The sequence below is a fragment of the Ranitomeya imitator genome, chromosome 6, assembly GCF_032444005.1.
Source record: "Ranitomeya imitator isolate aRanImi1 chromosome 6, aRanImi1.pri, whole genome shotgun sequence".
Classification (NCBI taxonomy): domain Eukaryota; kingdom Metazoa; phylum Chordata; class Amphibia; order Anura; family Dendrobatidae; genus Ranitomeya; species Ranitomeya imitator.
In genome coordinates, this window is record NC_091287.1 from 464243158 (window position 1) to 464315246 (window position 72089).

The window sequence follows — 72089 nt, forward strand, 5'->3', positions numbered from 1 at the left end:
GATGACTTTGCATTACAGCTATTATTCCTAATTCCACAAGTAATTTTTGTGAACATTGATATTTTTATATATAGATTGCAGTCGTTGTCCTGGAAGAAGAACTGTCCCTTTTAGTGGATGCATTTTCTCCTACAGTCATAGTCCTGTTATGGGTGATCTACTAATATAACATATCTCACAGCCATCCTTTTTTCACCTGATTGTCCACTAAAAGTCAGAGACCTCTTATGGATATAGCTTATGGAAATATGTCTGTGGATTTGTTTCAATGGAAGTTGGGAAGTCAAGTAAACAGAATGCATTGTACCTTTAGAAATGGGATTAATGTCTCTAGGGAAGAGAAAATGGGGAAAAGGTCCACATTGGAGTTGTTTAAGAAAAGAGGTCAAGAGTTGTCTCTCAATATCCACATGTCATGGGGGGATTTGCCAGCAGGCCTGCCTGCTTAAGAGAGTTGCAAGTTATTATGAGTGTGGGTCATGTATATACTTGAGGCTTTTTGAGTATAAGATGGGATGTGTAACAGGCGAGGTAAGAGTCCCACCAAGTGGAAGCAAGACAATATATGCTTAGTTTTAGGTAGGAAGCATCGAGGAGAAAGATCTGGATTCTTTGTAGTGGATTTAATAGTTTGGAGAAGATACGATTGGTCATGAAATTTTTCCTTCACATCCACAATAATAATTTCAAGTCAATTAATAAGTATCAAAGCTGTGTCAAAAGAAGAGAGTAGTGCAGACAAAATAACGTGATTAGTGTTGAGCATTCCGATACCGCAAGTATCGGGTATCGGCCGATACTTGCGGTATCGGAATTCCGATACCAAGATCCGATACTTTTGTGGTATCGGGTATCGGTATCGGTTCCATAGGGATGTGTAAAATAAAGAATTAAAATAAAAAATATTGATATATTCACCTCTCCGGCGGCCCCTGGACATCACGCTGGTAACCGGCAGGCTTCTTTGTTTAAAATGAGCGCCTTTAGGACCTGCGAATGACGTCGCGGCTTCTGATTGGTCGCATGCCGCTCATGTGACCGCCACGCGACCAATCAGAAGCCGCGACATCATTCTCATTCACTAAACTCCTAATTCTAGGAATTAAGGACCTGCGAATGACGTCGCGGCTTCTGATTGGTCGCGTGGCGGTCACATGGGCGGCACGCGACCAATCAGAAGCTGCGACATCATTCGCAGGTCCTAAAGGCGCTCATTTTAAACAAAGAAGCCTGCCGGTTACCAGCGTGATGTCCAGGGGCCGCCGGAGTGGTGAATATATCAATATTTTTTATTTTAATTCTTTATTTTACACATCCCTATGGATCCCAGGGCCTGAAGGAGAGTTTCCTCTCCTTCAGACCCTGGGAACCATCAGAATACCTTCCGATACTTGGTGTCCCATTGACTTGTATTGGTATCAGATATCGGTATCGGCGATATCCGATATTTTTCGGGTATCGGCCGATACTATCCGATACCGATACTTTCAAGTATCGGACGGTATCGCTCAACACTAAACGTGATAGGTCTATTTTAAGTGAGATTCCCAGATAGTTAAGGGATTTGGATGGCCACTTAAAAGGGGAATTTATTTTAAGCGATATAATCGCTCTGGACAGAAATGTTTAAAATTTCTAATTTGTTATAATTGACTTTAAAGTTTTAAACTGCACATAAGACTTAAAATATTGACATTATATTTTGAAAAGCCTTCACTGGGTTCCTGGTGATCAGGACATCTTCTGCAAGGGCAATGGTCTAATGGGTATGACCATCAACTTTGAGGATTTTAGTTTCAGGTATTTCCACAAATTTTGTATTAATGACTGCATCTGCAAGATAAAATGGTGGGAGCCTCCTAGTCCCATTGAAGATTTCAAAGCACAGAGAAAGTGTAACGATAATTTTCTGTCTGGTTCTAGAGAATGAGCATAGGGAAAAGATGGCACTGATACAACTGGGTGAGAAATCAAATCTTTGTAAGATGGATCTGAGTAAGGCCCATTTGAGTTGACTCAATCAAAGGCTTTTTCGGCATTGATGCCCAATATTACTAATTGAGTGTTTTACTTTTTAGCATGATATGGTATGTAATACCAGTTTTTCTGTGACTGTTGCTAGGTTTTGAGTATGTGATAATTCCCTTTCTTCTCCAACTTTGGTTTAACCCCATCCTACACTCCCCAGTGCATTCCTCTGTTACATGTGTGAAAATATTTGTATGTTTGGTATTTTTCCTTAACCCTGTTCGTATTACCTTGTTAGTCTGGTTGGTGTATTATGGTACACTACTGCTCCCCTCTTCCCTAGGTGTAGGAATTGTGTAGACTGAGAGTGGACTCAAGAGCTAAGGTAAGTTACGTGGCCCCGACATCTTCACCATCTGAAGTAATCCAGATAAGGGCAAGCTAGGGTGCCCATAGTATTAGGGACAGGAAATAAGCCCCTGGTCCCAGGACATCTGGCCTCAGAGTCTTGATAGGCAAATTTTCTAACATTACATACTTAATCATTTATTTTATATTTTATATTTTGTGGTTTGTCACTCTGGGATTTCTTTCTATTTTTGCACACTTTCCCTTCTGTATGTAGTTTGCACTCTGCTCTGTCCTTTTGTTCTTTAGGAGGAACCTGAAACATTCAACGGTCTTTCAGGCAGCATAGATCAGCATGTGACTAGGGCTTTCTAAGCTCAAAACAGGAACAACTAGGGACTGTGGCTTAAGTATCTCTAATCTGTATAGCAAGCGGCTGAGTCAGTTGCAGTTCTTAAGGTGTTACCTATTTTCCCAAGTGAGTTGCTACACTATCATAACATCATGTTAAGGAAGGAGAAGGTCTTTGTTGATGAGAAGGATGATCCCTTAAGAATTTTGTTTGGGCAAAATAATGTTCTTGAATTTTCTGTAATAAGGCATAGGTAGTCTAAGGCCTTTTCTATGTGGAAAATTCCCCATGATTTTGGACAACTCTTGCAGGGTGAATGGTGTGACAAGTGACTATTTTGTGTCTTCCGGTAGTGAAAAGAAGTTTAGCGAAGAAACAAATAAAGTGCCGTGCATTCCCATAGGCTCCTAAATTATACAGGGAGTTTAACAAATTAATGAATTCTGGGGTGATGGCATCAATGTATGTCACAGCTGTGCCTGGCTGTGTTTTGATTTGGAGATGTGAGACAATTCCGAACTGTTTTATCCATTAGTGGTTTTAATGTTATGGCAGATCCATGTGTAATAAGGCTCATAAGTTACTCCTTATGCCTTAGGAAAGGTTACACTTTTAACATGCGTTTGGTTTTTAGAATTCAATGAACTTATTCACATATACAACAGATGTACACCACAAATATGAGATGCACTTACATGTTGTAATTGCTCATATATTCCCGCACATGTAAGAAATCTTTAATCTATTTACTGCATCTCTTGATGCATTTACTTTCTTTGTCCTGTAGTATTAAAAAATACATGAACTAGGGCATGCATGTTCAAACTATATGTGATAACAATTTTACTGGAAGTACCTTCTCTTTATTACTTTTGATTTATTAAAATACCAACATCCCCAATAAATAAAATATAGAGTGTGGATAATGCTTAGCAAAGTCAGACCAGAACTATACATATCAATGATCTATTTAAAGCATTGACATTGTTATTTCTGGAATTAGCAAATTTTGTATAGAAATGAAATGTATGCATTATGTATGACCAATCTCCCTCTATAGGCTCAGTAGGAAATAGTCCATGCAAAGCAAGATACATTCTCATGTAATTGTAAAAAGGTAAAGTAAATGCTAATGTACACTCTCATATGAAACTGACCCAGTCTACCGGTATTAAGGGAACTTGCAAGAAAAATAGATTATGCATACACATAAAACAGCATACTATAATAGCCTACATACAGTATTCTAAATAGAAATTTATAGGACAATCTAAAGATTGGGCTTCCATTTTCAATAGAATACCAACAAGTTTTGTCATTATGCAAAAAAGGAGAGTAGATGGCTAGCTATCATTTGCTTTTAAGACCATACATATCTAATCACCGCACCTTGAGAAAGAGGCGAAACGCGCGTCGGAGGTGGCGAGACACGAGTCCTGACTCACTGACCCCATGGGTAAGCACTGATAAGAGCATGGGACCCTGTTTTTTCAATAGCACAGCACGCATAATACTATAGCCATTTGGATACTCTGATTATTATTACTTTTTGACCGGTGGGTTTTTCTTGCGGCACTTGAGCACTTTACCCATGGGAATTACTAACATTTTAAGTCAGGATACTACTGTCTTTGTTCTGATTACCTGATCCTAGTCTGTGCATATGTATTGTGTATTATTTCAATAAATGTATACTTTGATTACTTTTGAACCGAGCTCCAATTTTTCTAATGTTTTATATCATGTTTGCGAGTGTCTTGTAGGTGCACCTTGGAGACATCCACATGGGTTTTGGTCTCTGTGGCACCTCAATGCTAATGTTGCCCTGTATGGTATATGTTTATCTATATCTAATCACCCATGGCGTCTCTTCCATGGTCTCATATTGTGTATGTCAAGGTAATATAATTTTTAAAAACCTGACATTTATTTTCTCCAAAGTCTTCAGTACCACTTTGTGTTTACAGACGCAGAGTTGGGTTTTCCATTTGGCACATGTAAAACAATTATCATAATTTCTAAACTAAACAGTTTGATAACAAATAGTGCCCAGTTTGGATTAAGAAGGCCCCTGGCAAAAAAAGTTATCTGTACTGTGGAAAGATCATGTTGACATTGGCAAAAAACACAAACTAATCTTATATGCATGGCCAGTCCTAACAGATTTTTTTTATTTTACCCCCAACCGAGGGGAAGATCTTACATATGTGATTCTTGTTGGCAGCGTTCACCAATGCAACAAGATCTGCCTACAATCTAATGTGAATTAAGAGATCTGCTGTTGGAGTAAACAAGGATTAATCATGTAACTTTGAATTATATCTAACCTTTGCTTAGCCTGGAGAAAAATGCTTCCAGTAGTGGGTAGCAGTTACTAAATTATTTCTAATTAACATTAAAGAGAATCTGTCAGCACAGTTTTGTAATGTTAAGTAAAGACATGACTATCTTTATGCTGTAATACTGATTATGTTGATACCTTTGGTGGAGAAATCCTCTTTGTGGTTCTTCTTTAATCACCATTTGAAGTTTTCTGCTAATTAGATTTCAGTGCACATGGGTTGGACTGTGCACTGAGTCTTCTCCTACCTGTTTATGATTCCCTCGCCCCTCTGCATTGCTCTACTCTGTGAACTACAGGTCACTGTTGATATTTCAAACCCAGGAGGCAAGTAATTCATAGAATGGAGGCAGGTAGGGGGGCCAATAACCATGGATAGGGAGAAGAGCCAGTGCACAGTCCGGCCCCTGTGCACAGAAATCTAATTAGCAGAAAACTTCAAATGTTGATTAAATAAGAACCATAAAGCTATTTTTTTCACCAAAAGTATCAATTTAATCAGTACTAATTTGCAATTACAGCCATGTATTTACCTTACATTACAAAATTGTGCTGACAGGTTCTCTTTAAAGACATAGAGGTCATAAGAGCTCTGAACAAAGAAACCAAATCTGTTCTGCTGCATGTAAAAATATTAATGTTGAAGGTTTACTTTAAAAACATTGCATACCAACCCCTTTTCCTTGACTGGGACAAAATAGTGGCATTTGGGAGGTGGAGATTAGGGTTGAGCGAAACGGGTCGTTCATTTTCAAAAGTCGCCGACTTTTGGCAAAGTCGGGTTTCATGAAACCCGATCCGACCCCTGTGCGGGGTCGGCCATGCGGTACGCGACTTTCGCGCCAAAGTCGCGTTTCAATGACGCGAAAAGTGCCATTTCTCAGCCAATGAAGGTAAACGCAGAGTGTGGGCAGCGTGATGACATAGGTCCTGGTCCCCACCATCTTAGAGAAGGGCATTGCAGTGATTGGCTTGCTGTCCGCGGCGTCACAGGGGCTATAAAGGGGCGTTCCCGCCGACCGCCATGTTACTGCTGCTGATCTGAGCTTAGGGAGAGGTTGCTGCCGCTTCGTCAGAAGCAGGGATAGCGTTAGGCAGGGTCCATTAACCACCAAACCGCTTGTGCTGTAGCGATTTCCACTGCCCAACACCACCTTCAGTGTGCAGGGACAGTGGAAGCTACATTTTTTTTTTTCCCCTCAGCGCTGTAGCTCATTGGGCTGCCCTAGAAGGCTCCCTGATAGCTGCATTGCTGTGTGTACGCCGCTGTGCAAACCAACTGCTTTTTTCAAAGCACAAATCCTCTTGTTCCTTCCTTTCTGCACAGCTATCTTTTTTGTTTGTACACACTTTTTATTTAATTTGTGCATCAGTCCACTCCTTATTGCTGCCTGCCATACCTGGCTGAGATTACTGCAGGGAGATAGTAATTGAAGGACACTCCCTGTTTTTTTTTTTTTTTTTTTTTTGTGGGAGATTAAGATTGACATTTCTGCTAGAGTGCCATCCCTGTGTGTGCCATCTCTCACTCAGTGGGCCATAGAAAGCCTATTTATTTTTTTGCTTGATTTGGGTTATAAAATCTACCTGAAAAAATCACTACATCAATCAGTGGGAGAAAAATATTGGCCTCAGGGCTTGTGTGCCACTCTTGACTCCTGTGTGTGCCATCTCTCAGTCAGTGGGCCATAGAAAGCCTATTTATTTTTTTGCTTGATTTGGGTTCTAAAATCTACCTGAAAAAATCACTACATCAATCAGTGGGAGAAAAATATTGGCCTCAGGGCTTGTGTGCCACTCCTGACTCCAGTGTGCATCATCACTCACTCAGTGGGCCATAGAAAGCCCATTTTTTTTTTTTTTGCTTTATTTGGGTTCTAAATTCTACCTGAAAAAATCAATAAATTAATCAGTGGGAGATTAATATTGGCCTTTGGGCTTGTGTGCCAGTCCTAAGCGTGCCATCTCTCTCTCTCAGATAGTGGGCCATAGAAAGCCTATTTATTATTTTTTTTATTGGGTTTATAAATTTTCCCTGGAACAAAAAAAAAAAAAGTGGGAGATTAATATTGGCCTCTGGGCTTGTGTGCCAGTCCTGAGCGTGCCATCTCTCTCACAAATAGTGGGCCATAGAAAGCCTATTTATTTTTTTTTTTTGGTTTTATAAATTCTCCCTGAAAAAAAAAAGGGAGATTAATATTGGCCTTTGGGCTTGTGTGCCAGTCCTAAGCGTGCCATCTCTCTCTCTCAGATAGTGGGCCATAGAAAGCCTATTTATTATTTTTTTTTATTGGGTTTATAAATTTTCCCTGGAACAAAAAAAAAAAAGTGGGAGATTAATATTGGCCTCTGGGCATGTGTGCCAGTCCTGAGCGTGCCATCTCTCTCACAAATAGTGGGCCATAGAAAGACTATTTATTTTTTTTTTTTTGGTTTTATAAATTCTCCCTGAAAAAAAAAGGGGAGATTAATATTGGCCTTTGGGCTTGTGTTCCAGTCCTAAGCGTGCCATCTCTCTCTCTCAGATAGTGGGCCATAGAAAGCCTATTTATTTATTTTTTTATTGGGTTTATAAATTTTCCCTGAAAAAAAAAAAAAGTGGGAGATTAATATTGGCCTCTGGGCTTGTGTGCCAGTCCTGAGCGTGCCATCTCTCTCACAAATAGTGGGCCATAGAAAGCCTATTTATGTTTTTGGTTGATTTGGGTTCTAAATTCTACCTGAAAAAATCAATAAATCAATCAGTGGGAGATAAATATTGGCCTCTGGGCTTGTGTGCCACTCCTGACTCCTGTGTGCGTCATCTCTCACTCAGTGGGCCATAGAAAGCCTTTTTTTGTTTTATTTGTTTTCTAAATTCTCCCTGAAAAAATCATTTTATTTTATTTGGTTTCTAAATTCTTCCTGAAAAAATCATTTTATTCTATTTTTTTTTTCCTAAAGTCTCCCTGAAAAAAAACAACAAAAAAAACAAATCAGTGGGAGATTAATATTGCCCTTTCTGCTTGTGTGCCAGTCTTGACTCCTGGGTGTGCCATCTCTCTCTCTCTCTCCAATTGTGGGCCATAGAAAGCCTATTATTTTTTTAGCTTGATTTGGGTTCCAAAATCTACCTGAAAAAATCACTACATCAATCAGTGGGAGATAAATATTGGCCTCTGGGCTTGTGTGCCACTCCTGACTCCTGTGTGCGTCATCTCTCACTCAGTGGGCCATAGAAAGCCTTTTTTTGTTTTATTTGTTTTCTAAATTCTCCCTGAAAAAATCATTTTATTTTATTTGGTTTCTAAATTCTTCCTGAAAAAATCATTTTATTCTATTATTTTTTTTTCCTAAAGTCTCCCTGAAAAAAAAAAAAAAAAAATCAGTGGGAGATTAATATTGCCCTTTCTGCTTGTGTGCCAGTCTTGACTCCTGGGTGTGCCATCTCTCTCTCTCTCTCTCCAATTGTGGGCCATAGAAAGCCTATTATTTTTTTAGCTTGATTTGTGTTCCAAAATCTACCTGAAAAAATCACTACATCAATCATTGGGAGATAAATATTGGCCTCTGGGCTTGTGTGCCACTCCTGACTCCTGTGTGCGTCATCTCTCACTCAGTGGGCCATAGAAAGCCTTTTTTTGTTTTATTTGTTTTCTAAATTCTCCCTGAAAAAATCATTTTATTTTATTTGGTTTCTAAATTCTTCCTGAAAAAATCATTTTATTCTATTATTTTTTTTCCTAAAGTCTCCCTGAAAAAAAAAAAAAAACCAAATCAGTGGGAGATTAATATTGCCCTTTCTGCTTGTGTGCCAGTCTTGACTCCTGGGTGTGCCATCTCTCTCTCTCTCTGCAATTGTGGGCCATAGAAAGCCTATTATTTTTTTAGCTTGATTTGGGTTCCAAAATCTACCTGAAAAAATCACTACATCAATCAGTGGGAGATAAATATTGGCCTCTGGGCTTGTGTGCCACTCCTGACTCCTGTGTGCGTCATCTCTCACTCAGTGGGCCATAGAAAGCCTTTTTTTGTTTTATTTGTTTTCTAAATTCTCACTGAAAAAATCATTTTATTTTATTTGGTTTCTAAATTCTTCCTGAAAAAAATCATTGTATTCTATTATTTTTTTTTCCTAAAGTCTCCCTGAAAAAAAAAAAAAAAAATCAGTGGGAGATTAATATTGCCCTTTCTGCTTGTGTGCCAGTCTTGACTCCTGGGTGTGCCATCTCTCTCTCTCTCTCCAATTGTGGGCCATAGAAAGCCTAATATTTTTTTACCTTGATTTGGGTTCCAAAATCTACCTGAAAAAATCACTACATCAATCAGTGGGAGATAAATATTGGCCTCTGGGCTTGTGTGCCACTCCTGACTCCGGTGTGCGTCATCTCTCACTCAGTGGGCCATAGAAAGCCTTTTTTTGTTTTATTTGTTTTCTAAATTCTCCCTGAAAAAATCATTTTATTTTATTTGGTTTCTAAATTCTTCCTGAAAAAATCATTTTATTCTATTATTTTTTTTTCCTAAAGTCTCCCTGAAAAAAAAAAAATAAAAAATCAGTGGGAGATTAATATTTACATTTGTGCTTCAGTGACAGTCCAGCGTGTGTGGCATCTCTCTCATTTGTTTCCACCAACAACAGAGTGTGTAACATTGTGCATGATTTTCGTTGTGGTCTCACTCACCTGTAAAGGGGTAGCTAAATCATACTGAAGTTATAGCTCACCGTGTAAGTTGTGTGACAGCAACAAATACCGTTAGTTTGTTTACGTTTTTAAAACAATGAGGAAGTCTGGTGGAAGAGGTCGTGGCCGGGGGCGTTCATTGTCAGCTGGTAATGAGGGTAGTGGTAGTGGTGGAGCATCAGCTGGTCGTGGGAAAAAAAATATTGCACCTAAGTCTGGAGCTGTGGAGCCAGGTTCATCGTCTGGCTGCACAAGGCCTCGAACGCTCCCTTTTCTGGGAGTAGGAAAACCGCTTTTAAAGCCGGAGCAGCAAGAGCAAGTTTTGGCTTATCTTGCTGACTCAGCCTCTAGCTCTTTTGCCTCCTCTCGTGAAACTGGTAAATGTCAAAGCAGCGCGTCGTTAGTGGATGTTCACGGTCAGGGACAAGTCGCTTCCTTGTCCTCTTCAGCAAAAACAACAACAGAGAAGAATGCAGCAGGCGACACAACGGGTTACTCCATGGAGCTCTTTACACATACCGTCCCTGGCTTAGAAAGTGAAGCAGTTAACAGTCCATGCCCATTAGAAGTTGAATCTGACATGGAGTGCACTGATGCACAGCCACAGCCAGACTACTATGCTGGTCCTTTGACTCAGACCACAACATTGCCCTCGCAGGGTAATGATCAAGAATCAGACCCTGATGAGACTATGTTGCCCCATCACGAACGCTATACCACCGACCGACACGGTGACACAGACGAAGTTGCACAGGAGCTACAAGAAGAGGTAATAGATGACCCAGTTCTTGACCCCGATTGGCAGTCATTGGGGGAACAGGGTGCAGGCGGCAGCAGTTCTGAAGCGGAGGAGGAGGGGCCGCAGCAGGCATCAACATCGCAACAGGTTCCATCTGCCGGGCCCGTATCTTGCCCAAAACGCGTGGAAAAGCCAAAACCTGTTGGAGGACAGCGTGGCCATCCGGTTAAAGCTCAGTCTGCAATGCCTGAAAAGGTATCCGATGCTAGAAAGAGTGCAGTCTGGCATTTTTTTAAACAACATCCAATTGATCAGCGCAAAGTCATCTGTCAAAAATGTTCAACAACCTTAAGCAGAGGACAGAATCTGAAAAGTCTCAATACAAGTTGCATGCATAGACATTTAACCACCATGCATTTGCAAGCCTGGACTAACTACCAAACGTCCCTTAAGGTTGTAGCACCCTCGGCCAATGAAGCTAGTCAGCAACGCAACATCCCTTCCGGCAGTGTAGGGCCACCATTTTCCGCACCACCTGCAGTATCTGTGCAGGTTTCTTTGCCAGGCCAAAGCAGTCAGGGTCAGGGAATCACCAGTTTCGTAGTAGGAAACACTGCATCTAGGGCACCGGCGGCAACAATACCATCTCCCACCGTCTCTCAGTCTGCCATGTCCACCGGCACCCCCGCTAGTTCCACGATCTCCAGCTCTCCAGTCCAGCTCACCCTACATGAGACTATGGTTAGAAAAAGGAAGTACTTAGCCTCGCATCCGCGTACACAGGGTTTGAACGCCCACATAGCTAGACTAATCTCGTTAGAGATGATGCCCTACCGGTTAGTTGAAAGCGAAGCTTTCAAAGCCCTGATGGACTACGCTGTACCACGCTACGAGCTACCCAGTCGACACTTTTTTTCCAGAAAAGCCATCCCAGCCCTCCACCAGCATGTTAAAGAGCGCATCGTCCATGCACTCAGGCAATCTGTGAGCACAAAGGTGCACCTGACAACAGATGCATGGACCAGTAGGCATGGCCAGGGACGTTACGTGTCCATCACGGCACACTGGGTGAATGTTGAGGATGCAGGGTCCACAGGGGACAGCAAGTTTGGGACAGTTCTGCCTAGCCCACGGTCTAGGAAACAGTTGGCTGTAGCCGTTCGCACCCCCTCCTCCTCCTCTTCGTCCTCCTGCAGAAGCAAGAGCTCGTCCACAGACCGCAGTCGCACAACCACTCCATCCGCAGCTGCCACTGTTGCACACCAGGTCTCCCATTATGGGGCAGCTACTGGCAAACGTCAGCAGGCTGTATTGGCTATGAAGTGTTTGGGTGACAACAGACACACCGCGGAAATTCTGTCCGAGTTCTTGCAGAAAGAAACGCAGTCGTGGCTGGGCACTGTAGATCTTGAGGCAGGCAAGGTAGTGAGTGATAACGGAAGGAATTTCATGGCTGCCATCTCCCTTTCCCAACTGAAACACATTCCTTGCCTGGCTCACACCTTAAACCTGGTGGTGCAGTGCTTCCTGAAAAGTTATCCGGGGTTATCCGACCTGCTCCTCAAAGTGCGTGGACTTTGCTCACATATCCGCCGTTCGCCCGTACACTCCAGCCGTATGCAGACCTATCAGCGTTCTTTGAACCTTCCCCAGCATCACCTAATCATAGACGTTGCAACAAGGTGGAACTCAACACTGCACATGCTTCAGAGACTGTGCGAACAGAGGCGGGCTGTTATGTTTTTGTGGGAGGATACACATACACGGGCAGGCAGTAGGATGGCAGACATGGAGTTGTCAGGTGTGCAGTGGTCGAAGATTCAAGACATGTGTCAAGTCCTTCAGTGTTTTGAGGAATGCACACGGCTGGTTAGTGCAGACAACGCCATAATAAGCATGAGCATCCCCCTAATGCGTCTGCTGATGCAAAGTTTGACGCACATAAAGGATCAGGCGTCTGCAGCTGAGGAAGAGGAAAGCCTTGATGACAGTCAGCCATTGTCTGGCCAGGGCAGTGTACAGGACGAGGTAGCGGGCGAAGAGGAGGAGGAGGACGAGGAGGATGATGGGGATGATTATATTTTTAATGAGGAAGCTTTTCCGGGGCCACTGGAAATTGGTGGCGCGGCAAGGCCGGGTTCTGGTTTTTGGAGGGACACAAGTGACGTGGATTTGCCTGAAACTGCCCCTCAACCAAGCACAACCGCAGATTTGAGAACTGGAACTTTGGCCCACATGGCGGATTATGCCTTACGTATCCTCAAAAGGGACACACGCATAACTAAAATGATGAACGATGACGATTACTGGTTGGCCTGCCTCCTTGATCCTTGCTATAAAGGCAAATTGCAAAATATAATGCCACATGAGAACTTGGAACTAATATTAGCAACCAAACAATCAACTCTTGTTGACCGTTTGCTTCTGGCATTCCCTGCACACAGCGCCCGTGATCGTTCTCACACGAGCTGCAGGGGCCAGCAGACCAGAGGAGTTAGAGGGGCAGAAATCAGAAGTGGCGTTGGCCAGAGGGGTTTTCTGACCAGGTTGTGGAGTGATTTTGCTATGACCGCAGACAGGACAGGTACTGCAGCATCAATTCAAAGTGACAGGAGACAACATTTGTCCAGTATGGTTACAAACTATTTTTCATCCCTTATCGATGTTCTCCCTCAACCGTCATTCCCATTTGATTACTGGGCATCAAAATTAGACACCTGGCCAGAATTGGCAGAATATGCATTGCAGGAGCTTGCTTGCCCGGCAGCTAGTGTCCTATCAGAAGGAGTATTCAGTACTGCAGGTTCAATACTAACAGAAAAAGGACTCGTCTGGCTACCCAAAATGTAGATGATCTAACCTTCATTAAAATGAACCACAACTAGATTTCGAAATCTTTTGCCCCACCTTGCCCGGCTGACACCTAGCTTTCCTATGAAAAGGTCTTGCCTGTGGACTATTCTGAATGCCTTTTCCAATCTCGTAATTTTCTGCACCTGATTGTCCAGCATACGACATGTTTACACCTCACTAAATGGCCAAACTCCCCACACGGGGCCGTGGTATCGACACTTGGCGACAGCACCCGTGAGAGTGCTGTTTGTCTGAAGAGGTGGGTGTGCCCGCTTTTGGTCAACGGCACTGCCACTGGGTCCCTCCTAGTACAATAAAGTGTCTCTGGCGGTGGTGGTGCGCACCCAACGTCAGACACACCGTTGTAATATGAGGGGCCCTGGGCCTGTACCGCCGGCCACAAGACAGTCCCCCCCCAGCTCAAACAGTGCTCTACCACTTGCAAAATTATCTCACAGCTCCACCAATGTTTAGTCTATGCGCTGACATCCTTCAATGCCTGCCACTGACAATACCATTGTATTGACATTTTTGTTATGTTAGGCCTTCGAAGCCTGTCTGCGGTCACTCCTTCCACTATGCCTCCACTGACCACACCACTGCTGCCCGTGTACCCCTGGAACCAATTTAAAATTGCCTACAGCCAGCCCAATTTTTTTTATTTTAGGCCTTTGATGCCTGTCTGCGGTCCGTTCTTTCTACTACTACTACACTGACCAGGCCACTGCTGCCCGTGTACCCCTGGAACCAATTTAAAATTGCCTACAGCCAGCCCAATTTTTTTATTTTAGGCCTTCGAGGCCTGTCTGCGGTCACTCCTTCCACTAGGCCTTCACTGACCACACCACTGCTGCCCGTGTACCCCTGGAACCAATTTAAAATTGCCTACAGAGAGCCCAATTTTTTTATTTTAGGCCTTCGATGCCTGTCTGCGGTCCATTCTTTCTACTACTACTACACTGACCAGGCCACTGCTGCCCGTGTACCCCTGGAACCAATTTAAAATTGCCTACAGCCAGCCCAATTTTTTTTATTTTAGGCCTTTGATGCCTGTCTGCGGTCCGTTCTTTCTACTACTACTACACTGACCAGGCCACTGCTGCCCGTTTATCCCTGGAACCAATTTAAAATTGCCTACAGCTAGCCCAATTTTTTTATTTTAGGCCTTCGAGGCCTGTCTGCGGTCACTCCTTCCACTAGGCCTCCACTGACCACACCACTGCTGCCCGTGTACCCCTGGAACCAATTTAAAATTGCCTACAGCCATGTGTTATTATTTTAGGCCTTCGATGCCTGTCTGCGGTCACTCCTTCCACTAGGCCTCCACTGACCACACCACTGCTGCCCGTGTACCCCTGGAACCAATTTAAAATTGCCTACAGCCATGTGTTATTATTTTAGGCCTTCGATGCCTGTCTGCGGTCACTCCTTACAATATGCCTCCACTGACCACACCACTGCTGCCCGTGCACCCCTGGAACCAATTTAAAATTGCCTACAGCCAGCCCAATTTTTTTATTTTAGGCCTTCGATGCCTGTCTGCGGTCCGTTCTTTCTACTACTACTACACTGACCAGGCCACTGCTGCCCGTGTTTCCCTGGAACCAATTTAAAATTGCCAACAGCAATGTGTTATTATTGTTAGGCCTTCGATGCCTGTCTGCGGTCGCTCCTTCCACTAGGCCTCCACTGACCACACCACTGCTGCCCGTATACCCCTGGAACCAATTTAAAATTGCCTACAGCCAGCCCAATTTTTTTATTTTAGGCCTTCGATGCCTGTCTGCGGTCCGTTCTTTCTACTACTACTACACTGACCAGGCCACTGCTGCCCGTGTTCCCCTGGAACCAATTTAAAATTGCCAACAGCAATGTGTTATTATGTTAGGCCTTCGATGCCTGTCTGCGGTCACTCCTTCCAATAGTTCTCCACTGACCAGACCAATGCTGGCCGTGTACCCCTGGAACCCAGCTGAAAGTGCATGTAGCCTCCTTTTTTTCTTTGTTTTATATTTAGAAAGCCCAGATGAACTACGCTGTGCAACGGTTCAAGCTACCCAGTCGACATTTCTTTTGCGAGAAAAGCCATCCCAGCCCTCCACCAGCATGAAAAAGTCTGCATTGTCATAGCACTCAGGCAATCAAACAGTAGAAAGGTGCACCTGACAAGAGACGCATGGACCAGTAGGCATGTCCACAAAAAGTTACGTGTCCATTACGGCGCACTGGGTTAATGTGTTGGATGCATGGTCCACAGGGGACAGCCTACAAAGTCTGTCTGCAGTCCCTAATTCCAATTTTCCTCCGCTGACCACACCACTGCTGCCCGTGTACCCCTGGAACCAATTTTACAGTGTCTACAGCCTAATTTTGTTATGTTAGGCCTACTACGCCTGTCTGCGGTCCCTCCTTCCAATACTCGTCCACTGACCACACCACTGCTGCCCGTGGACCCCTGGAACCTATTTTTAATTGCATTGAGCATCCATTTTTTAATAGTAGGCGTACAAAGTCTGTCTGCGGTCCACTATTGAAATTGTCCTCCACTGCCTAGAGCACTGCTGCTTGTGTACCCCTGTAACTTTTTTAAGCTGCAGTGAGCCACATTTTTGGGTTAAGTCCTACTACCTGTGTCTGTCTGCGCCACTCAATTCAGCTGTGTTCCTTTGAAAAAAGCTGAGCGTCAATAGTCTTGTTTTCAGCCTCTAGGAATTTGAAAACTGCATTGGGGGTACAACTTTGGTAGGGCCTACTAACGGTGTCTGCCTCCCCAAGGTGCGCCCCAGGTTTCCTCGCCATTGCTTCGATCTTAATGCTCTCGTTTAGTAGTTGTTGGAAACTACACTGCATTAGGCCTACAAATTGGGTATGGGGTGTAGAGAGATGGTGTGTTCCACTCCAAGGTGTTCTCCAGGTTAACTTTCCTGAGCTCCGATCTTCCGGCTCTCGTTTAGTAGTTCTTGGAAACTACACTGCATTAGGCCTACAAATTGGGTATGGGGTGTAGAGAGATGGTGTGTTCCACTCCAAGGTGTTCTCCAGGTTGCCTTTCCTGAGCTCCGATCTTCCGGCTCTCGTTTAGTAGTTCTTGGAAACTACACTGCATTAGGCCTACAAATTGGGTATGGGGTGTAGAGAGATGGTGTGTTCCACTCCAAGGTGTTCTCCAGGTTGCCTTTCCTGAGCTTCGATCTTCCGGCTCTCGTTTAGTAGTTCTTGGAAACTACACTGCAGTAGGCCTACAAATTGGGTATGGGGTGTAGAGAGATGGTGTGTTCCACTCCAAGGTGTTCTCCAGGTTGCCTTTCCTGAGCTTCGATCTTCCGGCTCTCGTTTAGTAGTTCTTGGAAACTACACTGCATTAGGCCTACAAATTGGGTATGGGGTGTAGAGAGATGGTGTGTTCCACTCCAAGGTGTTCTCCAGGTTGCCTTTCCTGAGCTTCGATCTTCCGGCTCTCGTTTAGTAGTTGTTGGAAACTACACTGCATTAGGCCTACAAATTGGGTATGGGGTGTAGAGAGATGGTGTGTTCCACTCCAAGGTGTTCTCCAGGTTGCCTTTCCTGAGCTTCGATCTTCCGGCTCTCGTTTAGTAGTTGTTGGAAACTACACTGCATTAGGCCTACAAATTGGGTATGGGGTGTAGAGAGATGGTGTGTTCCACTCCAAGGTGTTCTCCAGATTGCCTTTCCTGAGCTTCGATCTTCCGGCTCTCGTTTAGTAGTTCTTGGAAACTACACTGCATTAGGCCTTCAAATTGTGTATGGGGTGTAGAGAGATGGTGTGTTCCACTCCAAGGTGTTCTCCAGGTTGCCTTTCCTGAGCTTCGATCTTCCGGCTCTCGTTTAGCAGTTGTTGGAAACTACGCTGCATTAGGCCTACAAATTGGGTATGGGGTGTAGAGAGATGGTGTGTTCCACTCCAAGGTGTTCCCCAGGTTTCCTCGCCAATGCTTCGATCTTCATGCTCTCGTTTAGTAGTTGTTGGAAACTACGCTGCATTAGGCCTACAAATTGGGTATGGGGTGTAGAGAGATGGTGTGTTCCACTCCAAGGTGTTCTCCAGGTTGCCTTTCCTGAGCTTCGATCTTCCGGCTCTCGTTTAGTAGTTCTTGGAAACTACACTGCATTAGGCCTACAAATTGGGTATGGGGTGTAGAGAGATGGTGTGTTCCACTCCAAGGTGTTCTCCAGGTTGCCTTTCCTGAGCTTCGATCTTCCGGCTCTCGTTTAGTAGTTGTTGGAAACTACACTGCATTAGGCCTACAAATTGGGTATGGGGTGTAGAAAGATGGTGTGTTCCACTCCAAGGTGTTCTCCAGGTTGCCTTTCCTGAGCTTCGATCTTCCGGCTCTCGTTTAGTAGTTCTTGGAAACTACACTGCATTAGGCCTACAAATTGGGTATGGGGTGTAGAGAGATGGTGTGTTCCACTCCAAGGTGTTCTCCAGGGTGCCTTTCCTGAGCTTCGATCTTCCGGCTCTCGTTTAGCAGTTGTTGGAAACTACGCTGCATTAGGCCTACAAATTGGGTATGGGGTGTAGAGAGATGGTGTGTTCCACTCCAAGGTGTTCCCCAGGTTTCCTCGCCAATGCTTCGATCTTCATGCTCTCGTTTAGTAGTTGTTGGAAACTACGCTGCATTAGGCCTACAAATTGGGTATGGGGTGTAGAGAGATGGTGTGTTCCACTCCAAGGTGTTCTACAGGTTGCCTTTCCTGAGCTTCGATCTTCCGGCTCTCGTTTAGTAGTTCTTGGAAACTACACTGCATTAGGCCTACAAATTGGGTATGGGGTGTAGAGAGATGGTGTGTTCCACTCCAAGGTGTTCTCCAGGTTGCCTTTCCTGAGCTTCGATCTTCCGGCTCTCGTTTAGTAGTTGTTGGAAACTACGCTGCATTAGGCCTACAAATTTGGTATGGGGTGTAGAGAGATGGTGTGTTCCACTCCAAGGTGTTCTCCAGGTTGCCTTTCCTGAGCTTCGATCTTCCGGCTCTCGTTTAGTAGTTCTTGGAAACTACACTGCATTAGGCCTACAAATTGGGTATGGGGTGTAGAGAGATGGTGTGTTCCACTCCAAGGTGTTCCCCAGGTTTCCTCGCCAATGCTTCGATCTTCATGCTCTCGTTTAGTAGTTGTTGGAAACTACACTGCATTAGGCCTACAAATTGGGTATGGGGTGTAGAGAGATGGTGTGTTCTACTCCAAGGTGTTCTCCAGGTTGCCTTTCCTGAGCTTCGATCTTCCGGCTCTCGTTTAGTAGTTCTTGGAAACTACACTGCATTAGGCCTACAAATTGGGTATGGGGTGTAGAGAGATGGTGTGTTCCACTCCAAGGTGTTCTCCAGGTTGCCTTTCCTGAGCTTCGATCTGCCGGCTCTCGTTTAGTAGTTCTTGGAAACTACACTGCATTAGGCCTACAAATTGGGTATGGGGTGTAGAGAGATGGTGTGTTCCACTCCAAGGTGTTCTCCAGGTTGCCTTTCTTGAACTTCTATCTTCAGGCTCTCATTAAATTGTGGTTAAACGGAACAACTGCATTTGGCGTACTAGTTGGTTTGGGGCCTACTATCGGTGTCTGCCACTCCTTGCTGTTCTCCTGGTTTCCTGTCCTGAAATTCCATTTTCAGGCTCTCTTTAAGTAGTTGTTAATGTTAGACTGCATTTGGCCTACTAGTTGGGTTGGGGCCTACTATCGGTGTCTGCCACTCCTTGCTGTTCTCCACTGAACAAAGCTGTGCCGCCTGTTTACTACGGTTGCCAATTCTGAACTGCATTTCGACTACTTACTGATTTGGGCCTACTCTCTGTGTCAGCCTCTCATTCCAGTTGTCCTCCACTGCAATGCCCCCTGGTTAGTCCTGTGTTACCAATTTTGAACTGCATTTAGCCAACTTTATTCTTTGGGCCTATATCTGTGTTTCCTCCTCATCCTGCCCATTGCCCAGCCAGTGATAGATGAGTCTGCTGGTACATTGACCCATAACGCAAAATTCCCCGTGCACGCTACACAGCAAGATTGTGACCCTGCTGAAAGTCAGGTTCCTCTTCCCGCATACCATACCACCTTACACGGGGACAAAGAGGAAGGTGCAGATGAAAGTGCAGGTTCCTTCATCAGGTGGGGGGAGGAATACTAGTTGGCGACGTCACTGGCACAGGGCCTCTCATAGTACGCAAAAGTGTTGCTGCCGGTGGGAGGCGCCCCCGCCATGCAAACACACCGCTGTACTTTGAGGGGCCCTGTGCCAGTGCCAATGCCAACGAGTGGGCCCCCCCTGCTTGCTCAGGATCACAGCACTTGCAAAGTTGAAATACTTACCTCTCCCTGCTCCACTGCCGTGACGTGGTCCAGATTTACTGGGCCCACTAATTACTTGAACCAGCCCTACCCCCCACAACTTTAGCCAAATGACCCCCAATTTCAAATGCCTTCCAATTATTATAAGGTAAATTACGATTGACAAGCTTCTTTAACAAGAATGGATGTTTTTGCCATTAAAATGGGCAGTGTAGGTGTTTTCCTGGCCTCCACTCACTGCCGACTATGCTCCCCCATTGACTTGCATTGGGTTTCGTGTTTCGGGCGATACCCGACTTTTCGCGATAATCGGCCGATTCCACTCGACTCGACTTCTAAGATAGTCGGGTTTCGCGAAACATGGCTCGACTCTAAAAAGGTCAAGGTCGCTCAACCCTAGTGGAGATATCTAGGAGATAAATAAAATGTACTATCAATAACACAGACACCAAAAACAGATATATTATCAAAGGGTTATATTCACCATCTGTATTACTGTTTTTTCTCTTTTGCTTTCAACTCAATTTTTTTTAAGAGAATGATTTCAATTCATGTTGGTTAGTCTCTGTTTTGTGTTTAAATATCTGCAATATGTTTGCTTACTTACTGTATATAAAAAAAACTGTGTATAACAAGAACATAACTTGAATTTGTTGGTAACCAAGTATTATGACTATATGTTTACATGAGGAAGAAAAGGTGTAAGGCTGGTTTCACATTTGCGTTTTTTGCCGCTGCATTTTAGCGCAAAAAACGCATGCTTTTTTTTCCTATACTTAACATTAAAAACGCATGCATGCGTTTTGCCGTGTTTTGACGATGCATGCGTCGTTTCTATGCTTGCGTTTTGTTGCAGAAATGCAACATGTAGTAATTTCTAGCGTTTGCCGCAAAAAACGCATGTGTTCTTTTGCCGCAAAAAAACGTATTGCTGTCTATGTAAACGCATGCATTTTTAAGCACATGCATTTGCATGCGTTTTAAACGCATGCATTTCAGTAGAAAAACACAAGAATACACACTGATAAGCCACCCCCCAACCCTAACCCTAACCCTAAGGGATCCTAACCCTAACCCTAACCCTAAGGGTTAGGGTTAGGGTTAGGATCCCTTAGGGTTAGGGTTAGGAACCCTAGGGCTAGGGGTAGGGTTAGGGTTAGGGTTAGGATCCCAAGGGTTAGGGTTAGGATCCCTAGGGTTAGGGTTAGGGTCCCTAGGGTTAGGGTTAGAGTTAGGATCCCTAGGGTTAGGGTTAGGGTTAGGATCCCTAGGGTTAGGGTTAGGGTCCCTAGGGTTAGGGTTAGGATCCCTAGGGTTAGGGTTAGGGTTAGGATCCCTAGGGTTACTAGGGATCCTAACCCTAACCCCAACCTTAACCCTAGCTATTTCTGTTTATAGTGGGTTTTCTAGTTGATTTTGATGATTGGCAGCTGTCACACACTTCTCATCATGCGTTTCAAAAATGCAAACACCGGAAAAAACGAATGTAAACATGTCAAAATGCCGCGTTTGTTTTAACACATGCAAAAACGCATGCGTCTAAAAAACGCAGCTTTTAAACGCGTTTACATGCGTTTTTTTCACCACATGCGTTTGCGTTTAAAACGCTGCATTTTTAAATGCAAATGTGAAACCAGCCTAAGATTTGAAGGTTGCGCATGTTGCTCACTAATAAAGCATGTTATGTTATGTACAGTAGGTAAATGGGTTAAATATCTTCACTGCAAGTGTGGTAACCATGGGGTTAATTGTATGACTGTCTGAAGTGTAGTGTGTGACATATTCTAGTGTGAACTTTCTATAAAAATAGGTGCCACGGATTTGTAATACATAAGCATCAAAAGTAATACGTCACTCTCATATATCGTATACAAAATATAGGGAAAACGAGTGAATAAGAGCAGGACCTGTGAAGGAGTAAACGTAATTGCAATAAATCAAGAAGGCACGTTAATACAAGCAGAAAATGCAAAACCCGCTGGAGTAGAACTAATCCAGGATAAGATGGAATAGTGTGAGCATGGGCACAAAATTACCTGTGTCGTTCACAGTCACTGGTGCGGCACACACCCCAAATATTTGAAAGAGGCCTTCCAGTTGTTTCTTTTTTGGGGTCTATGGATGACTGGATTACCCTCCTTATAATTTTTTCCTAGCTTTAAAAAAAAAAATAATGGAGAAAAAAGTGGATTAGTTCTCAAATATACTGTCAAATTTTGTTGGTTGGAAATAAAAAAAATAAATTTGCCTGCTATAGGTGTAGAAATTTGGTCCCTCGTTACTCAGTACCCAGCCACTAATATTTCTACTTGTGTGGTGTCCCCGCCTTGTGCCAGCATGTGTCCAGGAACATTACCAGTGCCTTTACCAACGCAAGTACTGGCATTGCCTACATAATGACCAACATGTGAACAAATGCTTATAAACAGAAATACTACCAGAAATCTCCCTAATGGCACAATAGGTAAACATAATGGGGGCCAGGGCTGAGTCCCACCCTGGCACAGCACATGTGCTGCCAACACCAAGGATTGCTGGCCCTACTTCTATTAGAGTTTCCTCCACCTCTTGCAGCAGTTCCTGCACTCCCTCCCACTTCTCCTTATCCTTTATCTCCAAAGTGCTATCTCAGAGCACATCATCCACATCATCCGGAATCTGGAAGCTCTGCAGCACTGCCTCAGCAAAGAGGCAACCATTTCTGATGAAGCTAATTCTGCATACTGTGGCAGAATTATTGAAAAGAATAACAGGCCAGACAGATCTGTGACTCTCACCGCTGCACCTACAGCCAGGCATTGTCATGTGTTATAATGGGCATAACAGGGTGTCGGCTGTGAAACTTGGAAGTCTCACAGACATGCCATGCTTGGCCCACATTCTCAACTTGATAGTTAAGCAGTTTAGAAAGCCTACTTAGATCTGCCAGAGCTTCTGGTCAAGGTACTCTGGGTCAGAGCCGCTTTCCGCAAGTCACCGACTGGTGTGCAATGTCATCACACACTGTAATTCCAAACTGAACATGCTGGCAATGCTTTGTTAGCAGCAGAGGTCAGTTGTGGAATACCAGCTCCAACACGCCTGTCATTATTCTGGTGAGCCTCCACACATAACAACTGAAAAGTGGGCATTGATATTTGACATTTGTGTGGTTCTCCAAGACTTTGAGGACTTCACAAAGATAATGATAAGCAATGCTACTATAATTGGCACAACAATCCCGCTTCTGTGCCTACTAAATCAATCACTGCTGACAAATATGAAGCTTTGCATGCAGACCAGGAGGAGATGAAGGAAGGCATGAGACAGGTAGATACTGCCTATTCCAACCTCATCTCATCTCTCTCAATTCAAAGCAGACGACCAGACGTGTCTGACCATCTTAGAAATTGCATTTTTAAATTGCAGTTTTTTAATTGCTATGAATTAGACTAGAATTCCATGGGGCATTTGACCATTCATCACTGCTGTACTTTCATCATCCTCATCACCACCTGTATCATCTAATCCATTTGTTTTGTCTACCCACAGGTATGCTTCACCCAGCTTTCCTGCTTTCTGTGTATATGAAGTGCATATAATTCCCACCTGGTATGCTTCACCCAGCTTTCCTGCTTTCTGTGTATATGAAGTGCATATAATTCCCACCTGGTATGCTTCACCCAGCTTTCCTGCTTTCTGTGTATATGAAGTGCATATAATTGCCACCTGGTATGCTTCACCCAGCTTTCCTGCTTTCTGTGTATATGAAGTGCATATAATTCCCACCTGGTATGCTTCACCCTGCTTTCCTGCTTTCTGTGTATGAAGTGCATATAATTCCCACCTGGTATGCTTCACCCAGCTTTCCTGCTTTCTGTGTATATGAAGTGCATATAATTCCCACCTGGTATGCTTTCCTTACCTGTTATTTTCTATCCATATGTACTTCACTCCTCTCTTGCGTCTTCCTTGCATACCCGAGTTGCCATCTACCCCACCCCCTCTTTATGACCTGGCTTAACTGTGAACATGTGCTCTGGACACACATGCCCACATCCCCTCTCTCAGCTGTGAGCCCTTAGGTGCCCATAAATTCATAGCCATGAGTCTGACCAGACGTGTCTGACCATCTTAGAAATTGCATTTTTAAATTGCAATTTTTTAATTGCTATGAATTAGACTAGAATTCCATGGGGCATTGGACCATTCATCACTGCTGTACTTTCATCATCCTCATCACCACCTGTATCATCTAATCCATTTGTTTTGTCTACCCACAGGTATGCTTCACCCAGCTTTCCTGCTTTCTGTGTATATGAAGTGCATATAATTCCCACCTGGTATGCTTTCCTTACCTGTTATTTTCTATCCGTATGTACTTCAATCCTCTCTTGCGTCTTCCTTGCATACCTGAGTAGCCATCTACCCCACCCCCTCTTTATAACCTGGCTTAACTGTGAACATGTGCTCTGGACACACACGCCCACATCCTCCCTCTCAGCTGTGAGCCCTTAGGTGCCCATAAATTCATAGCCATGCGTCTGACCAGACGTGTCTGACCATCTTAGAAATTGCATTTTTAAATTGCAATTTTTTAATTGCTATGAATTAGACTAGAATTTTTACTGGAATTGACTGGAAGGTAAAGGAATAGAAAACCACTATAATGTTTCGGTTTCTTTTAACATTCACCCCCATACTACTTTATTTCTTCCTATCTCCTGTAGTCCCTCCACCCAGTAAGGAACTAGTCATTTCTTCCTCCATCCTCCCCAGCCACCTCACCTCCTCCACAGAACTATTCCTCCACATACAATCCTTTCTCTCCAGGCACACACGGCCACAGCATGACCTATCCAGCTCACACCTTCTAACCCTCTGTCTGCTGCTCCTCATTGCTGGCAACATATCCCCAAATCCTGGCCCTCCTCATCACATTCCCACACTCATTTCTAATCCCCTGCCACAATCCTCTACACGTCCTCGCAACTACAGTAACCTCATACCCATTCATCCAGCCCCCACTCCCCCAATTTCCCTATCTGGAGCACTATGGAACGCACGCTCTGTCTGCAATAAACTTTCATTTATCCATGACCTCTTTATCAATAACAAACTCTCCTTCCTCGGCATCACTGAAACCTGGCTCACCCCTTCTGACACAGCCTCCCCTGCGGCACTCTCTTACGGTGGCTTCCACCTTTCTCACACACCCCGCCCCAGCAGCAAGCATGGCGGAGGAGTTGGTTTTCTCCTGTCAGATAACTGCTCCTTCACCCCAATCCCACTGCCACCCTCTGTTACCCTCCCTTCCTTTGAGGTGCACTCTGTGCGCATCTACTCCCCCTCCAACCTCCAACTGGCTGTCATCTACCGTCCCCCAGGGCCAGCCACCACCTTCTTTGACCACTTCACCACGTGGCTACTCCATTTCCTCGCCCCTGACATCCCCACTATCATCATGGGCGACTTCAACATCCCCATTGACACTTCCCTCTCAGTTGCCACTAAACTTCTATCTCTCACTTCCTCCTTTGGCCTCACTCAATGGTCTTCTACAGCCACCCACAAAGATGGTCACACACTGGACCTCATTTTCACCCGCCTCTGCTCCCTATCTAACCTCTCAAACTCACCTCTTCCTCTTTCTGACCACAACCTACTTACATTCTCTTCCCTTTCCACTCCTTGTCTACAACCCCCACCCCACAAACTCTCACACCCTCGCAGAAATCTTAAACACCTTGATCTTCACTCACTCTCTGAATCCCTCCTCCCTCTCACAGACATAAGCTCCCTACACAATGTGGATGATGCTGCCGCTCTATATAACACCACAATAGCTGCAGCTTTGGAATCTCTTGCCCCTCTCACACATACCAAAGCTCGCAAAATCAACAGACAACCCTGGCACACCAGCATGACCAAAGAACTGAGGCGAGCTTCCAGAGCTGCTGAGCGCAGATGGAAAAGATCCCACTCCAACGAGCACTTCATCGCATTCAAACAGTCCCTCACTACTTTCAAAACAACGCTAGCCACAGCAAAACAAACCGACTTCTCATCTCTCATATCCTCCCTGTCTCACAACCCCAAACAGTTATTCAACACCTTCAACTCTCTCCTCCGTCCCCCAGCACCTCCTCCCTCCCCACTCATCTCAGCTGAAGACTTTGCCTCATTTTTCAAGCAGAAAATTGAGAACATCAGAGACAGTTTTAGTAAACAACCCCCAGAACCCTTCCTTCCAACTACCCAGCCCTCCACCTCCAAAACCAACTTCTCCACCATTACAGAAGACGGACTCTCCACTCTACTCTCAAGATCGCATCTCACCACCTGTGCACTTGACCCACTCCCATCCCACTTCATCCCAAACCTCTCCACAGTCTTCATCCCAACCCTAACCCATCTCTTCAACCTATCACTAACAACTGGCATTTTCCCCTCAAGCTTTAAACATGCCTCAATCACACCTATCCTCAAAAAGCCCTCTCTTGACCCATCCTCTGTATCTAGCTATCGCCCTATATCACTTCTCCCCTTTGCCTCAAAACTACTGGAACAACATGTCCATCTTGAACTGTCCTCCCATCTATCTTCCTGCTCCTTCTTCGACCGCTTTCAATCAGGCTTCCGGTCACACCACTCCACTGAAACTGCCCTAACTAAGGTCACCAATGACCTATTAACCGCCAAGAGCAAGCGACACTACTCTATCCTCCTCCTCCTGGACCTGTCCTCTGCCTTTGACACAGTGGACTATTCCCTGCTGCTGCAGACCCTCTCATCCCTTGGAATCACAGAATTGGCCCTATCCTGGATCTCATCATACCTAACTGACCGTACATTCAGCGTCTCCCACTCACCTCGCCCCCTATCTGTCGGAGTCCCGCAAGGTTCAGTTCTAGGACCCCTGCTCTTCTCCATTTACACCTTTGGCCTGGGACAGCTCATAGAATCTCATGCCTTTCAGTATCATCTCTACGCTGATGACACACAGATCTACATCTCTGGACCAGATATCACCTCCCTACTAACCAGAATCCCTCAATGTCTGTCTGCTATTTCATCCTTCTTCTCCACTAGATTTCTAAAACTTAACATGGACAAAACAGAATTCATCATCTTTCCCCCATCTCACACGACCTCCCCAACGAACCTATCCATTACAGTAAACGGCTGCCCGCTCTCCCCAGTCCCACAAGCCCGCTGTCTTGGGGTAATCCTTGACACTGATCTCTCCTTTAAACCACATATCCAAACCCTTTCCACTTCCTGCCGCCTCCAACTCAAAAATATTTCACGGATCCGCACATTCCTAAACCAAGAATCTGCAAAGACCCTAGTCCATGCCCTCATCATCTCCCGCCTTGACTACTGTAACCTCCTGCTCTGTGGCCTCCCCTCTAACACTCTTGCACCCCTCCAATCTATTCTAAACTCTGCTGCCCGACTAATCCACCTGTCCCCCCGCTATTCCCCAGCCTCTCCCCTCTGTCAATCCCTGCACTGGCTCCCCATCACCCAGAGACTCCAGTACAAAAGCCTAACCATGACATACAAAGCCATCCACAACCTGTCACCTCCATACATCTGTGACCTCGTCTCCCGGTACTTTCCTGCACGCAACCTTCGATCCTCACAAGATCTCCTTCTCTACTCCCCTATTATCTCCTCTTCGCACAATCGCATACAAGATTTCTCTCGTGCATCCCCCCTACTCTGGAATTCTCTACCACAACATATCAGACTCTCGCCTACCATCGAAACCTTCAAAAAGAACCTGAAGACCCACCTCTTCCGACAAGCCTACATCCTGCAGTAACCACCGATTGACCAAACCGCTGCACGGCCAGCTCTACCCTCACCTACTGTATCCTCACCCATCCCTTGTAGATTGTGAGCCCTCGCGGGCAGGGTCCTCTCTCCTCCTGTACCAGTTGTGACTTGTATTGTTCAAGATTATTGTACTTGTTTTATTATGTATACCCCTCCTCACATGTAAAGCGCCATGGAATAAATGGCGCTATAATAATAAATAATAATAATAATCTGGTCAGCGCAGATTACATAACAATGAGGAGTAGGTGGAGGATGAGGAAGAGGAGAACAGGAGCTGACTAATAGAATAAAAGAGGCTTGTACCCACATAAGCTTCATCCCATCTCTCCTACGTAGATGGGCTGGGGATAGGAATGAGCAGGAAGAGATGGATAGGGAGGAGAAGATGGAGGTTAGTCATTATGGTTGAGACAGGGAAGTGTTTTCTGTAGGGACCTTGGCACATATTGAGACTTTATGTACCAATGCCTCATGCTACATTCATCTTTGCCAAAAAAAGAGTACACCCTCCTAGACCCATGCTAAAAGAAGAACTTTGCATTTCCTCTTCCTGAGGCACAGAGGTCTTTTAAAATGTTGCTATACCATAAAGCCATTGTGGGAAATATGTTGAAAAAATTTCCATCAGCCAACGCTAGTGGCATGGGGCAAGCTTCCTTGCCCAACCAAGGAGAAGAGGCGAGGAAGACATACACCAGTTACAGCAGAGGCAGGGGCACTCTATCAAAGAGAGAAAAAAAGGGTGAAACCAGCTCACCTGCTAGGCATGTGCTGTGGGGAAGCTCGGATACCGTGCAAATACTCTGTCAAAGGCCTGAGTTAATATAGTGACACCCTCCGAGTGTCCAGGCCCTGATTACTTGGTATTTTTGACAAGGAGGAAAAAGTTTTTAAAGGTGATGCACCCTCTGCTGGATGTCCTCATATGAACTCAAGCCTGGGAACTTTTTAGAATATTTTCCCAATCTCGAGTTCATATGAGGACATCCAGCAGAGGGCGCATCACCGCGACTGAAAGTAACTACAGGTCATTGATCTACATTCCATTCATTCCCCGGGGTTTTACAGGCAGGAGCACAGCTGCATTAGTAGAGCTTCTGCTTGTAAAATTAGTTAACCCCTTCAGATGGATTTACATCGTTGGACGTGACAGAACGACGGAAGGTATGGGATATTGTTGTTTTTTTATTTTACCTTTTTTACAGAACGAGGGTCTTCAGGTGGATTACCAGTATAATAAAATATTACAAAAACCTGTGTATTTCTTTCATTAAAATACTTTGTAATAATGTGTGTGTGTGTTTTCTAACCATTTCATTCTATTGGATTAATAATGGATAGGTGTCATAATTGACGCCTCTCCATTATTAATCTGGCTTAATGTCACCTTACAATAGCAAGGTGACATTAACCTTTCATTACCCCATATCCCACCACTACACTGGAATGGGAAGAGAGTGGCCAAGTGCCAGAATAGGCGCATCTTCCAGATGTGCCTTTTCTGGGGTGGCTGGGGGCAGATGTTTTTAGTTAGGGGGGCCAATAACCATAGACCCTCTCCAGGCTATTAATATCTGCCCTCAGTAACTGGCTTTACCATTCTGGCGGAGAAAATTGCGCGGGAGCCCACGCCAATTTTTTTCTGCGATTTAACCTTTTCATTTAAAAGCCAGAGCACCCAAATTTTGTACATACACACTACTAACATTAGTAGTGTGGAATATGCAAAAAAAAAGGATATGAGATGGTTTACTGTAGGGTTGAGCGACTTTTACTTTTTCAGGATCGAGTCGGGTTTCGCGAAACCCGACTTTGTCAAACGTCGGGTCGGGTGAAACCGGCCGATCATTGCGAAAAGTTGAGGGGCCAACTGAAACACGAAACCCAATGCAAGTCAATGGGGAATAAAAGTCGGCAGTGAGTGGAGAACAGAAAAACACCTACAGAGCCCATTTTAATGTCAAAATCATCAATTCTTGTTACTTAAGCTTGTCAATCTTAATTAACCTTATAATAATAGTTAGGTATTGAAAATTGGAGGTCATTTGGTTAAAGTTGTGGGGGGGAGGGGAGGGCTGGCTCAATTTTTTCTTAGGCCCAGGAAATGTGGAATACGTCATGGCGGTGGAGCAGGGAGAGGTAAGTATTTCAACTTTGCAAGTGCTGTGATCCTGAGCAAGCAGGGGGGGGCACACTCGTTCGCATTGCCACTGGCACAGGGCCCCTCAAAGTACGGCGTTCTGATTGAGGGCGGGGGCGCCTCCCACCGGCAGAGACACTTTTGCGTACTATGAGGGGCCCTGTGCCAGTGACGTCGCCAACGAGTATGCCCCCCTAACTGTTGAAGGAACCTGCACTTTCATTTGCACCTTCCTCTTTGTCCCCGTATAAGGTGGTATAGTATGCGGGAAGGGGAACCTGAGTTTCAGCAGGGTCAGATTCAGGCTGTGTAGAGTGCAAGGGGAATGTAGTGGTCTGTGTCAATGTACCAGCAGACTCATCTAGCAGTGGCTGGGCAATGGGCAGGAATGAGGAGGAAACACAGATATAGGCCCAAAATAAAAAAGTAGGCTAAAAGCTGTTAAAAATTGGTAACAGGAGTAAACAGGCGGCATTGGTTTGTTCAGTGGAGGAGAACAACAATCAGCGGCAGACACCGTTATTAGGCCCAACCAAACAAGTAGGCCAAATGCAGTTTCATATTCTAAATATAGGCTGAAAGCCTGAAGATTGAAGCTCAGCTTTGTGTAGTAGAGGAAAACAAGAGGCAGCAGCAGACAATGTTACTAGGCCCAAACCAAGAACTAGGCCAAATGTAGTTTCATATTGTTGTTACAGGCCGAAAGCCTGAATCTTCAAGCTCAGCTTTGTTTAGTAGAGGAAAACAAGAGGCGGCAGCAGACAATGTTACTAGGCCCAACCCAACAAGTAGGCCAAATGCAGTTTAATATAAAAAATATTTAATTGAAAGCCTGAAGATTGAAGCGCAAGAAAAATAAACCAGGAGAACACCAAGGAGCGGCAGACACCGTTAGTAGGCCCCAACCCAACAAGTTGGACAAATGCAGTTTAATATTTGAAACGGGACAACAGTTGAAGTTCAGCTTTGTTCAGTGAAGGAAAAAAAAGATGCAGCGGCAGACACTGTTATTACGCCCAAATAATAAAGACAGTCGTAGTAGGCGCAAAGTATTAAATGGAGTCCAGGGCCCCTGTATATTTTAACTATCATCTATCATTTCAAATAATTCATAGTGCCATTTCAGGTTTTACCCGCACAGACTACACAGTGGTGGAGCTAGGAGAGGTAGTATTGCAAGTGGTATAGCACAGTTCAATCTGCGGGGGGGACACTTTCTCGTGGGCGGCGGTACTGGCACAGGGCCCCTCATATTACGACAGTGTAATATGAGTTGTGGTTCAGTGTCTCCCCCCCAAAAATGAAGAAGTCTGGTGGAAGAGGCCGTGGGCGGGGGTTGCCAGCTGGCACTGATGGTGCTGGTGGTGTTGCATCTCGTGGTAGTGGCAAAAGCACAGTAGCACCTAAGGCTGGAGGTGTTCAGCCTGCGTCATCATCTGGCTACACAAGGCCTCGAAGGCTCCCTTACCTGGGAGTAGGAAAACAGCTTTTAAAGCCAGAGAAGCAGGAAATAGTGTTGTCTTTCCTTGCTGACTCACCCTCTAGCTCTTTCGTCTCCTCTTCCCAAAGTTCTAAATGTAAGAGCAGCCAGTCGTCAGTGGATGCACCCGGTCAGGAAAAAGACGTTTTATTGTCTTCTCCCAAACCAAAAGTGAAAGATGCAGCAGGCGACACTACAGGTTACTCCATGAAGCTCTTTACACATACCGTGCCTGGGTTCGAAAGGGAAATTGTACACTGACAATTACAAGAAGAATAGGACATGGAGTGCACTGATGCACAGCCACAGCTAGATTGTGATGCTGTTCCATTGACTGTGATCACTACATTGCCCTCGCAGTTTACTGAGCCAGAATGTGACCCTGATGAGACTATGGTGCCCTGTCCCGAATGCTATAGCACCTTACATGGTGACACTGAAGAAGGTGCACATGACATTGAGGAGGAGGTGATAGATGACCCAGTTGTTGACCCAGATTGGCAGCCATTGGGGGAAGAGGGTGCCGCTGCCACAAGCTCAGAAGCGGAGGAGGATGATCCGCATCAGCCATCTACATTGCAACAGCTGTCATCTGGCAGGCCCGTATCAAGCCAAAAATGTTTGCGAAAAACAAAAACAGTGTTAGGAGAGCGTGGTCATTCGATGAAAGTAGCACAGCGCACAATGCCTGAAAAGGTTTTCGATAGTAGGAAGAGTGTAGCGTAGCAATTTTTTCACCAAGATCAGAATGATCAGTCAAAAGTTATCTGTAAGAAATGCTCCAAGACCTTTATCAGAGAGAAAATTTAAATACAACGTGCAGGCTTAGATATTTAACCACCATGCACTTGCAAGCCTGGACTAACTACGAAACGTCCCGTACCGTTGGTTCACCTGCTCGGAGTGAAGGTAGTCAGCAATGCTACATTGCTTCCCTCACTGTAAGCCCACCGGTTAGGACTCCACCAGGAGCAAATCTGGAGGTATCGTCGTAAGGCCAAAGCAGTCAGGGAATCACAAGGTTATTGGTAGGAAAGACTCTATGTTGGGCAACAACAAGAATACCATAACAAACTCTCTCTCAATCCGCCATGTCCACCATCACCACCACCGCTAGTTCCGCCATATGCAGCTCTCCAGTCCAGCTCACCCTTCAAGAGACTCTCGTCTCGTCTCGTCATCTGGGGGCAGATGTTTTTAGCCGGGGGGGGGCAATAACCATGGACCCTCTCCAGGCTATTAATATCTGCCCTCAGTCACTGGCTTTACTACTCTGGCGGAGAAAATTGCGCGGGAGCCCACGCCAATTTTTTCCGCCATTTAACCCTTTAATTTAATAGCTAGAATGGCCAAATTTTGCATATACACACTACTAACATTAGTAGTGTGGAATATGCAAAAAAAAAGGTGATATGAGATGGTTTACTGTATGTAAACCATGTCTAATATCATGTCGGGTTTAGGAAGGAGATAGCAAAAGCCGGCAATTGAATTACCAGCTTTAAAGCTATCTAGCGCTGTATGAAGTAATAATATATATACATATATGTGTCTACTGACATATATATATATATCTAATATATAAAGCTGAATGTGTGTATGTGTGTGTGTGTGTGTGTGTGTATGTGTGTATGTCCGGGATTGGCATCTGCAGCTACAGCCACAAAATTTTGCACAGTCACACGTCTGGACCCCAAGAGCGTCATAGGCTATGTTGTGAGGCAAAATTTTAACCCCGTGCGTTCCAATTCACCAAACAATTTTGCCCCTATCTACATAATGGGGAAAAAAGTGAAAGGAAAAGTGTTGGAGGCGTCGCAGCTACAGCTACAAAATTTTGCACAGTCACACGTCTGGACCCTGAGAGCGTCATAGGCGATGTTGTGAGGTGAAATTTTAACCCCGTGCTTTCCAATTCACCAAACCATTTTGCCCCTATCTACATAATGGGGAAAAAGTGAAAGGAAAAGTGTTGGAGGCGTCGCAGCTACAGCCACAAAATTTTGCACAGTCACACGTCTGGACCCCGAGAGCGTCATAGGCTATGTTGTGAGGTGAAATTTTAACCTCGCGCTTTCCAATTCACCAAACAATTTTGCTCCTATCTACATAATGCGAAAAAATGAAACGAAAAGTGTAGGAGGCAAATTGACAGCAGCCAGATGTGAACAAGGGGGACTAAAAGAATGAGAGCGATGGCGCCAAAGAGTATATACCGTACAGTTGCTAAGGTGGGGCCCCGACATGGGATACTCACCACACCCGGGGATATGAACACACACACAAAATGTGCCACACACTACCACTTGCTTGAACACATATTACCCTCAGCACACATTTCACCACAAATACACCAACCTCGCCACATAAAAGTCGAAACACAAAAGTCGCCACTCAAAACTCGCCACGCGCAGAACTCGCCACATGCAAAAACTAGGCTCTTGCAAAACTCGCCACAAGTGCAAAACTCACCTCATGAAAAACTCGCCACACGCAAAACTTGCACATGCGGAAAAATTGCCACATGCACAAAAGTTGCAACACATGCAAAAGTTGCCTCACACAAAACTTTCACATACTCAAAAGGCACCACACATAAAACTCGCCACGCGCAAAACTCGCCATGTGCAAAACTTGCTACACTAACCTGTCACATGCAACTCGACACACAAAAAGTTGCTACACGCATGTTGCCACACAAAACCCATCTCACAAAAGTCGCTATATGCATGTCGCCACAGGCAACTCAACACACACAACTTGACAAACGAAACTCGCCCTAAAACACACACAAGTCTGGTATTATCCTTCAAAAATAAAAATCTGATTAATAAGCAGACAAACTACAACAAATGTACCATATAGGAAATACGGCAGCTGTCAGTCACATGACCTGTCTATTATGTGTATGTGTGAGCTAATATATACTGCCAGGGGGAGGGCTTCCTGTTGGCTGGGGATTTATCAGGCTGCCAATTTAGCTTACAAATACTGAGGTAAAAATACTGAGCAAATAACGTGTGAACGAGGTCTAATACAGGAGGAGATGACACACAGGTATATACTATATACAGGGGAGATGACACACAGATATATACTATATACAGGAGAGATGACACACAGGTATATACTATATAGAGGACGAGATGACATACAGGTACATATATATACAGGAGGAGATGACATACAGGTATATACTATATACAGGAGGAGATGACACACAGGTATATACTATATACAGGAGCAGATGACCTACAGGTATATACTATATACAGGAAGAGATGACATACAGGTATATGCTATATTTAGAAGATGACATGCAGGTATATACTATATACAGGAGGAGATGACACACATATATATACTATATACAGAGGAGATGACACACAGGTATATACTATATACAGGAGGAGATGACATACAGGTATATACTATATATAGAAGGAGATGACATTCAGGTATATACTATATATAGGGGAGATGACACACAGCAGGTATATACTATATACAGGGGAGATGACATACAGGTATATACTATATACAGGAGATGACATACAGATGTATACTATATATAAGGGAGATGACAAACATGTATATACTGAGGTGATGAGGTGAAAATGAGAGGTGTGAGGTGAAAATGAAAAGGTGTGAGTGCAAAATGAGAGGAGTGAGGAAAAATAGTGGAGTGATCAGAAAATGACAGATGTGAGGTTGAAATGACAAGTGTTAGGGGGGAATGAGAGGAGTGAGGGAGAAAATGAGAGGTGTGAGGGGGAAAATGAAAGATGTGATTGGCAAAATGAGAGGCGTGATGGGAAAATAAGACAAGTGAGGTGCTATAACTAACCACAGATATTTACTATGCCCAGGCAACGCCGGGCTCTTCTGCTAGTATATATATATATATAGACAGTATATATGTTTTTTTTTTTTTTTTTTACACATGGATCACTTGTATGGCCGTATGTTGGTTTTGCAAGCCTGCGAGAAAAACACGCAGTACGGATGCCATACGGATTACATACGGAGGATGCCATGCGCAAAAAACGCTGAAACACCCTGCCTACGGAGGAGCTACGGACCACTATTTTGGGGACTTTTCAGCGTATTACGGCCGTAATATACGGACCGTATTGTCTTACGCTGAGTGTGACTCCAGCCTTATACAGGTCCTTCTCAAAAAATTAGCATATAGTGTTAAATTTCATTATTTACCATAATGTAATGATTACAATTAAACTTTCATATATTATAGATTCATTATCCACCAACTGAAATTTGTCAGGTCTTTTATTGTTTTAATACTGATGATTTTGGCATACAACTCCTGATAACCCAAAAAACCTGTCTCAATAAATTAGCATATTTCACCCATCCAATCAAATAAAAGTGTTTTTTAATAACAAACAAAAAAACCATCAAATAATAATGTTCAGTTATGCACTCAATACTTGGTCGGGAATCCTTTTGCTTCAATGCGGCGTGGCATGGAGGCAATCAGCCTGTGACACTGCTGAGATGTTATGGAGGCCCAGGATGCTTCAATAGCGGCCTTAAGCTCATCCAGAGTGTTGAGTCTTGCGTCTCTCAACTTTCTCTTCACAATATCCCACAGATTCTCTATGGGGTTCAGGTCAGGAGAGTTGGCAGGCCAATTGAGCACAGTAATACCATGGTCAGTAAACCATTTACCAGTGGTTTTGGCACTGTGAGCAGGTGCCAGGTCGTGCTGAAAAATGAAATCTTCATCTCCATAAAGCATTTCAGCCGATGGAAGCATGAAGTGCTCCAAAATCTCCTGATAGCTAGCTGCATTGACCCTGCCCTTGATGAAACACAGTGGACCAACACCAGCAGCTGACATGGCACCCCACACCATCACTGACTGTGGGTACTTGACACTGGACTTCAGGCATTTTGGCATTTCCTTCTCCCCAGTCTTCCTCCAGACTCTGGCACCTTGATTTCCGAATGACATGCAAAATTTGCTTTCATCAGAAAAAAGTACTTGGGACCACTTAGCAACAGTCCAGTGCTGCTTCTCTGTAGCCCAGGTCAGGCGCCTCTGCCGCTGTTTATGGTTCAAAAGTGGCTTTACCTGGGGAATGCGGCACCTGTAGCCCATTTCCTGCACACGCCTGTGCACGGTGGCTCTGGATGTTTCCACACCAGACTCAGTCCACTGCTTCCTCAGGTTCCCCAAGGTCTGGAATCGGTCCTTCTCCACAATCTTCCTCAGGGTCCGGTCTCCTCTTCTCGTTGTACAGCGTTTTCTGCCACATTGTTTCCTTCCAACAGACTTACCATTGAGGTGCCTTGATACAGCACTCTGGGAACAGCCTATTTGTTGAGAAATTTCTTTCTGGGTCTTACCCTCTTGCTTGAGGGTGTCAATGATGGCCTTCTTGACATCTGTCAGGTCGCTAGTCTTACCCATGATGGGGGTTTTGAGTAATGAACCAGGCAGGGAGTTTATAAAAGCCTCAGGTATCTTTTGCATGTGTTTAGAGTTAATTAGTTGATTCAGGAGATTAGGGTAATAGGTCGTTTAGAGAACCTTTTCTTGATATGCTAATTTATTGAGACAGGTTTTTAGGGTTATCAGGAGTTGTATGCCAAAATCATCAGTATTAAAACAATAAAAGACCTGACAAATTTCAGTTGGTGGATAATGAATCTATAATATATGAAAGTTTAATTGTAATCATTACATTATGGCAAATAATGAAATTTAACACTATATGCTAATTTTTTGAGAAGGACCTGTAATAAAGGCTTTTTTATTTGACTTACCATTCTGTGGCTCTTTACAATATATAAGTATATTTTTCTGTTTTTTATATATATACATATGTTTTGCTGCTAGCATTAGGAGTCCTTTGACAGCTCTTTGATTCTTTATGCCAAGCCCGGGTGGTCTGCCACTCTCTTTTTCTACTTTTTAGCAACGAGTGATCGGTGTATATGTATATTTTTATATTTTCTTATTGATTTTTTTCAGAATATTTTATACACCTTCGACTTTCCCTAGTCTGTTTGTTGACCCCTCCCCCCTCTTTTTTGTTTTTCATTTTTTACTCTAGCTATAACTTCCCCTCTCTCATCATTTGGGGTTATCTAGTTACAGAGTGGTAGTCCACTCGTATTGTATTTCCATGTTGAATTCTATGTTTTTAGCCTTATGTTTATCTTGATTGAGAGGTACTTTGCCTTAATTTGCAAATTGGAACGCTAAAATAGTTACCGTCTTTAATAATGGGCTTCTGTAATACCGGAAAGAGGGAGGTAATTCCTTGTACCTATGTTTGCATGTTAATATACTAATGTTGAAAATGTTTAATTGAAAATGTTTAATAAAAACAGTTTGGAAAAAAAAAAAGAATATTTTATACATATTAAATATCTATTGTTGCTATTACGTTCCTTTAACTCTGGCACAGTGGTATAACACAACACTATGAACGTGCCAGAAAGTGGCTGGAATTATTATTTAAAAAAAAAAACAAGCTCCCTACAATGAGCTCAGGACAAGTATGGCAGCAATAAAAAGGACTGCTTAACACAAAAATGTAGACAAATAAACAAGATAGGTAACTGTGCAGAAAGGAGCAACAGGAATTTTGCTTTAAAAAAAGCAGTTGGTTTGCACAGCACCGTGCACACAGCTATGCAGCTGCTGCACTAAAATACGACCTCCACTGTCCCTGCACAAAAAGGTGGCGTGGGACAGTGAAAATCGCTCCAGCACAAGCGGTTTGGGGGTTTATATTTCCTCCCTAACTCTGTCTCTGCTTCTGACTAACTGCAGCAACACCTCTCCCTATGCTCAGATCGGCAGAAGTAAGATGGCGGTCGGTGTGCACGTCCCTTTATACCCCCTGTGACGCCACAGACAGCAAGCCAATCACTGTCATGCCCTTCTCAAAGATGGTGGGGACCGAGACCTATGTCATCACGCTGCCCACACTCTGCGTCCTCCTTCATTGGATGAAAAATGGCGGTGACAGCATCATATGAAACGCGACTTTGGCGCTCTGATCGTGTACCGCATGGCCGATCCCACAGTAGGATCGGTTCGGGTTTCATGAAACCCGACTTTGCCTAAAAGTCGCCGATTTATGGAAATGACAGATCCGTTTCGCTCAACCCTAGTTTACTGTATGTAAACCATGTCTTATATCATGTCGGGTTTGGAAAGGAGATAGCAAAAGCCGGCAATTGAGTTACCGGCTTTTAAGCTATCTAGCGCTGTATGAAATATTAATATATATACATATATGTGTCTCACTGATATATATATATTTATATATATATATATATATATATACACCCCTATACTATGTGTAGACATTTATATTAGCTATTCTATTCTAACCTGTCAGTGTGATTTTACTGTACACCGCACTGAATTGCTGGCGGCTTTTCGCTAGAACACAGCTGCGTATTTCTCGCAAGTCACACTGTTGGTCCGTGTGTAATCCGTATTTTTCTGGCCCCCATAGACTTTCATTGGCGTATTTTTTGCGCAATACGGTGACAAACGCAGCATGCTGCGATTTTCTATGGCCATAGAACACCGTATAATGCGGATCAGGAAAATACGGCTGATAGGAGCTGGGCCATAGAGAATCATTGTATCATATGCAAACCGTGTTCTCAGCACCTCTCTTATGTCTATAACACACGCTAGTGTGAGGCCGGCCCTAATGTGAACTGAGCCCTTTTGCCAATTTTTGGGAGGTATAATGAAAAAATAGACAACAGTACAAAAATTGTTTTTATTTTTATGCCTTTTGTGTGGTATAACTGATAACATGACTTTATTCTTTGGATCAGTTCGATTACAGTGATACCAACTTTGTACAGTTTATTGTTTATGCTTTTTTACTATCAATAGCAAAAATGCTTTTTTTATTAAATAAAAATGTTTTTTTTTGCTGCCATATTCGGAGAGCTTTATCTTTTTTTTGACAAACAGAGCTGTTTGAGGGCTAATTTTTTAGCAAAAGGTTGAAGATTTTCTTGGTACCATTTTGGGTGGCATAACATTTTTGATCACTTTCTATTTTGATTTTTCAGATGCAGATACTGTTTTTATATTTTTGTTTTTGCACGGTTCACCGTGCTGTGAAAGTGATAAGACCGAATTTGTTCGTTGGATCAATACAATTGCAGCAATACCAGATTGCTATATGTGTTGTTTGGCTTTGTTACTTTTGCACGCTAAAAACAGTACTTTACAAAAATAAATTTGTTTTTCCATTGTCATAGTCTAAGAGCTGTAAAAAAAAAAATATTTTTTTTCCGAATGAGCTGAATTAGGGCTTGTTTTTTTTTCAGGAACACTTGGCATTTTCATTTATATCATATATATTGAGATATGACATTTTGCTCACCTTTTATTCAATCTGTTGTATGTCAGTATGAAAAAAAAAAGCTACATTTTTGGCATGTTTTTAATTTTTCACAGTGTTTGCCATACAATAAATCATGTGACAGCTTTATAGTTCAGGTTGTTCCAGACACACCTATACAAATTTTGAGTTGTTTTTTTAAACTCTTGCTTTAATATTAAAGCTGTGTTTTAAATATTTTTCACTTTGATTGCTGGTTTCAGTGTCTGAGACCTCTTAGGCCGGCATCACACTAGGCATATGAAAATACGGTCCATTTTTTACGGCTGTAATACGCAGAAATGTTCCCAAAATAGTGATCCGTATCTCATCCATAGACAGGGTGTGGCAGCATTTTTTGCGCATGTCATCCTCTGTATGTAATCCGTATGGCAACCATACTGCGAGATTTTCTCGCCGGCTTGCAAAACGGACATACAATGGATCCATGGGCTCAAATATTCGTTAAAACACATATATGAAAAAAATAAGAAAAGCAGCACAAAAAATAAAGAAAAAAGTGGACTTTATTGCCTGAACGGCGTGGCAACGTTTCGGATACAACAATCCTTTTTCAAGCAGTGAATACATAGGTGAAAGGGTTTTTTATATCAAACACATGTCAATCTCATTATAAAAATCATTATGTGCAATATCTCAAATATAAATAAATTACATGTAGCAGCTATTCATAAATCAGTGAGTCCATATGAAGCACAACGCTTCCATAATATACATAATCAGTGAACATTAAATATTAACTGTCGCGTGATTATTCATAAAACAACCTCAATGATCAATTACCAATCATTTAAAATCAAATTCCATCAGGTGCTCCACTCCCAAGTACCGCGATCATATGAAACAGTAAGCACATTACCTAAATCCACATGTCTCAGCTCACGGCGTCTATCCGCACACACTGCGCATGTCCGTGACGTCAGAGGCAAAAAACCCACAATGCCACGGTTCGCAGGTGCGCAGAATGATCCCGAGGATCAAGTCGTCATTTTAATTAAGGGAAAACTTCGCCCACACAGGATGCTGGTAATTCAGGCAAGAAAACAGAATAAACTATAACTTATATTAACAAAACGGTAGCGGCGGACTCATAATTACTGGCCAGATATTCTGTTATATTGTTGGATCCATAATACTTCTGACCATTAAACCGGAGCACCACCACTCAGACCAACCAAACAAGAGATACAATCATATTCTTAGAAGAAACTACAGTGTGCCATACATAATAGGACCAGGACATAAGCCCAAACTAAAGTCACAGTGTTTGAGATGCACTTGATCACAAGTATAGCACCACCCACCACGGCCGGACATGGAGAGTATTGGAGGCGCAAGCCCCACAAGCTCCTCCTATCCGTTTACTGTGACACTCACAGTCCGTACATTGTGGCCACATATTGTAGATCACTTTGAGAATAATCAAACGCACAGCCATATCGTGGTTGCTCACGGTATATCATTTATTGTTTAATATTGTTATATACAGTGGGGTAAAAAAGTATTTAGTCAGTCAGCAATAGTGCAAGTTCCACCACTTAAAAAGATGAGAGGCGTCTGTAATTTACATTATAGGTAGACCTCAACTATGGGAGACAAACTGAGAAAAAAAAATCCAGAAAATCACATTGTCTGTTTTTTTAACATTGTATTTGCATATTATGGTGGAAAATAAGTATTTGGTCAGAAACAAAATTTCATCTCAATACTTTGTAATATATCCTTTGTTGGCAGTGACAGAGGTCAAACGTTTTCTGTAAGTCTTCACAAGGTTGCCACACACCGTTGTTGGTATGTTGGCCCATTCCTCCATGCAGATCTCTTCTAGAGCAGTGATGTTTTTGGCTTTTCACTTGGCAACACGGACTTTCAACTCCCTCCAAAGGTTTTCTATAGGGTTGAGATCTGGAGACTGGCTAGGCCACTCCAGGACCTTGAAATGCTTCTTACGAAGCCACTCCTTCGTTGCCCTGGCGGTGTGCTTTCGATCATTGTCATGTTGAAAGACCCAGCCACGTTTCATCTTCAATGCCCTTGCTGATGGAAGGAGGTTTGCACTCAAAATCTCACGATACATGGCCCCATTCATTCTTTCATGTACCCGAATCAGTCGTCCTGGCCCCTTTGCAGAGAACCAGCCCCAAAGCATGATGTTTCCACCACCATGCTTTACAGTAGGTATGGTGTTTGATGGATGCAACTCAGTATTCTTTTTCGTCCAAACACGACAAGTTGTGTTTCTACCAAACAGTTCCAGTTTGGTTTCATCAGACCATAGGACATTCTCCCAAAACTCCTCTGGATCATCCAAATGCTCTCTAGCAAACTTCAGACGGGCCCGGACATGTACTGGCTTAAGCAGTGGGACACGTATGGCACTGCAGGATCTGAGTCCATGGTGGCGTAGTGTGTTACTTATGGTAGGCCTTGTTACATTGGTCCCAGCTCTCTGCAGTTCATTCACTAGGTCCCCCCGCGTGGTTCTGGGATTTTTGCTCACCGTTCTTGTGATCATTCTGACCCCACGGGGTGGGATTTTGCGTGGAGCCCCAGATCGAGAGAGATTATCAGTGGTCTTGTATGTCTTCCATTTTCTAATTATTGCTCCCACTGTTGATTTCTTCACTCCAAGCTGGTTGGCTATTGCAGATTCAGTCTTCCCAGCCTGGTGCAGGGCTACAATTTTGTTTCTGGTGTCCTTTGACAGCTCTTTGGTCTTCACCATAGTGGAGTTTGGAGTCAGACTGTTTGAGGGTGTGCACAGGTGTCTTTTTATACTGATAACAAGTTTAAACAGGTGCCATTACTACAGGTAATGAGTGGAGGAAAGAGGAGACTCTTAAAGAAGAAGTTACAGGTCTGTGAGAGCCAGAAATCATCATTGTTTGTTTCTGACCAAATACTTATTTTCCACCATAATATGCAAATAAAATGTTAAAAAAACAGACAATGTGATTTTCTGGATTTTTTTTTCTCAGTTTGTCTCCCATAGTTGAGGTCTACCTATGATGTAAATTGCAGACGCCTCTCATCTTTTTAAGTGGTGGAACTTGCACTATTGCTGACTGACTAAATACTTTTTTGCCCCACTGTACATCTCTACTTAGGATGAATCCGCCAGTACCGAATAAAGAAAAAAATAAAAAAATATTTTTTAATATAAAATAAACAAAAATATTGTAACAAAAGCAAAAAAAAATATTTTGTCTTAAGTATCTTTGCCATTAGAAACCGACATCCCCATAGGCGAAGGACATAGACCTTTATGTTTCCACATGATCACAGCACAAGATGGAACCCCCTGCAAATAAACAAAAAACAAACAGAAATTACTAACCAACTAGTATTAAAATTGTAATCAAAAGAGTCAGGAAAAGAATAAAATAAAACCGTCATTGTATTACAGATACTTTCACATAATCTGACTAAATTTAAAGTCTACATTAAGACCATATGGTTTAAGTGTCCTCAGCCTCATTATCCACTCAATCTCCCTTCTTTTCAATAACTGAACACGATCACCCCCTCTCCTTTGGACTGGTATCGTATCAATGATACGAAACCGAAGATCTTTCTCTGTGTGTGATTTCTCTGCAAAATGTTTAGAGACTGGTAGGTCCATACGTTTTTTTCTTATGGTATGTCGGTGTTGGTTAATTCTTGTTTTGAATTCACATGTAGTCTCACTGACATACCATAACAAACAGGGGCATTGTAACAAATAGATTACGAAGTCTGAGTCACATGTCAGATAATGCCGAATTTTGAACTCCTCATTAGTTTTAGGATGAAAGAAATTTTGACCCTTTAAAATTAAACTGCAATTGACACATGATAGGCACGGATAACATCCTTTCCTACCCATACCAGTCAGTGTAGCCTGACCTTGTTTTTTAAAAGTGCCAATATCTGACTTAATTAGAGTCAAAGCGATAGTATGATTCCGTTTGTACAAAAGAATTGGAGGTTTGGAAAACTCCTTCACCTGAGGTATACACCTGTGCAGCATTCCCCAATGTTTTCGTATAACCTCTGCAACCATGCTGCTTTCCTCACAGTAAGTGGTTACAAAAGGGATACGACCAATTTCATTTGAATGAGGTTTAATTTGAAGCAAACTTTCCCTATGTATTGAATCCACCTTGTTTTTTTGTCTCTGTAACAAATTTTTTGAGTAGCCACGATTCGAAAATTTCTCAAGAGTCTCCTCCATAGATTTTTTTAAAGATTGTTCATTACTTTCAATTCTTTTTACTCTTATTAATTGGCTATAAGGGATGGACTCTTTCATTTTTTTCGGATGCTGGCTACTAAAGAGCAGCAAATCATTCCTGTCTGTAGCTTTGGTGTACAATTGGGTAACAAGTCTACCATTTTCCATCCTGACATTCACGTCCAGGAATTGTAAATTGGCGTCCGAGTACACAAGAGTAAACTTGATTGTTTCATCAATTGTATTTAAATATCCATGAAACTCGAGCAGTGCATCTCTGGTACCAGTCCAAATGAGGAAGACATCGTCTATGTATCTCCACCACGCCGCTACATAGCTAAAGTGGTGGGACACATAGACGAGGTCTTCCTCAAGGACACTCATTACAATATTTGCATACGCGGGCGCCATGTTATCGCCCATGGCGGTCCCGCGTAATTGCAAATAAAAAGAATCACCAAATAAAATATAATTGTTGGTCAACACCAATTTCAATAACTGTAGCAAGAACTCCCTTGTTTCAGTAGAATATTCTGTAATCGCCAGTTTCTTATGTATTGCATCTAACCCTCGGCCATGGTCAATAGATGTGTACAGTGATGTGACATCAAAAGATGCCAACAGCACTTCACCCACTATCTCTATGCCACCCACCTTATCCAGAAAATCCATTGTGTCTCTAATAAAGGACTCTGCACTACTTGCAATCGGATTAAGAACTTTGTCCAAAAAGACTCCAATATTTGACAAAATGGAATTACAACCCGAAACAATCGGCCTACCCGGAGGGTGAACGAGAGATTTATGAATTTTAGGCAATGTATACAGCACAGGGGTAACCGGGGATTTAATAGTCAAAAAATCATCTAAATCTTGATCAATTATTTTGTTCCCTATCGCCAGGTCCAAGATATTCTTGATTTCTCTGGCAATAGTAAATTTTGGATCACTGGTTAATCTCTCGTACACCCCCGGATCCGCCAACTGTCCCATAATTTCTTTAACATATTAATTTTTATCAAGTACCACAACTGCTCCCCCCTTATCGGCCTTTTTTATTATGATATTTTCATCATTCATCAAATCATGTAGGGCCTTGATCTCACTCCCCATCATATTTGGATGTTTAAAGTCTTTTGGACAATTATTTCGTAGTTTCTCAATGTCCCTGGACACCGCGGTAATAAATGCATCCACAGCTGTGGAGTTCTCTGATGGGGTAAAATTACTCTTTTTCTTGAGGTTTAGTTGTTTAAGACTCAATTCACTTAAAGGGATTTTTTCATTACCGGGATTGGAGCTGAACCACTCTTTTAATTTTATCAGCCTAAAAAAATATTGTAAGTCTAAGTTTAACTGGAACCAGTTCACATGTGTACTGAGACCAAAGGATAAACCCTTGTTTAGTACCGATACCTGATCCTGAGAGAGTATTTTGTTCTAGATGTTCACAATCAGGCCTGCTCCTTGCTTCTCGTCGCCATTTGCTTCTCCACTGGTGACTTGTTTTTCCCTTTTTTCTCTTTTTTGCCGTCTCCGATGTTTTTTTCCTCCTCTTTTTCTACCATTTTCGGTTTTTCTTTTATGGAATCTAAACCTAGGAGAATCATGGTTAAACAACAATAAATTATCATCACATACATAGGAAAAGTTCTTTGATAGGGAAGGACCTTTTTTTCTCCAATTTCCCGTATTATCCTTCTGCCAATTATAAATATTTCCTTCCTTATAATCGTCCATATCACGGTTCCACTTCCTTCGTTTTGTATCCTCTAATTCCAGACGCAGTTTGCCAATTTTAGTTTTTAAATTTTCTTTCCAATTTATCAGTTCATCATCCTTCATAAGACTTTTTAACCCAGATTACAAAGTAGGAATTTCCTAATTAATCCTCCTCAGTTTTTGTTGTAGGAATTCAATGTTCAGCAAAATAATATCAAGCCCATATTTGTTCGATATCATGCTAAATTTTTCACAGAAAAAAGAGTCATTAATCATAAGGTTGGGGCGTATGTTGGAGCGGAGACCCCTCGGGATCTTTTTAACCTTGTATTATTCACTGAGTGTGGTAAGATGTAATTGTAGGGTCGTAGACTTTTTCAGAATATTTTCATACTTGAATTTTAAATCGTACAATGAAGGTGTACTCAGAAACGTGGCATCAGTTTCCACCTCTCTAATAATTCTATCTCCATCCTCATTAGTGTATGCAAATACTCCAGGTTCAGGCATCTTGTGCTCCATAGTCCACAGCACAATATAGACAAAAAATGAAAAAAAAAAAAGAAAACAGAAAAAACAAACAGTTGATGCAAATTTCCACGAAAAAAAGTAATATAGAAAAAATTGGAACAGCATCTACGGAATACCTTAATGCAGTGCAAAGCTTTCCCAGCCAGTAATCCAATGGCTTCCAACAATATGAAAAAAATAAGAAAAGCAGCACAAAAAATAAAGAAAAAAGTGGACTTTACACAAAAAATAAAGAAAAAAGTGGACTTTACAAAAAATAAAGAAAAAAGTGGACTGCATTAAGGTATTCCGTAGATGCTGTTCCAATTTTTTATATATATATATATATATATTTCATACAGCACTAGATAGCAGAAAAGCCGGTAATTCAATTGCTGGCTTTTCCTATCTCCTTCCCAAACCCGACAGGATATGAGACATGGTTTACATGCAGTAAACCATTTCATATCCCTTATGTTTTAACATATTCCTCATTAGTAATGTTACAAGTGTATGTGTGTAAAATTTGGGGGATCTAGCTGTTAAAATAAAGGGTTAAGTCATGGAAAAAATTGGCGTGGGCTCCCGCGCAATTTTCTCCGCCAGAGTGGGAAAACCAGTGACTGAGGGCAGATAATAATAGCCTAGATAGGGTCCATGGTTATTGCACCCCCCTGGCTAAAAACATCTGCCCCCAGCCACCCCAGAAAAGGCACATCTGTAAAAATTGCCCCAATAGAAAATCATTGGTACGTGTGCAATGCGTATTTTCTGCTCCTCTCATACGTCCGTAAAACTCGCTAGTGTGATGCCGGCCTTAGTGTCTCAATGTCTTTGAATGTTAGACTCTGCTTATAGCAGGATATAACAAACCACCATACCCTACAGTCATCAGATGACCTTGGGGTGCTATGGCAACTATATGCACCCTTGATGGTGATCGCAAGGGCGGACATTGTTAAACAGGGTGTTTTAGCCCCCTTTGAACCATTTCGATGTTACTGTTGTGATTGACAGCGGCATTTACGGGATTAATTGGCCTAGATTGAAAACTAGTTGGGGCCGATGCAGCTTGGTGTCAGCTGTCATAAACAGCTTACACATATTTATTCCCACTGGGGGGCACTATACACTTAATCCTCAAGGTTGTGAAAAAATGGCACTGAGGACTAAGACCCCCTAACTGCAGCCATGAAAAGGCGTATCAATGGTTCTTAAGGAGTTAAAACGAGAATATGTTTTAAAATATGAAGCCTTTATTGTATGTTTTTCTCTTGATATGAAAGAAATAGAGATTCAAACAAGACAAGTAAATACATATCAAGCATAAATTGTGCAAAGCAGAAATCATGCATACTTAACTAAAGTGGTGAGAACTATTGAAATGCTGAGGAAAATTGGTAGTTGATGAGAGAAATGAAATGGTGGGCATTTCAGTCATATTGACATGTATAGCATACAGTATTTATGTTGCTTTAGGATGTACATTATTTATGAAAAAAGTGAGCTTGACAGTCATGTATATAGGAAATAAAAAATGCCATAAACAAGTGATGAGGGTGGATAATAGTAATGTGAAAGTGAAAAAAATATGCAAAAAATGTATTTATATATTGCATACACAGTCCTGGTCAAATATGTTGGCACCCTTGAAATTGTTCCTGGAAATGAAGCATGTTTCCAAAAAAAATTATTGCAATTACACATATATTTTATGCATTTTTTTATTTCCTTTCTGTGTTAAATTATACATAATTTCACACAAAATCCCCAAAATAGGCAGGTCAAAATTATTGGCACCTTTCCAAAATTGTGGGTAAAAAGCTTTGTTGCAAGCATGTGATGTTCGTTCAAACTCAACTCAGCAATGTCACAACTCTGTTGTCAGGTGTCCCGCGACAAGTGGCTCCTTCCCTGTCCCTAATGCTAGGGGCAACTTAGCTTGCCCTGTTCCCCAATTTACTTCTGATGGTGAAGATGCCGGGGACACATATCTTTCCTTAGCCCCTGAATCCGCCCTCAGTCTGTAACCTTCTCTTACGCAGGGAAGAGGAGAGTAGCAGTGTACCATAATACATCAACCAGACTAACAAGGTAATACGAACAGGGATAACTAAAAATACCAATCATGCAAATATACTCACACAAAAGAACAGAGGAATGCATCAAGGAGTGGAGGATGAGGTTAAACAAAAGGAGGAGGAAAATTATCACACACCCAAAGCCTAGCAACAGTCACAGATAAATCCACCAAATGCTTTCTCAAATAACAACCAGCAAAAACCTCCAGCCATGCAGCAAAAGCTTACTGACAATAAGTGCTAGCCAGGGACCAGATTACATGAGGAGGTGGGAGTGGCTAACAGTGAACAGCTGAGCCTTAATGCAGGAAAGCTTCTAGGAGCTTGCAACTGAGCAGATTAACTCCTGCACTGCCAAAAGAAACCTGTACCATTTAATAAGATGGTGAACTGATTCTAACCAGTGCAGGGGTAGGAGAAATCAGGTGCTGCAGCCTTCTGGCTCCTCTCTGTCATGGTAAACTCATGACACTAGGTGTTTGTGTCCTAGCAGGACAATGACAGCAACATACTTCAAGACGCACCCAGAACCCAGAAATGGATAGAAAAAAAGCACTAGAGAGTTTTGAAATGGCTAGTAATGAGTCTGGATATAAATCCCATTAAAAACGTGTGAAGAGATGTTAAAATTGCTGTTCAGAGAAAGCACTCTTTAAATACGAGAGACCTGGAGCAGTTTGCAAAAGAGTGATCCAAAATTCCAGTTGAGAAGTATAAGAAGCTTGCTGCTGGTTATAGGAAGCGATTGATTGCAGTTATTTATTCCAAAGTGTGTGCAATACAATTTTAGGTTGAGGGTGCCAACAATTTTGTCCTACCCATTTTGTGGGGTTTGGGCAAACTTATGTGATATTTGCTTTATTTCTGTTTTTTTTGTATTATTCCAATACCAACATACACTCAGAGGAAATAAACGTGTATAACAAAACATATAGAATTGCAATAATTTTCTGGGATAAACACTTCACTTTCTGGAACACTTTCAAGGGTGCTTACTAGGGTTGAGCGAATTTTAGTTTTTTAGGGTCGAGTCAGGTTTCGCGAAACCCGACTATCTCAAAAGTCGAGTCGAGTGGAATCGGCCGATTATTGCGAAAAGTCGGGGATCGATCGAAACACGAAACCCAATGCAAGTCAATGGGGGAGCATAGTCGGCAGTGAGTGGAGGCCAGGAAAACACCTACAGTGCCCATTTTAATGGCAAAAACATCCATTCTTGTTACTGAAGCTTGTCAATCTTAATTTACCTTATAATAATAGTAAGGCATTGGAAATTGAGGGTCATTTGGCTAAAGTTGTGAGGGGTAGGGCTGGTTCAAGTATTTAGTGGGCCCAGGAAATCTGGACCACGTCACGGCAGTGGAGCAGGGAGAGGTAAGTATTTAAACTTTGCAAGTGCTGTGATCCTGAGCAAGCAGGGGGGGCCCACTCGTTCGCATTGGCACTGGCACAGGGCCCCTCAAAGTAAGGCGGTGTGTTTGCACGGCGGGGGCACCTCCCACCAGCAGCGACACTTTTGCATACTATGAGGGGCCCTGTGCCAGTGATGTCGCCAACGAGTATTCCCCCCCACCTGATGAAGGAACCTGCACTTTCATCTGCACCTTCCTCTTTGTCCCTGTGTAAGGTGGTATGGTATGCGGGAAGGGGAACCTGACTTTCAGCAGGGTCACATTCTGGCTGTGTAGCGTGCACGGGGAATGTAGCGTTCTGGGTCAATGTACCAGCAGACTCATCTATCACTGGCTGGGCAATGGGCAGGATGAGGAGGAAACACAGATATAGGTCCAAATAATAAAGTGGGCTAAATGCAGTTCAAAATTGGTAACAGGACTAACCAGGAGGCATTGCTTTGTTCAGTGGAGTACAACTGTAATGAGAGGCTGACACAGTGAGTAGGCCCAAATCAGTAAGTAGGCTAAATGCAGTTCAAAATTGGAAACAGAAGTAAACAGGCGGCACTGGTTTGTTCAGTGTAGGAGAACATCAAGGAGCGGCAGACACCGTTAATAGGGCCAACAAAACAAGTAGGCCAAATGCAGTGTTATATTAAAAACAATTCAACGAGAGCCTGAAGATAGAAGCTAGAGAAAGGCAACCTGGAGAACACCTTGGAGTGGAAGACACCGTTTGTAGAACCCAGACCCAACTTGTAGGCCTAATGCAGTGTTGTTTCAACAACTAATTAACGAGAGCTTCAAAGATAGAAGCTAGGGAGAGGCAACCTGGAGAACACCTTGGAGTGGAAGACACCGTTTGTAGAACCCAGACCCAACTTGTAGGCCTAATGCAGTGTTGTTTCAACAACTAATTAACGAGAGCTTCAAAGATAGAAGCTAGGGAGAGGCAACCTGGAGAACACCTTGGAGTGAAAGACACCGTTTGTAGAACCCAGACCCAACTTGTAGGCCTAATGCAGTGTTGTTTCAACAACTACTTAACAAGAGCTTGAAGATAGAAGCTAGGGAGAGGCAACCTGGAGAACACGTTGGAGCGGCAGACACCGTCCCTACAACCCAGACCCAACTTGTAGGCCAAATGCAGTGTTGTTTCAACAACTACTTAAAAAGAGCTTGAAGATAGAAGCTAAGGAGAGGCACCCTGGAGAACACCTTGGAGCGGCAGACACCGTCTCTAGAACCCAGACCCAACTTGCAGGCCTAATGCAGTGTTGTTTCAACAACTACTTAACGAGAGCTTCAAGATAGAAGCTAGGGAGAGGCAACCTGGAGAACACCTTGGAGCGGCAGACACCGTCTATACAACCCAGACCCAACTTGTAGGCCTAATGCAGTGTTGTTTCAACAACTACTTAACGAGAGCCTGAAAATGGAATTTCAGGACAGGAAACCTGGAGAACAGCACGGAGCTGCATACACCGTTAGTAGGCCCCAACCAAACTAGTAGCCCCACTGCAGTTGTTCGATTAAAAAACTATTTAACAAGAGCCAGAAGATTGAAGCTCAGGAAAGGCAACCAGGAGAACACCTTGGAGTGGCAGACACCGTCTCTACAACCCAGACCCAACTTGTAGGCCTAATGCAGTGTTGTTTCAACAACTACTTAACAAGAGCTTCAAGATAGAAGCGAGGGAGAGGCAACAGAGAGAACACCTTGGAGCGGAAGACTCAGTTTGTAGACCACAACGAAACTTGTGGCCCCAATGCAGTTTTATAATTCTGACAAGCTGAAAATCAGCCTTTTTTTTTTTTTGTTAGAGGAGGACAGCTGTATTAAGTGGCACAGACAGACACTGCTAGTAGGCCTTACACCACAAAGTAGGCTCACTGCAGGATGAAAAAAAGTTACATGGGTACACGGTCGGCATTGGTGTGCTCAGCGGAGGACAAATGGAAGGAGGGACGGCAGACAGACTTAGTAGGCCTAAAATTTTAAAAAATAGGCTCAAAGCAGTTTGAATTATCTTGCAGGGGTACACAGGCAGCATTGGTGTGGTCAGCGGAGGACGATTGAAAGGAGTGTCTGACACAGTTAGTACTCCCAAAAAATAAATACAGTGGGGCAAAAAAGTATTTAGTCAGTCAGCAATAGTGCAAGTTCCACCACTTAAAAAGATGAGAGGCGTCTGTAATTTACATCATAGGTAGACCTCAACTATGGGAGACAAACTGAGAAAAAAAAATCCAGAAAATCACATTTTCTGTTTTTTTATCATTTTATTTGCATATTATGGTGGAAAATAAGTATTTTGTCAGAAACAAAATTTCATCTCAATACTTTGTAATATATCCTTTGTTGGCAATGACAGAGGTTAAACGTTTTCTGTAAGTCTTCACAAGGTTGCCACACACTGTTGTTGGTATGTTGGCCCATTCCTCCATGCAGATCTCCTCTAGAGCAGTGATGTTTTTGGCTTTTCGCTTGGCAACAAGGACTTTCAACTCCCTCCAAAGGTTTTCTATAGGGTTGAGATCTGGAGACTGACTAGGCCACTCCAGGACCTTGAAATGCTTCTTACGAAGCCACTCCTTCGTTGCCCTGGCGGTGTGCTTTGGATCATTGTCATGTTGAAAGACCCAGCCACGTTTCATCTTCAATGCCCTTGCTGATGGAAGGAGGTTTGCACTCAAAATCTCACGATACATGGCCCCATTCATTCTTTCATGTACCCGGATCAGTCGTCCTGGCCCCTTTGCAGAGAAACAGCCCCAAAGGATGATGTTTCCACCACCATGCTTTACAGTAGGTATGGTGTTTGATGGATTCAACTCAGTATTCTTTTTCCTCCAAACACGACAAGTTGTGTTTCTACCAAACAGTTCCAGTTTGGTTTCATCAGACCATACGACATTCTCCCAAAACTCCTCTGGATCATCCAAATGCTCTCTAGCAAACTTCAGACGGGCCCGGACATGTACTGGCTTAAGCAGTGGGACACGTCTGGCACTGCAGGATCTGAGTCCATGGTGGCGTAGTGTGTTACTTATGGTAGGCCTTGTTACATTGGTCCCAGCTCTCTGCACTTCATTCACTAGGTCCCCCCGCGTGGTTCTGGGATTTTTGCTCACCGTTCTTGTGATCATTCTGACCCCACGGGGTGGGATTTTGCATGGAGCCCCAGATCGAGAGAGATTATCAGTGGTCTTGTATGTCTTCCATTTTCTAATTATTGCTCCCACTGTTGATTTCTTCACTCCAAGCTGGTTGGCTAATGCAGATTCAGTCTTCCCAGCCTGGTGCAGGGCTACAATTTTGTTTCTGGTGTCCTTTGACAGCTCTTTGGTCTTCACCATAGTGGAGTTTGGAGTCAGACTGTTTGAGGGTGTGCACAGGTGTCTTTTTATACTGATAACAAGTTTAAACAGGTGCCATTACTACAGGTAATGAGTGGAGGAAAGAGGAGACTCTTAAAGAAGAAGTTACAGGTCTGTGAGAGCCAGAAATCTTGATTGTTTGTTTCTGACCAAATACTTATTTTCCACCATAATATGCAAATAAAATGTTAAAAAAACAGACAATGTGATTTTCTGGATTTTTTTTTCTCAGTTTGTCTCCCATAGTTGAGGTCTACCTATGATGTAAATTACAGACGCCTCTCATCTTTTTAAGTGGTGGAACTTGCACTATTGCTGACTGACTAAATACTTTTTTGCCCCACTGTAGATGTTAATGTCTCGCAAAACAACAAAACCAAAAAACAAAAGGGTGGCATACTTAGGTACAGGGGTGGGCTCCTCTGCTGAGTTTCAGACATGGCAATTTGGCGCTAAGTATTTACTGGTGTCAATATAGGACACTGACCCTGACTATTTTAACTAGCATCATACATGTCAACAAATTGGTATTGTCAGTGCCAGGCATTGAAGGATGTCAGCGCGTAGACTAAACATTGGTGGAGCTGTGAGAGATAATTTTGCAAGTGGTAGAACAGTGTTTGAGCTGGGGGGGAACTCTCTTGTGGCCGGCGGTACAGGCCCAGGGCCCCTCATGTTACAACGGTGTGTCTGACGTTGGTTCTGCGCCACCACCGCCAGAGACACTTTATTGTACTATGAGGGACCCAGTGGCAGTGCCGTTGACCAAAAGCCCACCCACCTCTTCAGACAAACGGCACTCTCACGGGTGTTTGCACCAAGTGGCAAGACCACGGCCCCGTGGGGGGAGTTAGCCCATTTAGGGAGGTGTAAACATGTATGCTGGACAAACAGCTGCTGCAAATTAAGAGATTGGAACAGTCAGTAAGACCAGTCCACAAGCGAGACCTTTTTATAGGAAAGCTAGGTGTCAGCCGGGAAAGGTGGGGCAAAATAATTTGAAATCCATGAGTGGTTCATTTTAATGAAGGTTAGATCATCAACATTTTGAGTAGCCAGATGAGTCCTTTTTTCGGTCAATATTGAACAAGCAGCACTGAATACTCTTTCTGATAGCACACTAGCTGCTCGGCAAGCAAGCTCCTGCAATGCATATTCTGCCAATTCAGGCCAGGTGTCTATTTTGGATGCCCAGTAATCAAATGGGAATGACGGTTGAGGGAGAACATCGATAAGTGATGAAAAATAGTTAGTAACCATACTGGACCAATGTTGTCTCCTGTCACTTTGAATTGATGCTGCAGTACCTGTCCTGTCTGCGGTCATTGCGAAATCACTCCACAACCTGGTCAGAAAACCCCTCTGTCCAACGCCACTTCTGATTTGTGCAACTCTAACACCTCTGCCCTGTTGCCCCCTGCAGCTCGACCACTGCACACCTGACAACTCCATGTCTGCCATCCAACTGCCTGCCCGTGTATGTGTATCCTCCCACAAATACATAACAGCACACCTCTGTTTGCACAGTCTCTGAAGCATGTGCAGTGTGGAGTTCCACCTTGTTGCAACGTCGATGATTAGGCGATGCTGGGGATGGTTCAAAGACCGCTAATGGTTCTGCATACGGCTGGAGTGTACGGGCGAACGGCGGATATGCGTGCAAAGTCTGCGCACTTTGAGGAGCAGGTCGGGTAACCCCGGATAACTTTTCAGGAAGCACTGCACCACCAGGTTTAAGGTGTGAGCCAGGCAAGGAATGTGTTTCAGTTGGGAAAGGGCTATGGCAGCCATAAAATTCCTTCCGTTATCACTCACTACCTTGCCTGCCTCAAGATGTACAGTGCCCAGCCATGACTGAGTTTCTTCCTGCAAGAACTCGGACAGAACTTCCGCGGTGTGTCTGTTGTCGCCCAAACACTTCATTGCCAATACAGCCTGCTGACGCTTGCCACTATCTGTCCCATAATGGGACACCTCGTGTGCAACAGTGGCAGTTGCGGATGGAGTGGTTGTGCGACTGCGGTCTGTGGACGAGCTCTCGCTTCTGCAGGAGGACGAGGAGGACGGGGGGCGAACGCCTACAGCCAACTGTTTCCTAGACCGTGGGCTAGGCAGAACTGTCCCAATATTGCTGTCCCCTGTGGACCCTGCATCCACCACATTAACCCAGTGTGCCGTGATGGACACGTAACATCCCTGGCCATGCCTACTGGTCCATGCATCTGTTGTCAGGTGCACCTTTGTACTTACCTTTGTACTCACAGATTGCCTGAGTGCATGGACGATGCGGTCTTTTACATGCTGGTGGAGGGCTGGGATGGCTTTTCTCGAAAAGAAGTGTCAACTGGGTAGCTCGTAGCGTGGTACAGCATAGTCCATCAGGGCTTTGAAAGCTTCGCTTTCAACTAACCGGTAGGGCATGATCTCCAATGAGATTAGTCTAGCAATGTGGGTGTTCAAACCCTGTGTACGTGGTTGTGAGGATGAGTACTTCCTTTTCCTAACGAGAGTCTCATGTAGGGTGAGCTGGACTGGAGAGCTGAAGATCGTGGAACTAGCGGGGGTGCCGGTGGACATGGCAGACTGAGAGAGGGTTGGAGATGGTATTCTTGCTGGTGCCCTACATGCAGTGTTTCCTACTACGAAACTGGTGATTCCCTGACTGCTTTGGCCTGGCGACGAAACCTGCACATTTACTGCAGGTGGTGCGGGAAATGGTGGGCTTACAGTGAGGGAAGGGATGTAGCCTTGCTGACTAGCTTAATTGGCCGAGGGTGCTACAACCTTAAGGGACGTTTGGTAGTTAGTCCAGGCTTGCAAATGCATCGTGGTTAAGTGTCTATGCATGCAACTTGTATTTAGACTTTTAAGATTCTGACCTCTGCTTAAGGTAGTTGAACATTTTTGACAGATGACTTTGCGCTGATCATTTGGATGTTGTTTACAAAAATGCCAGACTGCACTCTTTCTACTATCGGATACCTTTTCAGGCATTGCAGACTGAGCTTCTTTAATTGGATGGCCACGCTGTCCTATAACTAGTTTTGGTTTTGCCACGCGTTTTTGGCCAGATACGGGCCCGGCTGATGGAACCTGTTGCGATGTTGATGCCTGCTGCGGCTCCTCCTCCTCCGCTTCAGAGCTACTGCCACCTGCACCCTGTTCCCCCAATAACTGCCAATCGGGGTCAACAATTGGGTCATCTATGACCTCCTCTTCTATCTCGTGTGCAACTTCGTCTGTGTCACCGTGTAAGCCTGTGGTATAGCATTCATGACAGGGCACCATAGTCTCATCAGGGTCTGATTCTGGATCAGTACACTGCGAGGGCAATGTTCTGGTCTGAGTCAAAGGAACAGCATAGTAATCTGGCTGTGGCCGTGCATCTGTGCACTCCATGTCCGATTCAACTTGTAATGGGCATGGCCTGTTAGCTGTTTCACTTTCTAACCCAGGAACGGTATGTGTAAAGAGCTCCATGGAGTAACCCCTTGTGTCGCCTGACGCATCCTTCTCTGTTGTTCTTGGTGAAGAAGACAAGGAAGCGACTTGTCCCTGACCGTGAACATCCACTAACGACGCGCTGCTTTTACATTTAGCAGTTTCAGAAGAGGAGGCGAAAGAGCTAGAGGCTGAGTCAGCAAGGAAAGCCAAAACTTGTTCTTGCTGCTCCGGCTTTAAAAGCGGTTTTCCTACTCCCAGAAAAGGGAGCGTTCGAGGCCTTGTGTAGCCAGACGACGAACCTGGCTCAACAACTCGAGACTTAGGTGCTATATTGCTTTTCCCATGACCACCTGATGGTCCACCACCACTACCATCATTACCAGCTGGCAATGACCGCCCATGGCCACGACCTCTTCCACCAGACTTCCTCATTGTTTGAAAAACGTAACCAAACTAATGGTATTTGTTACTGTAAAACCAGTTACAAGGTGAACTCAAACTACTGTTGGATTTATATATCCCTTTATAGGTGGGTGAGACTCCAGGGAAAATCAGGCCCAATGTAAAACAGTACACAGCTTCAGTGGCAGACAGATATGCCACTAACAGGACTGACGCTGATGCAGACAATAACCAATAAAAATCTCCCTGTTTTTATTTTTTCTGGGAGAATATTGAAGAAATGTGGCCCACTCTTATACAGTATATGTTCTGTGGCACAAAATTAGAGACAGATGCCACACACAGGAGTGGCAATGAGGCAGAATTGCCAATCTTAATCTCTCACTATTTTTTTCAGGGAGAATTGAAAAGAAATCTGGCCCAGTATTACACACTAGGTTTAATGTGGCACAAAATTTGAGACAGGTGGCACACACAGGACTGTTGTGAATTCCGTTGTCGAGCCCCCTCCTGTGGTCGTGAATGGTACTTCAGTGAGCTCGGTCCGTGGGCTCCCTCTGGTGGCTGTGAGTGGAGCTGCTGCTTCTGCGGTTCCTTACACAGGTGACGTGGTTTATCCTTTGGTTTGCTTCTCTATTTAACTCCACTCAGATTGTTACTCCATGCCAGCTGTCAATGTTTTAGCATTGGTTCAGTTCGCTCCTGGATCTGTCTGGTGTCCTGTCTTCTCCTGCAGAAGCTAAGTTCCTGATTGTTATTATTGTTCTTGTTTCTTTGTCCAGCTGGTTATCTTGTTTTTGTCTTGCTAGCTGGAAGCTCTGGGATGCAGGGTGGCACCCCCGCACCGTGTGTCGGTGCGGAGGACCCTTTTGCACACTCTGCGTGGTCTTTTGTAGGTTTTTGTGCTGACCGCAAAGATTCCTTTCCTATCCTCTGTCTATTTAGTAAGTCATGCCTCCCTTTGCTGAAACCTATTTCATTTCTGCGTTTGTGACTTTCATCTTTACTCACAGTCATTACATGTGGGGGGCTGCCTATTCCTTTGGGGAATTTCTCTGAGGCAAGGTAGGCTTTATTTTCTTCTCTAGGGCTAGCTAGCTCTTAGGCTGTGACGAGGCGCCTAGGGAGCGTCAGGAGCGCTCCATGGCTATTTCTAGTGTGTGCGATAGGATTAGGGCTTGCGGTCAGCAGAGCTCCCACATCCCAGAGCTCGTCCTGTATGAGTTTAACTATCAGGTCGGGTGCTCCTAACCACCAGGTCATAACACAGGACTGGCACTGAAGCAGAAATGCCAATCTTAATCTCCCACTATTTTTTTTTTCAGGGAGAATTTAAAAGAAATCTGGCCCAGTATTACACACTAGTTTTAATGTGGCACAAAATTTGAGACAGGTGGCACACACAGGACTGGCACTGAAGCAGAAATGCCAATCTTAATCTCCCACTGTTTTTTTTTCAGGGAGAATTTAAAAGAAATCTGGTCCAGTATTACACACTAGGTTTAATGTGGCACAAAATTAGAGACAGATGCCACACACAGCACTGGCACTGAGGCAAAATTGTCAATCTTAATCTCCCACTATTTTTTTTTATTTATGGGAGAATTGGCAAGAAATCAGGCCCACTGTTAGACTGTATGTTTTCTGTGCCAGAAAATGAGACACAAATGCCACACACAGGACTGCCACTGATACAGATTTGCCAATTTTAATCTGCACCCTTTTTTTTTTTTCTTCAGGGAGACTTGTGAATATATCTGGGCCACTGTATTAGAGTATATTTTCTGTGGCAGAAAGTGGCTTGAAGAGATATAACGAAACAAAAAAAAAAGGGACTGTCCTACAATTACTATCTCCCTGCAGTAATCTCAGCAAAGTATGGCAGGCAGCAATAACAACAAGGAGTGGACTGCTGCACAAAAAAGTCAAAAGTGTGGACAAACAAACAAGATAGCTGTGCAGAAAGGAAGGAGCAACAGGATTTGTGCTTTGAAAAAAGCAGTTGGTTTGCACAGCGGTGTACAAACAGCAATGCAGCTATCAGGGAGCCTTCTAGGGCAGCCCAATGAGCTACAGCGCTGAGGAAAAAAAAATGTAGCCTCCAGTGTCCCTGCAAACAAAAGGGGGTGTTGGACAGTGGAAATCGCTACAGCACAAGCGGTTTGGGGGTTATTGTACCCTGCCTAATGCTATCCCTGCTTCTGATGAAACGGCAGCAACCTCTCCCTATGCTCAGATCAGCAGCAATAAGATGGCTGTCGGCGGGAACGCCCCTTTATAGCCCCTGTGATGCCGCAGAAAGCAAGCCAATCACTGCAATGCCCTTCTCTAAGATGGTGGGGACTGAGACCTATGTCATCACGCTGCCCACACTCTGCGTCCACCTTCATTGGCTGAAAAATGGCACTTTTCGCGTCATTGAAACGCGACTTTGGCGCGAAAGTCGCGTACCGCATGGCTGACCCCACAAAGGGATCGGGTCGGGTTTCATGAAACCCGACTTTGCCAAAAGTCGGCGACTTATGAAAATGACCAACCCGTTTCGCTCAACCCTAGTGCTAACACTTTCGACCATGACTGTTAATACACACCAATGAGACATGCAATATAAGTGTGTGTATATATGCAATGCTCAAAAATATAAAGGGAATACTAAAATCCCACATCCTAGATACCACTGAATGAAATATTCCAGTTGTAAGTCAGTATTCGTTATATAGTGGAATGTGTTGAGAACAATAAAACCTAAAAATGATCAACGTAAATCACAACAAATATCCCACGGAGGTTTGGAGTTGTAATGGTGCTCCAAATCAAAGTGGAAAATTAAGTTACAGGCTGATCCAACTTCAGTGGAAATGCCTCAAGACAAGGAAATGATGCTCAGTAGTGTGTGGCCTCCACGTGCCTGTATGATCTCCCTACAATGCCTGGGCATGCTCCTGATGAGGCTGCGGATGGTCTCCTAAGGGATCTCCCTCCAGACCGGGACTAAAGCATCCGTCAACTCCTGGAGGGTCTGTGGTGCAACGTAACTTTGGTGGATGGTGTGAGACATGATGTCACAGATTGGATCAATCGGATTCAGGTCTGGGGAACGAGCCAGTTCATAGCTTCAATGCCTTCATCTTGCAGGAACTGCTGACATACTCCAGCCACATGAGATTGCACCAGCATTTGGTCTCACAAGGGGTCTGAGGATCTCATCTCAGTACCTAATGGCAGTTAGTCTACCTCTGATGAGCACATGGGGGCTGTGCGGCCCTCCAAAGAAATGCCACCTAACACCATTAGTGAAACACTGCCAAACAGGTCGTGCAGAAGGATGTTGGAGGCAGCAGATCGCTCTCCACGACGTCTCCAGACTCTGTCACGTCTGTCACATGTGCTCAGTGTGAACCTGCTTTCATCTGTGAAGAGCACAGGGTGCCAGTGGCGAATTTGCCAATCCTGGTGTTTTGTGGCAAATGCCAAGCATCCTGCAGGATGTTGGGCTATGAGCACAACTCCATCTGTGGACATCGGGCACTCAGACCATCCTCATGGAGTCTGTTTCTAATCATTTGTGCAGACACATGCACATTTGTGTCCTGCTGGAGGTCATTTTGCAGGGCTCTGGCAGTGCTCCTCCCGTTCTTCCTTGCAGAAAAGCTGAGGTAGCGGTCCTGCTGCTGGCTTGTTGCCCTCCTATAGCCCCCTACACATCTCCTAATGTACTGGCCTGTCTCCTGGTAGCGCCTCCAGCCTCTGGACACTACGCTGACAGACACAGCAAAACTTCTTGCCACAGCTTGCATTGATGTGCCATCCTGGATAAGCTGCACTACCTGATCCACTTGTGTGGGTTGTAGAGTCTGTCTCATGCTACCACAAGTGTGAAAGCACAACCAACATTCAAAATTGACCAAAACATCAGCCAGAAAGCATTGTGATCTGTGGTCCCCACCTGCAGAACCACTCCTTTATTGAGTGTGTCTTGATAATTGCCAATAATTTCCCTCTATTGCCTAATCCATTTGCACAACAGCATGTGAAATTGATTGTCAAACAGTATCGGTTCCTAAGTGGACAGTTTGATTTCACAGAAGTTTGATTTAATTAGAGCTATATTCTGTTGTTTAAGTGTCTCCTTTATTTGCTTGAGCAGTGTATACTATATATATATATAGTTGGGGCCAAAAGTATTGACACCACTGCAATTCTGTCAGCTAATACTCAGTTTCCTCCTGAAAATGATTGCAATCACAAATTCTTTGGTATTATTATCTTCATTTAATTTGTCTTAAATTAAAAAATACAAAAGACAATGAAGCAAAAAAGCAAAGCATTGATCATTTCACAAAAAGCTCCAAAAATGGGCCAGAAAAAAGTATTGGCACCCTCAGCCTAATACTTGGCTGCACAACCTTTAGCCAAAATAACTGCGATTAGTGTTGAGCATTCCGATACTGCAAGTATCGGGTATCGGCCGATATTTGCTGTATCGGAATTCTGATACCGAGTTCCGATATTTTTGTGATATCATAAATCGGAATATGGTTCCCAGGGTCTGGAGGAGAGGAAACTCTCCTTCAGGCCCTGGGATCCATATTAATGTAAAAAATAAAGAATAAAAATAAAAAATATGGCTATACTCACCCCTCCGACGAACCCTTGCTGTCACTGCTGCAAGCGTCCGCCTCCGTTCCTGAGAATGCAGTGAGTGAGGGACCTTCTTTGAATGCCTCTTTTTTTTCTCCTGTAAACTCAATGTTGATGCCTTTGCCCAAAAAGCTCTCCTTTTCTCTCATCTGACCAGAGAACATTCTTCCGAAATGTTTTAGGCTTTTTCAGGTAAGTTATGGCAAACTCCAGCCTGGCTTTTTTATGTCTCGGGGTAAGTGGGGTCTTCCTGGGCCCCCTACCATACAGTCCCTTTTCATTCAGACACCGATGGATAGTACGGGTTGACACTGTTGTACCCTCGGACTGCAGGGCAGCTTGAACTTTTTTGGATGTTAGTCGAGGTTCTTTATCCAACATCCACACAATCTTGCGTTGAAATCTCTTGTCAATTTTTCTTTTCTGTCCACATCATGGGTCGTTAGACACAGTGCCATGGGCTTTAAACTTCTTGATGACACTGCGCACGGTAGACACAGGAACATTCAGGTCTTTGGAGATGGACTTGTAGCCTTGAGATTGCTCATGCTTCCTCACAATTTGGTTTCTCAAATCCTCAGACAGTTCTTTGGTCTTCTTTCTTTTCTCCATGCTCAATGTGGTACACACAAGGACACAGGACAGAGGTTGAGTCAACTTTAATCCATGTCAACTGGTTGCAAGTGTGATTTAGTTATTGTCAACACCTGTTAGGTGCCACAGGTAAGTTACAGGTGCTGTTAATTACACAAATTAGAGAAGCATCACATGATTTTTCAAACAGTGCCAATCCAATACTTTTGTCCACCGCTTTTTATGTTTGGTGTGGAATTATAGCCAATTTGGCTTTAGGACAATTCTTTTTGTGTTTTTTCATTTAAGAAAAATTAAATGAAGATAATAATAGCAAAGAATTTGTGTTTGCAATCATCTTCAGGAAGAAACTGAGTATTATCTGACAGAATTGCATGGGTGTCAATACTTTTGGCCACAACTGTATATATATATATATATATATATATATATATATATACATACAGTGGGGAAAATAAGTATATGATACACTGTCGATTTTGCAAGTTTTCCCACCTACAAAGAATGGAGCGGTCTGTCATTTTTATCATAGGTACACTTAAACTGTGACAGAATCTTAAAAGCAATCCAGAAAATCACATTGTATCTTCATAATTAATTTGCATTGTATTGCATGAAATAAGTATCTAATACAAAAGAAAAACAGAACTTAATATTTGGTACAGAAACCTTTGTTTGAAATTACAGAGATCAGACGTTTCCGTGGGATTTTGGCCCACTCCTCCATACACATCTTCTACAGATCTTTCAGGTTTCAGGGCTCTCTCTCAAAAGATACTCTATTGAATTCAGGTCTGGAGACTGGCTAGGCTACTACAGGACCATCAAAAGCATCTTAAAGAACCACTCCTTTGTTGCCATGGCTGTGTATTTTGGGTCACTGTCATGCTGTAAGACCCAGCCATGACCCATCTTTAATTCTTTTTCTGAGGAAAGAAGGTTGTGGCCCAAAATCTGACGATACATGACCCGATCCATCCTCACTTCAATACGGTGCAGTTGTCCTGTACCCTTTGTGGAAAAGCACCCCCAAAGTATGATGTTTCTCCCATCATGATTCACGGTTGAGATGGTATTCTTGGGAGGTTGTATTTTCCTCCAAATATGGCTAGTGGAGTTGATACCAAAAAGCTCTATTTTGGTGTCATCTGATGACATCATCATGTCTGAGGAAATCCCATGCCTCCCCTGGATCATCCATATGGTCATTGGCAAACTTCAAAAGGGCCTGGACATGTGCTGACTTGAGCAGGGGGACCTTATGTGACCTGCAGGATTTTAATCCATGACGGTGTAGTGTGTTACTTAAGGTAATGGTTGACAATGTGGTCTCAGCTCTCTTCAGGTCATTGACCAGGTCCTCTTGTGTAGTTTTGGGCTGATTTCTGACCTTTCTCAGAAACATCCTTACCCCATGAGGTAAAATCTTGAATGGAGCCCCAGGTCAAGGAATATTGACAGTCTTCTCATGTTTTTTCCATTTGCTAATAATTGTGCCAACAGTTGTTGCCTTCCCACCAAGCTGCTTGCCTATTGTCATGTGGCCCATCTCAGCCTTGGGCAGGTCTACAATTTTCTCCCTGATGTCAGTTGACAGCCACGTAGTATATTGCACAGCAATGGAGTATACAGCACAGAGCCATGTAGTATACAGACTTAAAATAAAATTAAACATATACTCATCCTCCATTGAAGTCCTGGCCCTGTGTGCGGTGCACGCGGCAGCTTCCGGTCCCAGGGTTGGTATGGGCGCAGGACCTGTGATGACGTCGCGGTCACATGACCGTGACATCATGGCAGGTCTTTCTCGCAGGACCTGTGATGACGTCGCATACCATCCTTGCCACTGGAACCTGCCGCTTCCATGGAGCGGTCACCGGAGCGTCGCAAGGAGAGGGAATGGCGCCAGAATGAGAGTATATGATGATTTTTTTTTTATTATTATTTTTAACATTAGATCTTTTTACTATTGAGGCTGCATAGGCAGCATCAATAGTAAAAAAGTTGGTCACACAGGGTTAATAGCAGCGTTAATGGAGTGCGTTACACCGCGGCATAAAGCAGTCCGTTAGCGCTGCCATTAACCCTGTGTGAGCGCTGGCTGGAGGGGAGTATGGAGTGGCACTGACTGCGGGGAGGAAGGAGCACTAAGGGAGGAGGTTTTGGAAGACTTGGAGGATGAGGAGTCACACGTGCCATCTGCTTCTGGACAGTCTGCGCAACGTGGTTCCTCACAATGGCCTAGGCAGGGCACACTTTGTGAGGAGGATGAGGAGGAATCAATGGAGGAGGAAGACATCTGTCCAGAGGAGGGAGGTACACAATGCTCTAGTAGTCAGTATGTACAGCGAGGGTGGGGTGATGCAGAGCAGGAAGAGATCACGCCTCAAGCAGGGGACATCATTTCTTGGCCAGTTGGCAGTCTGCAGCACATTGTTGATTTCATGCTGCAGTGCCTAAGAAGCGACCGCCGCATCGCCCACATTTTCAACATGGCTGGTTATTGGGTGTCCACCCTCCTACATCCTCGCTACCAGGACAACTTACAAAGCCTCATAACACCGTTGAACCTAGAGCTTAAAATGCAGGAGTATCATGATGCACTGGTGCATTCCATCATGTTTTCCATTCCACCCGAGAGCAGTGCTGCTAGTGCTTTAGAAAGCAGCTCAGTGTGTCGAGGCATTGGAGGAAGCTCTGCACAAAGAGGGAGCAGAAGCAGCGCCTCACCACAAGGCAAGACCAGTATGGCCCAAATGTGGCAATGTTTTGTGTGCCCGCCACAAATGTCTACACCATCACAGATGGCTCCAGTCAGCAGGAGGCAACGTTTTCGTCAGATAGTGACAGACTACATGTCTTGCCCTTTCAGTGTACTCCCAGACGGCTCTTCCCCCTTCAAGTTTTGGGTCTCTAAGCTTGATACATGGCCAGAGCTTAGCCAGTATGCATTGGAGGTGCTGGCTTGCCCTGCTGATAGTGTATTATCGGAACGCGTCTTTAGTGCCGCAGGTGGTGTACTAACAGACCAATGCATGCGACTATCCTCTGATAACCTTGACCGGCTTACTTTTCTGAAAATGAACAAGGCCTGGATCTCGCAGGAATTTGCCATTCCTCATCCAGATTAAATAATTGGTTGGCAACAGTATCCAGGTCTCCTGTTGTGTTCATGTTTCTACCACTTGAACTGTAATCCCTGGGCTCCAACACTGCCAGTTGCTGCTCAGAAGTGCCATGTGCACAGTCAACACTTGCTCCTGTGTTATTGGGGTTCATTAACGTCAGCTGATCCCCTGCTGTGTGTCCGGCAATTTCTCCTGTTCTGTCCACATTCACACTGCTACTGATTTTAAACTTGCTCCAATTAGACCTCTGCCTCCACTCTGTTTCTAGCATTTACCCTGGGCTTCAACACCACCAGTTGCTGCTCAGAAGTGCCGCCTGCACTGTCAACACATGCTCCAGTGTTATTGGGGTTCAGTAACGTCAGCTGATTCCCTGCTGTGTGTCCAGCAATTTCTCCTGCTCTGTCCACATTCACACTATTACTCATTTTAAATTTGCTCCAATTAGGCCTCTGCCTCCACTCTGTTTCTAGTATTTACCCTGGGCTCCAGCACTGCCAGCTGTTTCACAGCAGTGTCTTTGTAGTAACCAGGTTCCAGTACCATCAGCTCGTCCTCGGTAGTTCCATTGGCTCTTGTACCTTCTGCTACCCATCTGGGTTCCAGCACCATCAGCTGGTTCTCGGCAGTTCCTCAGCCTTCTTTTACCTTCTGCTACATTTCCAAGTTCAAGCAATTTTAAATGGTTTTTGGTAATCACTCTGGATCTCCCTGACAATGACCCTAAAGACGATGACCCTGAAGACTATCCCGAAGAAGACGATGACCCCAAAGACGACAACCCTTAAAGACGACAACCCTAAAGACCACCCCGAAGAAGACGACGAACCCGAAGACGACGACCCTGAAGACGGTGACCCTGAAGACCACCCCAAAGAAGACGACGACCCTGAAGATGATGACCCTGAAGACCACCCCAAAGAAGACCAAGAAGATGACCCTGAAGAAGATGACCAAGAGGACAAAGAACAAGAAGACAACCACCAATATACAGAAGAATAAGAGACAGAAAACCAAGAAGCAGAAGAACAAGAAGCTGCAGAACAAAAAGCAGAAGAACATTAAGCATAAAACTAAAAAAACAGAGCAAAAGATATAATCTAAATTATAAGCAGAAGAAGACTAAGCAGTGTATTAAAAAAATTAATTCCTGCTATTCCATTTGATTGGGCTAAACCTCTATGCCTTTAATGTCTCCTCCACCTCCCCAATACATTTTACATTATTCTTAGTTGTTTTCCTTCATGTAGAATTAACCTACAAGGAAAGAAAGGGTTTATTTTCAATCCAATATTTGTGCCCCATTGACTTGCATTGGTTTCCGGTATCGGAATTGGCGATATCCGATATTTTTTGGGTATCGGTCCAATCCAATCCGATCCGATATTTCCTGATATCGGAAGGTATGGCTCAACACTAGTCCTGATATTTCTGGAACTGGAAGAACTGGTACCAGAGATGTCAGTGTCCTTGTGTCTGTGTGTGTAATACTTGTGGTACATGTGTGGCAACCGTGTGCCGCATCAGTACCACATGGACTGGCACCAGGGAAGAAGCAGTTCAGTAAGTGCTGTTCCTCGGTGTTGCGTGCTGAAGACCACTACCACCAGTCTCCCCTGCTCTGCCAGAGATCAGCGCAAGCAGGGGAGAATGATGAGAGTTATATTCAAGTGATAACAATGGCAGCAGGTGGCGGCTGATGGGACTCTTACTCCCATCAGCCTACACCTGCTGCCGCTAATAGCAGTGGCAGCAGGAGTGGCTGGTGGGAGGATTCCTCACCCTCCACCTGCTCTATAAAAAAAAAATTAAAAACATGGCATGGGTTCACCTGTATTTTCTTACACCTAGCCAGGCAAAACTCACAGCTGGGGTCTGCAACCCTGAGCTGTCAGCTTCAGCAAGGCTAGTTATCAAGAATAGAGGGGTCTCCACGCAGTTTATTTAAATAAATAATTTAAAAAAAGCGCATGATTCCTCCCCATTTCTGACAACCAGACTTGCTAAAGCTGACAGCTGGGGGTAAGGTGCCATTGATATAGGCCCGGCCTAAAAATAGCAGCCTGCAGCTGCCCAGAAAAGGTGCATCTATTAGATGCACTAATTCTGGCGCTTTGCCCGGCTCTTCCCACTTGCCCTGTAGTGGTGGGAAGTGTGGTTCATATTTGTGGGGTTGATGTCACCTTTGTATTATCTGGTGACATCAAGCCCATGGCTTAGTTATGGAGAGGTGCCTATAAGACACCTCTCTATTACAAATCTTTTAGTTATTTGGTAAACAAAGACACAGCAAGTATAAAGTCCTTTATAAGAAATAAAATACTTTTCATTTTTATTTAAAAGTAACAAAAACAGTTATATTCAAATAACGCCTAAACCCACGGAATCCCTCGACTCCTGTAATAAACTAAAAAACACAATATCCCAAATGGACATGTGCACAGCGTAGATTTCACTGGGTCTATGTGTGTTAACGTCTCCGGTGTTAAAACTTTCACCACATGTACCGGAGACAGTAAGGTGCGAAAGAGCGCTTACACCGTGCTTTTTTTAAAAAAAATTTTAATTGAGCTAAAGTCATCAGTGTGTCCAGAGGATAGAAATATAAGTCTTTCCTTTTATAATTCCCAATTCTTTCAAATCCAAAAACAAAAAATGTCATAAAAAATTCAATAGTTTTTTTTTTAAATACTTTGTGTGTGAACCCACCCACATGAGTGAAGATAATAGACCAGACTTAAGCTTACAGAGCTAAAATAAAAACTTGTGAGGGGGGACATCTAGGCCTTGACAACAGAAATGCATTTGTAATGCTTGCTAAATTATCAAGACTAAATAAAAGCAGCACAAATAATCTCTTCCGACATTTAACTGCAACTTCATGCGAATGGGCATACACTCAAATCCATTAGAGGATGTGAGTACAAGAATATTGCCCCCTTCCATCCACTGCAGGTACTGGCTGTAATATTTAACCATCAATTCACTGCAGTGGCTATGATCAAAGTTATCACGGAGCCAAGCCATTTAAGCCTTTACGTTCCATCAGAGGCATAACAAGAAGTTCAGCAAAAGGGGGGCACAAAACACATCTGAGTATACCCCTAGCCAGCTCTTTGATGAAAACAGCAGAGATATGATGTAGTTTTAGTAAAACTAGCTTGGTGTAGTTCTAGTGAACCCAGATTTTTATCATCAGGAGATTATCGCTAGAGATCTATTAAACCTTCTGCCAGCTAGTCCTCCATATTCATGAGCTCTGTATAACACCAGGAAGGCATTAGAATAATAACATACGTTATACTCATCTGTCTAATGCTCTCAACTATTTTATAACAACCTCCGCCTCCGTCTCAGCTCACCAGTCCTCCAGTAATCACTTCACGTCATTTTCTATACAAGTCAAGTAGGGTTCACAAAAGGAGGAAAACAAAGGGGGAAAAAATCCACTAATCTAGAGAAAACACCAAAAAAAAGGCAAAGATGCTTACCTGTCTAGGCCTCTAATGAAATGCACTAATATGGCACAGCGGGCCCGAGTAAAAATGGTGGGTACACAGGTGTAGTAATACCAAATGAGACAGCCAGCCTACAATCAGGGATTGGCCATTTGGCACACCAGTGCAAACAGATAATCTGCATGTGGCAGTGTTCACACAGAGAATGCAAGGCATCTGGATCACAGCCTGTTAACCCCTTCATGACCCAGCCTATTTTGACCTTAATGACCTGGCCGTTTTTTGCAATTCTGACCAGTGTCCCTTTATGAGGTAATAACTCAGGAATGCTTCAACGGATCCTAGCGGTTCTGAGAATGTTTTTTCGTGACATATTGGGCTTCATGATAGTGGTAAATTTAGGTCAATAAATTCTGCATTTATTTGTGATAAAAAGAACAATTTAGTCAGTTCTATATAGTCTAAAATAGTGCCATTTAAAAATATAAAAAGTACAACTACTCCGAAAAAAAAAAAATACCCAATATGTCAACAAAAAAATAATTACAAATTTCCTGCATCTCAAAGGCAATAAGAAAAGCATAAAATACTAATAAAAACAAAAATAAAAATGCCGCCCCTACATGTCAAAATAGGCCTCATAGTGAAGACATTAAGGGGGACATTCTGGGTAAAACTTTTACTGAGGGGCAGGTGTATGACACATGGAGTCACAGAACACTAAGGAGAGATAAAAAGAGATATAGATACACTATAAATTAGTGTAAATTATATATATAAATATATATATATATATATATATATATATATATATATATGTATGTATATATATATATATATATATATATGCACCACCTCAATGTTTCTTAGGTTGCAGTTTGCATTAGGACAGACACCCGAATTGTCGGTTCCATTTTTAGGGATAGCCAAACAGAATTCATGCATGAAATAGTTCAGTTGTATAGTTTATGCTAACAGAAGCAGAGTGATCCCACTGACAATCACAGGGTAATCCTGGGTTCATAATTTGCCAGTTTTTATATTTAATAAAAAGAGCATCATGCAGAATTTTTTCATTTTTACACATAATGAAACCCAAATGTATCCCAGAATAGTCAATGAGGCCCCACTGTGTCCTAAAAATAAAGAAATCAGATATCTTCAGACTTAAATAGAATAAAACGGTGTGTTCTGCTGAGCAGAGTACTGTACTTTTCCATTTCTTTTTAAAATACCCTCCTCTTGCTCTCATTAGTAATTATATTGTAATTATTACAATTATCATTGTAAAGTAAAAGTCTATCAATATCTTGAATGCTGAAATTAATCGAAAATGTACTGTACTAAAAGTGCAAATTAAAAAAAATGTAAAGTTAAAAAAAGAACAATAAAAGAACAAGAGTAATAGTTTAGTGGCGGCGTTAAGGCCTCATGCATGAAGTCTTATTGCTGCTCCTTACAACATCTAAGCGGTAACATGGCCCACCTAGCATTCTATTGGGCTTACTGTCAACTTAAATGACCCCAGCTTTAAAGAATTGGCTCCATAGTATGTAGAAAAAATTTACAACATAAGACATATGGTGCCTCGAGTCCTGTTGGTTCATAGTATGGACCTCAGAAGATTCCTGAAATTCCCAGAGAAAACGGCACCTGGAAGGTTTCTTGAGCATTGCGCCAGGATACTTCACTATCAGACTGAGCCCTGGGACGGAAATGCACATTCTGGTGACATGGAAGAGGTATGGGTTTTAAACAATGGGCACACAGCTTAATCTAAATATGTTAAACAAGAGCTAAATGCTGAATAAAGTGGAAAGCTGGCATGCACAAATGTGATGTGACTGCAAAGCAATAGCATTCAGATAAAATATGCAAAAGGATCCAGTGCAACCATATTTATTAGTGATGAGCAAACGTGCTTGGATAAGGTGTAATTCGAGCAGGGTCAGGTGCTAACCAAGTGTCTTCGGCTGCTCGAAAAATATTTTCCGCTAGGACTCGGACATATTTTTCGAGCACACCGAAAGCACTCGGTTACCACCTGAGCACATTCGCTCATCACTAATATTTATTACCGTATTCTAAATTTCATTACTACTGTACAGACTTATAGACCAAACTTATAAATTAGAGGCTCTTCATTGACATTTTGACCAAAGTCACAAAGCGAGTGCATTCAGATGGGAACCTACGGGAGACAGTAAACCTGTACAATAGACATCTCATTCCCTTGAGACTACACCCAGCAATTAAGGATATGTAGAATTCAGCTAATATAAAACAGCTTTGGATAGGTAAGAAGAGTGCACAACCAAAATGGTGAAATGACAGAAAAACGACTGGCACATCCAAACTAGTGTGAATAGGTGCATACCAGGAGCAGCTACCTCCATATATAATATACAAAAAAAGGTTGCACTCTATCGTGCCAAAACACGTCAAATATGAAATACGTGAAATATGAATAGCAAAATGGCTTTTTGAACATTAGGAAAAAAATTTTGAGATGTTTACCACAGAATTTGGCCAAATAGTGTGAACCCATCAACCATCGTCAAGGTGGTCTCATTAAACTGATGGGTACCTGACCTCCCTGTCCAAATGTGAACACTTACCGAAGGCTAATGTCTGTATGTTTGGGTGAATATGGACACCTCTCTCAGCAAAGCCTGCATATGGGTTGGCCGGAACCACGTGTGATTAGATGTAATTAAAAGAAGCCAAATGGTGAAGGGAGGAGTGCTCAGTCAGTAAGCTAACATAGAAATGACAGAAAAACGACTGGCACATCCAAACTAGTGTGAATAGGTGCATACAAGGAGCAGCTACCTCCGTATATAATATACAAAAAAAGGTTGCACTCTATCGTGCCAAAACACATCAAATATGAAATAGATGAAATATGAATAGCAAAATGCCTTTTTGAACATTAGGAAAAAAATTTTGAGACGCTTAGCACAGAATTTGGCAAAATAGTGAGCCCATCAACCATTGTTAAGGTGGTCTCATTAAACTGATGGGTACTTGACCTCCCTGTCCAAATGTGAACACTTACCGAAGGCTAATGTCTGTATGTTTGGGTGAATATGGACACCTCTCTCAGCAAAGCCTACATATGGGTTGGCCGGAACCAAGTGTGATTAGATGTAATTAAAAGAACCCAGATGGTGAAGAGAGGAGTGCTCAGTCAGTAAGCTAACTTTTTTTGTATATTATATATGGAGGTAGCTGCTCCTGGTATGCACCTTTTTATACTAGTTTGGATGTACCATTCAATTTTCTGTCATTTCTATGTTAGCTTACTGACTGAGCACTCCTCCCTTCACCATCTGGTTTTTAATTACATCTAATCACACTTGGTTCCAGCCAACCCATATGTAGGCTTTGCTGAGAGAGGTGTCCATATTCACCCAAGCATACAGACGTTAGCCTTCGGTAAGTGTTCACATTTGGACAGGGAGGTCAGGGGCCCATCAGTTTAATGAGACCACCTTGACGATGGTTGATGGGCTTATACTATTTGGCCAAATTCTGTGCTAAGCATCTCAAAAATGTTTTCCTAATGTTCAAAAAGCCATTTTTCTATTCATATTTAATGTATTTCATATTTGACGTGTTTTGGCGCGATAGAGTGCAACCTTTTTTTGTATATTATATATGGAGGTAGCTGCTCCTGGTATGCACCTTTTTATA